At 42.1% G+C, this 62,579-nt stretch overlaps 1 protein-coding gene across 8 annotated transcripts; it reads right to left on the bottom strand.

Moving 5' to 3' along the window:
- Positions 1 to 3,145: 3,145 nt before the first annotated feature.
- Positions 3,146 to 48,936, bottom strand: LOC133275132 (ubiquitin-conjugating enzyme E2 E1). Of its 8 annotated transcripts, none has more exons than XM_061464929.1 (7): positions 48,832 to 48,936; positions 48,552 to 48,734; positions 46,308 to 46,486; positions 44,222 to 44,272; positions 10,751 to 10,883; positions 5,039 to 5,186; positions 3,146 to 4,064 (listed from the first exon to the last, which is right to left on the bottom strand). In XM_061464929.1, exons 1-7 carry the CDS (start codon positions 48,919 to 48,921, stop codon positions 3,967 to 3,969), a joined length of 882 nt encoding a protein of 293 aa, XP_061320913.1. In that variant the 5' UTR covers positions 48,922 to 48,936; the 3' UTR covers positions 3,146 to 3,966. The 8 variants fall into 8 exon arrangements, with proteins under 8 accessions (XP_061320913.1, XP_061320915.1, XP_061320916.1 ...); XM_061464931.1 differs by having other exon boundaries at positions 46,308 to 46,396; XM_061464932.1 differs by lacking the exon at positions 44,222 to 44,272 and having other exon boundaries at positions 46,308 to 46,396.
- Positions 48,937 to 62,579: the final 13,643 nt, after the last annotated feature.

Genomic DNA, 62,579 nt, shown 5'->3' with positions numbered 1-62,579 from the left:
CCATACACATGGCCTTGGTCCAGCAGCAGGATCACAACTGCACGTGCTGTGTTTGAGTCTCCATGCTGGTAAACCTGTGCTGTAGGAACCTGCTGTTCTAGGTCAGCCTGTCAGTGAACTAAACAGAATTGGATAGAGGGACAGAATGAGCAACTGTTCACAGACCAGACAGCTTTCAGCCTCTAACAACCTCTTATACTAACTGATACTAGCTTTTCTTTATATCTGAATACCAGAGTGGAAGGAGGGAGTGAACTGAAGTACTCATTTCCCTCATTGTAATGAAAATACTTTTAAGTTGTTATGATCTGGGACTTGAGTTGCATGTTATGGGAACTACTGTAGCAGAAACCCCTTGTTGATAGCCAGGCTAGGAGCAAGGAGTTCATTGCAATGTTATATTCTATAACCTGGCCCAAAGGGATCAGGGGTGGAGACTGTAATGGAAATCCATTTTCCACTAAATTAATATTGTTTTGAATAAATACTGAGAATTTCACTGTAAGCCAGCAAAACCATGAGTAATATTTGCACTGTGATAACATAACTGCTAAATAGAGGTGTGCTTAATAATCACAATTAAACTGTGTGCTTCTAGCATTGCTCTTTCTGAATACTGACACATGAAGTCCACCAGCATTAATGATGTCAGAGCAGCATTACGATTTACTAAAAATTAAGCAGGATGCCTAGCTTTATAATGAAGGTAAACAAAACTGTTTATGTGCTTTGCTCAATACAGTTTGGATTGCTGCGGCCAAGGAATGAGATAAGAAAGCAATTATGAATGAGCAAGCTCCTGTAATGCCCTGCTAGAAACATACAATTGTTTCCATTGCAACACTGCAGCTGAGTAAGCACTATAACACGACCTCCCTCAACTTGGCTAGTAGTAGTCATTGTCCTCAGTGATGCTGCAGAACAACACTCCCTCCTCACTCATTTCCTACCAAGCACACGTGTTCTTGAGGCTTCTCCCTACGCAGAAGACTCTGCATCTGCCTGTGTGCTAGGTAAGTGGGGTGACTTCAGAGCAGCAGTGGTTCATCTCCTTGCTGCAACCTCTCACCAAGGAATTGGTTATGCTCTTCCTCTCAGCTCTGTAGAACCCCTCTTCTAGAAGGGACTCAATTCAGCTTTGATCAACCAAAATAAGCGAAGACCTCTGCTAACTGCACATTGCCACTGAAGCTGACTCTTGAGCCAGTGGAGTGCAGGTTGACAAGAACTGACTTAAAATGTGCGGAGATAGAAATAACAGAGGTGACTGGTTCCTGTCCAGTTCTGCATCCTGCAGACTTGGTGCCCATTCAATTGTCAAGGCTGATGTCACCTGTAGGCTGCCAGAGCTGTATTGTACAAGATCAGCTGGGTCACTCCCTCCCCTGGACACTCAGGACTTGACAATGTCTTAGGAAAGGCAAGAGGAAAAGGGATCGTCTGAATGGCAAAGGCCATTTTTCCAAAGAGGTTACAAAGAAGTAAATATGTTATCTTTGATTTGTTTAAATTCATTAGAAACAAGTTTAAATCATTTTGGGCATTCACATAAACAACCACCACCCACTGTTTTCTTTCATAGGCTTATTCTGCTGCTTTTTAAGTACTCAAATCAATTTCCTTTCTAAATACCATAGTATTTTATTGACAAGTGGTGGAAAATGTAGCATCTCCTCTGCAATCCACACACAGTGGCTGGTACCAAGTAAAAATTAAACTCACTGTAGTACAGTTTTACACAGGGTTAATAAGTAAAGTACAGAATATAATGTAGTAGCTATAGGGCAGAATATGTATCTTGTTTTTACTATGCCACTGACTCAAAACCTGTCCAAGGTCACTGGGATCACTTCCCTACTACAAAGCTAGACAGTCCCTTCACAGGATAATGGAGAAAAATTACTATAAAAAAGAAAAATCAGTGAATCATTTTTCTCTGTTGCTTTTAAACTTCTGTCCTGCTGAATAAACTGTGCTGATCAGTCACCCCAGATCAGCTCCCTCCCCATGGCCAGCTACAACAGCTGATTTAGCATGTCCTGGTAGCACGAAGCAAGGAGTTGACAAAAACCTACTGAGATGAAGCCATTTGCCTCTTCATTCAGTGAAGGAGAGGAGGAAACTGTTGCCAGAGATGCTCCCGGTGTGATGTAATAATGTACCAATAATTTTGCTAGGCTGAGCCAAGCAGCTGAGGGATTTCATACACCAAAACACACCTTGTGTCAAAGGACCACAGTTGAACAGAGGTTTACATACTACTGCCCACAACCACCCAGCAAAGAAAGGGTATCACCTCTAATTAACAGATTACTTTGGACAGAGTTAGATTTGAATGTATATAGATAAGAAGGAAAATATATAAAATATATACAGAATTTACTGTAAAATACCAAAACAAATATGAAATTGCAGGTGACCACATAGCACTCAGAAGAACGTCACAATGTGAAGTACTAGCCATGTGAAAAGGCATCCGTACTTCCAGCCTTTACTTTAAATGACCGGTCAAAAATGCTATATCCAGAACTGCACTGTTGCTACACACCGTAGCGTAAACACCATGTCTCCAGGAGATAATCTTTGTTAAGTAGTTAAAGGATCTACAGATTAAGTCTCCTTTACTCTCCTTTAAGGTGTCTTCTGCCAGCTTAAAATACGTGATTCCTTCTCTTCCAAGTGGGAACAGACCACTCCATCAGAAAAACAGAATGGTTTGGGTTGGAAGGGACCTTAAAGATCATCTAGTTCCAACCTCTGTGCCACAGGCAGAGACACCTTCCACTAGACTAGGTAAAAACATGAAGATACTCTCTTCTTCTGCACCGTAGCCCTAATCTGAACAGCATCTTGGAATTGAGGGTGAGGTCCCCAGTACCTTGGAGTTGTAGTCTTTGTGGTTCTCTGAACCCTAAACCTAATCTGAATGGCATTTTGGCATGCCTAATCCTAATCTGAAGGTCATGGCAGCTCCAGGGACACTGGGGCTGCAAAAGGCATGCTGAGGGGAGCACAGCACTGCACCTGAATTGCTCCGTTAACACATTTAACAGGCTATAATTTCATATTGTAATCCTCAAGCATACCGGGAGATGCTGTTCTGGAAAAATGACAAAGCAAGGCACTAAGCAGAAATCTTGTCCTCTTCTTTTTTTTTAAACATCTTTTTATTAGCACAGTAACAAATGCAGACTTAAGTAGCCCACAACATACAACCAATCCACTGAGTGACTCCTATTCCACGCCTTACAATTAAACAGCTTAAGGTATTTCACTACAGGTTACCGTAAATCCTGATTAAGACCTTTATTCTTTTCACAAAGATAGATTGGCTTATAAAATAATACACTAACTACTTCTCATTTCATATATGAGGCCATACATCCACCTCTCCATAATCACAGATCATGAGATGACAGTCTTTAATAAGGATTGTTAAATACCAATGTGCCCTCCATAGGGGAAAACAATCCCAACATCTTTTTACAAAGAAAAAAAAGAAGGGAAAAAAAACCCAACCCCAACCCCAACCCAGAACATAATAACCTCCCCAAACCTAAACAAAAAAAAAGGCAAAAACAGTGTGTAGAGTCTTGAAAGGACTTTTACATAAATGTCAACATATGTACCTGTACAAAATTAAGCTGTTTTAATCTTTTACATATTGCAAGCAAACTGAAAACCAAAGAAGTCTAAGAAGTTTACATTCTCCTCGGTACTATATGTGAGCTAATATTGCTGAACTAATTACAGTCTTAAAATATGCTATTCCCAATCCTAGCTGTCTACTGTAGCAAGATACCTTAAGTTACAACAACAAAATCTTAGGAAATAAAAGACTGAATAAAATCTGTTATAGAAATACCCTACTCTTTACCAGCACCCTCCCTCCCCCCACCCCTTCAAAATCATAAGCAGCTCTTTCCATCACAGACAAATAATGTAAGAGTTTCACAAAAATCTTATTTATGTAGCATATCTTTTGGTCCATTGTCTGGCCATTCTGTCATGCTCTGCTCTGTTAGTCATATACTGAGTGGCAATACTTCCAACCAGGGGGTCAGCTGAAAAAGAAAACAAACCACTTATTTCAGACAAACTACCAAATAAAAACATGAAAATAAAGCTGAAACATGGATTTAATACAGGGGAATCACATAGATACATTGCAGCACTTATATATACTGAATTGATGGTCTGCATCTTCACTGGTTTCTGTGTATTTATGGTGATGTACTAATCTATTACTTAATAAAGAGCAAAATGCCAATTAAAGTTTCAATAACCATATTCTGCATTACTGAGGGCTTTCACTGATTCATGTGTTTCAGGTTTATTTTACCCCTTCTGAAAGTTCCTGGAACATACTCATTGGTGACCGTACTTGTATCAATATAAATCTGCCTTCTAGAAAAGATCAGATCTCAAGAAGAGGTTTTATTTTTCCTGCAAGTTTATTTTCATCATACACAATATAGTGTGAAATCTGGTGTTCCTCTCATCTTTAGAAGACACATATGATCATAGAATGGTTTGGGTTGGAAAGGACCTCAAGATCATCTAGTTCCAACCCCCCTGCCATAGGCAGGGACACCTCACACTAGAACATGTTGCCCAAGGCTCTGTTGACTTTGGAAACCAAGGCATATTCCTCGTCACTGGTGTGGATAAGGGCTGGGTTAGAGAAGCAGCAAGGACTACCTGTGGCATAGTTGACCACTGGTTTTAAATGGATAATGGAAAACAAAAGACTAATCCCCTTGTTTTCAGAGCTGAGTTTGTAGCTCTTCTAGCTCCATCACTGAATTACTACAGTCCTGCAGACCAATGAAGAGTGCCCAACCCTCACCCAAAACTAGCAGGCGCGTAGGGGTGTATCACCTCCTCCACCTCCAGCCCTCTCTGGCTGCCCAGCAGAAGGAAAGGTGCTGCACTGGAGGCCAGATCCACAGGGTGAGATGAATAAAGGCCATGTTATCCAGGGGCCTGGCAGGGTGCAAGGCATCAGGAGTCCTGCATGGCTGTGCAGGAGACTTACCTGGGTTGCAGTCTGTGAGGAGGGAGCAGATGGAGAGGAGGACTTTAGAAATGGTTAACGCCGGACTCCAGTTGTCTTTTAAAATGTCCAGGCAGATGACGCCTTGGCTGTTAATGTTACAGTGGTAGATTCTTGTCCGAAACGTTACCTGCGAGAAACAGGCATTAGATGGTGTGTCCGGTCACCGCACAACGAGCTCAGCTGACAGGCTAACACCGAAGGGACGGAGGCCACGCGAGCTACCGAGCTCTAGGGCCACTGACCGCGGCCAGGCTGCAGGACGGCACTGGGGCACGGCCGGACCGGGCCGCTGCCGCCATCTGGCGGCCGCTGGCGGGAGCACACCGCCCCCGCCGGGCCGGGACCGGCCGAGCGCGGCCAAGTCGCGCCGGGCCTGGCCGAGCCGCCCCTCCCTGATACCCCGGCCTCGGGCGACCGCAGCCGCGCTGCATTGGAAAGGCATTTCCCACCTGTTGCTTCAGCGTTAAACAGAACACACAGCCCGAGTACATCTTGGAAACCACAGGCTAATCGCGAAGAGCCTGACTGCAGGCATTGGAACAGGCTACCCAGAGCAGTGTTGGAGTCACCATCCCTGGAGGTGTTGACAATCCATGGAGATGAAGCCCTTAGTGACATGGTTTAGTGGTGGACGTGGCAGTGCTGGGTTAAACGTTGGTCTTTTCCAACCTCGTTGATTTTATGCTTTAAAGTAAATAAACAACCACAAGTCACAGGAGCGCGTGGCTGGCAGCACTGCTCCAGCCCCTCCAGGTACACCTGAGCAGTGCTAGACACGCTGGGACAGGTGATGGATGGCCCAGGTTTCCCATCTGAAGGAAGGGGAACCAAGATATAGATCATGGGCCCTGATGTGAATCACTGCAGCCTCAGCACAGGCTCACGACTGACAATGCATTCACCATCTCCCTGCTGAACCACCAACTTCCCAACTGCGGGTGCTTATGATCACTGTGAAACCCAGGTTGTGCGGGTTTTATTTATTTGGGGGTTTTACTATTATTTAATCACCTTTTGTCTCTCTGTTCACAGCAGCCAAGGGGCCTGGGGCTTTAACAGCAGCATTTTTCTCCCACTGGGCTCCCAAGGACACATACAGTCCCCCAGACAGGCTGGGACACTTGGAATCACAGCTCCCATCTCTTCTAAGAGCTCAGCAATAGGGGGAGTTGCTTGGATGCTATTATTTTCAAATCTGGGAGATGTGAGTGAGCCAGGCAGCTTGCCACAGAACTTATCTGAATGGGAAACAAAAGCACCACGAGCTGCTTCTGGGAGAAAATGGGACCTGCAAGAAAGCCTTACTGACTCACTGGATGAATCTGGCGGAACTTGTATGGATTAGGATCATCTGTGTCAATAAAGGCTGGTGGGTTCATGCCCTAAATCCTCAGAATTTGTCAGCTACCCACACCCACAGGTTTTATCGTACGTTTATAGGCCAAAGGGGTATTTGTGAAACACACTGGTAAGAAAAGAACACACTAGCGCTCTCTCTCAAGAAGAGACCAGCCCCCACGTGAAACTTCCCGGCCAACCCTCGTTTTTAGCACCCTGATGCAAAAAGGTTGCCCGTGACCTTCTCTGCTCACAGGCACAGAGAGGTGGCACAGCTACAAAACGCCAGTGCCTGGTGTGTCCCTGCCCCTGTGCACTGCGTCCACGCCGTGTTTCGGAGAACACTCCCAATGCACAGAGCACACAGTCTATTTTCAGACTCGCAGAAGCTTGTCACACAGGAGACACCCACGCTGCACGCTTGTGGACACTTTCTGCTTTGTTCCTTGTAAAATGGTTGGATTTTAAGATTAAAACAGGGAGCAAATGAACAAAAATAAAACCAAATCCCTACATTCCTGCACATCATGGGTGGGAATAGCAAAATGACTGCGAGAATGGAGATGTGTCCCCTTCCTTCTGCAACAAGCTGCAACTCTGAAACTAAGAACCCCTGATGCCTCCTACCTAGGGAAACTTGGTGGTAAAGCAGGCGAGAAGCCAAAGTGACCTTTGGTTCACAGATCATCTAACCCTCAGAGGAATAGCAGCAATCATTCCTACAGTATGTGGAACTCCACATACATCAGACTGAGTGGAGGGCAGATCCAACCCTGCCATACCTGTCCCAACCCAAACTGTTTAGGGCAAAACTGAAGTTAGTGGCATTAGCAGTTGCTGGCAGTGTTTGTGTCCCAGGTGCTGAGCAGCCTTCAGCCCAGCCCCACTGCTTGCTCAGTATTTCTGTATTTGACCTGCAGCTTTGGTCTCTTTCCAAGAAGGCTTCTAAATGTAGGTGAGATAGTGATTCTAACAGATTAAGCACTTCCAGAGGGGGAAGCATGGAGCATTTCCAATTTGATACAATAAGGACCAAATTAACAGAGAGGTCAAGAGTTCTAATTTGTGAAGACAGAAAGTTGTTAATCCTGATTCTGAGCACAAAAGCTAAATACTCTGTTGGCAGTCTCCCAGTCCAGTTGGCTAATAACTGATAACAAAGCATGAGTGCTGCTTTCCTTTAAGAATAAGGCTGGTTCCTTAATAAGCCTTAAGATATAAGGGTTATATCCACGGCACCAAAACCAGTTTTCTCCAGTTAGAGGAGCACTACCTAACCAAAGCACTGTCAGACAACACCTACATTTGCTTTCAGCAAGTCACAACTGGGATGGTGTTAGATGCATGTAGTCCAGCTGTTTGCCATTTACAGTTTTTGCTGATGGTACAAAAGCCAGGGGAAGTATCACATAAGCCTAGTAGATTCAGACCAAACCCAAGAGAAACTGAGCTCCTTAGAAAGCAGTACAATGTATTTGGGGTAAAGAGAACAGCAAGTGGAATAGCAGAAAAATAGACTATAACTGAACAGTCCTTTGGAAATGTCACACCTGAGCTTACATTTAATGCAGTAACTACATAGAGTTAAGCACAGCTTTTGAAAAGGCACAAAAGATTCTAATCTTAACATTACCCTGAAGTGATAGCAGAGGTTAATTTACACAAGCAGCAGAATGGGAGTGGGGGGAAAGAAGTGGTTAGAGGTTATTAATACAAATGATCAAAGCACACACCAGGTCAACAAAAGCTACTGTTTTCACCTCAATAAATGAAATCTAACCCAAGTATAATGTAACTCTTGGGAAAAGGTCCATTATAATAGTACAAAAGAATAGTAATCATCTTGAGGACTAACTCTGAAATTCCAATTATACTTGTTTATTGGATTCTCCTGAATCCATGCCCACCCAGCATGTGCCCGATTCAATTGCTATCTGAAACAAAGGCAAAACCAGAATACCACACAAAATGAGAAAACATAAAAGCAGAGAACAGAGAGCACTAACATCTTCAAAGATGGATGGAAGGCTCAATAAATGCAAAATAACTCCATTATACACATTTAGGACAGGAGAGAGACTATCTGTCCTGTATCAGATTTCTCCCACTGAAGTTCTTGTACCATGCAGAGCATTTCCAAGTCTAATTTTAAGACCTTTAAATCCTCCAGCCTCAAGTACAGCAGTGCAGCTCCTCTTTATATCCTTCCAGGAATCTGTTAATATCACTTCTAGCACAATCCTCTGGCTCTCCTATGGCAACCAACTCCCCTCAAAAGTTTGCTCCAACATACTAAAATCAAACCTTCAGCTGAAGCTACACCCAGTCCTCAAAGGCCGCACCTGTATATCCTTCATCACACATCTCTAGGATCCTCATTGACCACATGGCACTTGTCCTAAGAATTACTGAGGACTCAAAGAGGCAGCACACGTTTTCTTCCACTGGTCTTGCAAGACTTTGCAAGGAAGATTGCTTAGGAAACTAGTCTCTAGAGAGCTTCATCTTTTCAGAGGTGAAGGCTTTTGAAATGAGCTTCAATGAGGTACCTGCTCTACCAGTGCTTATCACCAAAACAATACACTGGCTTTGTTTCAAGCAGCTATTTCTTTCCTTCTAGCCACAAAAGACAGCTCTAGGAAGGCTATGGTAATTACATTAGTCCTACCACTTCCCACAAGCAGTATTTATCGGTCACTGCAAGCAGTTGGTCAATGTGAAATCAACAAATTAGTGGCAATAAAGCAGAAGCAATATGATAATTATATTTTTCACATTATCATTGATTAACACTTGTGCAAGCATTAACACAGGTGCTGCTGTAAGAGTCTGAAAAATAAACAGGTTCTTCACTTAAACCTAAAGTGCCATTCTATTAGTGAACCTCCACTAAACTAGTCTTTTAAGGCCTCAATAAGTGATGACTGATTCTTTTTTAATCTCACCCTTTTTTTGTCTGGGTGAGGGCTTAGATTCAAAGATAAAGGCAAAGAGATTCTTGTCAGAAGTGCACAGCAGAAAGCAGGGCTGAGCTGCAACGACAAATCCGTATCTTTGGTTCTGCATCAGGGAACTTGGCATATAGGGCTGTCTCAAAACCAGTGGTAGTTATAACATGGTCTTGTAAGGCATCGGGCTGGATAAGGCCAAAACAATAAATACTTCTAACCTGTAGCATAGAAAGCAAAGCTGTAGCAAAGCACACATGGCAAGGTAAAAGCTCCCTCTTTAAATGCTTACTGGCCTCATAAGGCATTGCATAGCATTGGTTGGACAATAAATTATCCATGCAAACTAATTCAAACAAAATAATGAAAAACTGTTCTGAACTGAGTTAAACTCTTAACACAAGGCACAAGAGAACCATCTATGCTGCCAGAAAACTTTTGAAGAGGAATGGACAGGCATCAGCAGGAAATCACTAAAGATGTCCCAGGGTAGACCATGCTGCTTGGGAACTGGTGCCCCAGCTTAGGGATAGAATTTAAGGTCCTGTTGATACTACCAGAAACCCTGAAGTTATGCTAGCAAGAACAGTCAGTTTCCTTAATTTAGGAATTTAGCTTGTATTAATTTTTCTGGTATGATCAATTAGCACTGTCTGCTGAGATGGCCTCAACTATGGCAAGTCGTTCTACAGCAGACTAGACCAGTCCGAAGAAGGGGTGGTCACTGGTGTTTAGCTCGTCAATGCAACAACTTTTAAGTAGAAAGTTAAACATACACATAAATGCTTTCAATACAAGGCAAACATGAAATGTATACACAGCCATCTCTTCTTGTAACCCAACACTCTTCCTCTGGCCAAGAACGTGAACCACAGGATAACATTCACTTGCACTGGTATTTGCCTTGCAGCACTGGAACATAACACTGGAATGTAAGAGCTTCACAAATACAACACACCTACAGAAAAAGTCGGTACTGTACAAGTAGGTGAACAGCACAAGTACCCAACAAAAACTGAAAAATTAAATACTACTTCAGTGGCCAAAACATATATAACGGTTATGCTTATGGTAACAGAGTGGTTTGAGAAACAAGTATTGATATCCTTTCTCCTCTCCCCAAGTTTATTTGCTTTTCAGTTTCTCAGTCCTGTACCAATGCTTGCACTAATTGTGTAGGGGGCTTATAAACAGAAGCAGGGAAAAAGAAAGCAAGCTCTAAAACAGTGATCAAGAGGATGTAAAAGTAGTTAACATTAGCTAACAGAAAACAATGTACGTCTGAAGTAAGCTTAAGCTTGTTCTTAGAGTGGCTTTCAAATGGGCTGCATTCCATTAACACCATTTGCTAGTCAGTGGTCTGTTGAATGTTCATGGCTTATAAGGTCAGCTATAGGTCTCTTACCTTTGGAGGCTTGAACGGATATTCTGGTGTAAATGTGATGTCAAGGAAGAAAACACCTCCCTCATAGACTGAACCTGGAGGTCCTAGAATGGTTGATCTCCATTCGTAGATGTTATCACCTTTGGGGCCAGCACTAAGAGAAAAAAAAACAAACAGTTTAGGGATAGTACCACAGTTCAAATACATACAACCTCTTACATTCTTCAAATATGATATGGAAGAAAGTTTCTGATGTTTAATTTCATACAGCACCTGAAGTAAAGACAGGCATTAGAAGTAGATTAAATGCTTCCAAAAATCTCAGAAATCTTACCTAGGCTTATTAGTGCTCCAGACTGCTTAGCAAAGCTGAGAAACTAGAGGTGGGGTATGGTTTGCAGCCTCTCTCTCCTGACATTCATAAGAGCAGCCTTGCCCAGAAGTACTCTTAAACATGCTACACAATCTCAACAGGAAAGTTTTAAAGAACAATTTCCTACTGTATTTCAGAAATTACTTTTATAAAACTGTACCCCAGAGACCATATTAAATAAATTAAGGACTTATGTTGATTTTTTTTAATATTGTGTGTTCTTTAAAATGGCTAAACCAAGACTCATGGTATAATTGAAGGAAGCCAAATACAGGATGATACTCTTAGATGTCAAAATTCTCTACACTTTCATCATTTTGCTACACTGATTTCTAAAATGAGGTCACATGAACTCATCCCACTGATACTGTTTGCATTGTGGAACTGTTTTTGTAAGGGGAATTAAGATCACAATGTCGAATTAAAACAGTGCTTTCTCAAATCAGCTTTGTGTAACTCCAGCTTCTCCCTAACCTGCCAGCAGCTCACCAAAAGCAGTACAAATTAAAGGTGTTGCAGAAAAAAAAATGCCTGCTTGTTGGAAATTAGTTTTACTGAGATCCTCAGACAGTTACATTCTGTAGTGCACCATATGTCACAGAGCATTTCTAAGTACAGCTCAACCTACAAAGCCATTAATGGTTTAGGACTCCATTGCTACCTCTTCCTTTCTCTGCTGCTATGGTAGTATTTTATCTCTAAGATGCCAGAGCTGAAAAAAACTCCCTTTGCACAGAGGGAGGTGCTGACACAGCTTTTTCCATCATGGATGTGCTATGACTTCAGAAATCTCTCCTTGCTCTGTAAGGGGCTGGATTTTAACATCCCTAATACAATGAAAACCAGCCTTGCTCTTCTTTCTCTATTCTTCTAACAAGGTTAACGTAAGACAGAAGGATTAAAAAGAAAAGGCTCTTTTCATATTACAACAATCATGGAGCAGTATTACTTGAGAAGAAAGGCAATCCAATACATTCAATATATGCAACAACAATATGCATTTGATTACTGTAAAGGGAACCAGAGTAATAGCTAGGTGTTAGTAACAGTATTACAAATAGAAATACAATTAAAGAACCATAAATTCACAATGTAGCAACAGTGATCAGAGTAATGCTCCCCCCTCCCGCTCTTTGCAGCGCTGGAAAGCGTGTTCTCGGAGCAGGGGAAAATCGGGGGAGAAAGGCAGCTAATTCTGTTATCAAACTTAAGAATTTATTTTCAGATTAAACTAAAAATAGAAGTTCTCAATATGTTGGTGCTAAATAGTTCAACACAACAGTGAGACTATGACTAAAAGCATCCTTCCAGGCAAGGAAAGCATATAAGAAAGCAATAAGAGGAGACAGGTTCTCTGCAAAGTGACACACTAGCCACCAGGGAGAGATTTCTCTCCTCAGAACACAAAACCCCACGCAGTGGTACTAAATTAAAGCAAAAGCCAGTCCCCCTGAACACTCCCGGCATCCCAATCCACCTTAATGACTTGTCCGTGTCCTATGCAGGTCTATATATTTGGGCACTCAGTACTCTCCAGCTACCACTTGTGCATTAGACTGGAAGGGAGCTGTAATTTGACAGGAAGCTCTACCTCTTCAAAGACATCAGCTTAACTATGTAACTTACTGAAAAGGACTCTCTGGGGCACCCTTAGCCACCACTCCAAGGAATTACCTCTTTATGTACGCATCAGCAACCTACTGACACAGTGCCATTACTGCAAGTTCCACCATGATCATCCTCCCCTCCCTCCCCTAAAGGTGGAGCTACTGAATAGAACAGGTACTTGAGCTTTGTTAGCAGCATTTACTGTTGGAATTTATATCATGAGAACTGCCAACCGGGAGCACTTCAGCACTCAAGACATGTGATGCGCTATTAGCATTGAGTACAGCCCCCTGAACCAATGAGAGATATTGCAACATTTTGCATTTTATTTCCAGCTTCAACCCAAAGGACTGACAATAAAAATATCTCACAGTTAAAAAATAATCTATTATTATTTGTGATAGTCTTTGAAATCTCTTGTATCCTATTAGGTTTCCAATTAGAGCTATCACTGCATGAAAGTAATACACTGCTAGACCTCCGTATAAAGAGAGTGCAACATCTTTGTAAGACATCAGTAGGCTTTAACAGTGATGTACTAAGCTTACCTTTTAAGCTTTACATACTTGAATTAACAGGGTGAAACAGCTATAGATGTTCAATTTTTATAAGAAATCAATGTTAATATGTAAAGGGAAGGCAAAGAGGAAGATGCAAGTCAGCTTCAGAGTGCAATATTGCTTGGATTTAATTTAGGATTAGGTAATATCAAGCAGCTCAAGAAGACCTAGTGCTTAATAGAAAAGTGACAATTCTGGACCACAGCGGCATTAACTTTTCATGGAAATACAAGAACTGTCAAAGGTTAAAGATTAAATTCTTTGTTTAAAAATCCCTGCAATTTCTGCTTCAAAAAGAAATTCACTGATGCGTAGATACAGGGTTCACAGGCACAGCTGCTGTTTTGCTTGTGTCTCACCACTGCTCAAATTAAGTGTCTAGATCTAATGCAGCATTTTGAACCTGTCCAATATATGACCACTGGGAAGACAATTTCAACCAATTAAATAGAAATTGTTTCCACTGCAAGACAAGAGTACAAGAACAGCAGCTTTCTGTACCGAGCTCAACAGCCAACAACTTCTTCACTTCCACAGAAAGTAATGAGATAAAAACCAGTAATGCAGAGCAAAAGATGACATTGAAAAACCTGGAAAAATCCCAACCCATCATTATCATACTGGGCAGCATGTGTTACACAACAGTGCAACTGAGAACTCTCTTCCCTTGAAAAACAGTGATATGCTTAGTGAAGATGTGCTGTACCCCCCGTAACAACTATTCCTGATCATTCCCAAGTTGCTGATGGGCTTCTCTGGACAGATGCTATGAGGATAACGCCCTTAGGAAACTACCCAGTGCGCACGTAGTTTTTGTTCAAGGACTATTTAACTTCCCAAGTCTACAAGCAGCAGTCTGAATCCTCCTGGTAAATGCAAGATTGAGAGAAAGCCTTGGCACAGGTCAGATGAAGCTCAAAGTTCTTCCTGGGCCAAGCCCTAACCAGCCTTTTGTCACTTTGGAAAACCCTTATCTTCCTCTGCCTCCCTTTGCTGACAGGCACTATGTTCTTTTCAACTTAAAAACCAAACAGGTAAGTTAGGAATGCCTGCAGCAAAGGCTGGGGAGCAGAATGATGCCCATGTAAATCTGCTGCATGTTCAGATGCCATGCAGTACTGAGCAACTGTAAACATAGAACTCTGTCTCAGAGATTAAGTGTTCAGGAAAAGACACACAGAGACACACTTTTTCATGTATTGAAAAGGCCAAATGACAGTCTGCAACAACAGCCAGCCTGTAGTTTTCCTGTATTAAGCCAGGCAGAAACAACCTACACCATAGGCCTGAATTACATGATACAACCCCGATACTTTGCGCACGCAAACTCAGCTCCCTCCCTCTGCCCAGGCATCCCTGGGCAAATCACTCAAATTATGCATATGTCACAGAGGGAAGGCAGGACTTTTGGTATTCACCACATATATTTAATGTACAAAAATCCCTTGGAACACACTGCTGGTACTTTCCAGGAGAATGACTCAGAAAGAGTCCACTGTCTGTCAACTTGCTAGTACGTTTGGAAACTACCTAGTCCTTTCTAGGAGTTGACCAAATGACAATATAACATAAGCTTTTCCTCTAGGGATGATACAGCCTGGTGAATACTTTAGTTCATCTTCTCCGAGATATAGAAAACACACAACAGCAGATCACTGTAGTGATATATGAATCAGAATCAGTTGATGCTACAGGTTAATATTGTGACATACCCACAGCAGCACATATTCCTTTTAACAGCTAATTTTGCAGAGTAGTTTAAAAATGCCAGAGATGTCTATCCGTCAGGGTGATGGGAAGAAGGGCAATTGCAAGGTATGCTGAAGTAAATAACAGTTAATGAAAAACTAAAATATGTTTCAGTTCAAACTGCAAGTAATGAAACCACAAACTCACACTCCAACTACTCCATATCCCCTAGAAGCTATTTTTGAGGCTATTTTGCCCTGAACAGGAAAAGTCTGATGCAAGTAGCTAAGCTATTTTGAAGTTGCACGCTTGTGGAAAATAAATACAATTTCCAAAAACACTGCAGACATGACCTTTTCCAAGGGACACAGCTCAAACCAGAAAGCAAACAACATACTAACAGCACATGGGAATTCCAAGGTGGCAGAGAATCTAATGATCTCCAGTGTAAAGCTGTGCCATTAAAAGCTGACAACACCACCAAATTTTTATTGTTTTATTTTGTAGCAAAGAACAGTGAAAGACCAAACACGGAATAGCACCTTGGTGATGTACACATCGCCATACTAGGCAGCTTTAGAAAATACTGAGTTGAATGTTAGAAGGTCTCTTTTTTTCCTTCTTTTATTTTTAACCATGCAAGCCCAAAATGCTTTAGAATTTTTGACTGGCAGGAAGGCAGCATATTGTTCTGGTGCACACCAATTTTCCCTCCTAATCCACCCCACTCCTGACCTCAGGGTAAATATGCTTTCTTTCCTGGTAGTCCATAAGTGGGTCCACGCTGAGTTTGCTTACCTGCATTTTTAGGCTGAATCTGGCACAGAGATTGCAAAGCAAACCCAGAAATCCTGGCTCACTGGGGGAGGCAGGTGTAGGGTCAGAGCAGCTCATCTAGCTTAGCCACTGAAAAACCACATACTTACAAAATCCCTTTGTCAAGGAAATTTTGCTCTCCAGAGCTTTAAGCAAACAGTGTTAAAAATGAGAATGTCAAAGAACAGAGTTAAAAACAACCAAACAAACAAGCAGCTAATCCTTTGACTGCAATGTCACTTCAAAACCTTCATATTAATGCATAGCTCTAATTTTAGAAACAAACTGTCACCTTCCACATATGCTTTAGCTACCAAAATATGTTATTATTGTTATTACTATAGCACGGAGACACTCCATTCAGACAGGACCTCACTATGCTTAGCATGCTACAATGCAATCCAAAGACTTGTGTACAGAACTTACACAGGTTTTTCAATTGCAAAATAAGCATTAAAATGTTACACAGTTGTTAGGAAGAAATTCAACCAGACAAGACAGAAGTAGTTAAAAGGATATCCTGGGTGATCCATTTAATTGCCATTTTTCAGACAAATAATTTAAAAGTGGGATATCATTCTTTTGCCTCTCTGTTTTAGTCAAAGCTTGGAAATGAAAGTAAAAGAAAGAAAAAAATCACAACACAACAAAACTCCTCCTGGGCAACCATGCAAAGTTAAAGGTAATACACTGAATTACCGCATGACTATGTGAACTGGAGTGATATTTTTTACCCTGTGTCATTATACACAGCCAAGCTGCTCCTCTGTGTTAACATTAGCTAAAACTGATGGATTGACCATAAGTGAAATGCCTATGATTTCAATCATATACACATGGAAAAGACAGCAAGAGAAAAAGTTGCAGCTGGCTTTAATCAAAACATAAGAAGGATCAAATGAGAGAGAGGAGATGTAAGTGAGCAAAGACGGAACATTCTATTGCTAGAGAAATCCAAACTATAAAGCTGAGAAAACAGAATTTAATTCTCCTTCTAATACACGTTCATGGGCAAGGTTTTCAGGTACAAAGCAATAAATATTACCATTTTTCTTGTAACCCATTGAAGGCTCTATATTTTCTGCCTTAAATAACAGCAGTCACAATATTATTGCACAAGGGGAAGTACCTTACAAATCCCACCATATTTCTAACAGAGAAGAGCACGCACAAAATTTCTGTTCTAGCATCTGGGAAAGTGTTTCCCCTAAGCATCAGACTAATGTAAAATTGGGGAGGGGAGGTTTGAAAAATTGCACATATATTGCACAAAGCTTAAACTGGTGGATAAATGGTGCAGCAAATTACATGCTTACAGGGAACTAAATCACTAAATAACTCTGATAATGGAGCTGATAAGGTGTTATGCAGGGATTTATGAGACTTCAAGGAAATCTGTTTCAGGGGGATTTCTTTATGGAAAATAAAAAAACAACCCAACTCACTAGGTTTTCCAGTTCACATAAAAAATATTAGGCAATAACATCACAACTACCAAGAGCCTTATCATTGCCAAGATCTCACTCTTTACAATTACAATGGGAAGAGAAATGCCCAGGAGTACTTGCAAATTCAGGACCACCACCTGAAATATTTCAGTCTCTGCAAAATATTACTTTGAAGTTACTCCTAAAGCACTTGGTGAAAAGGCCAACCCTCTTGAATAACTTCTCTGTAGAGTTTGATTTTTAAACCAGGCTTCAAAGATTTAAAATGAAATCTCAGTTAACAGGGAGGTCAGAAGGAGACTTATGATATCCTCAAGAGTGTGCTGCAGTTCTATTTAGCTTAAAACAATAATCACTTCAATTTAGGAGCAAGTCCTCAAAAAAGATTCAAGAGAAATTAATCCATTTAGAATTGGTTCCAAAACTGAAAAGAAATACAGCCTGCTCAGCTTTCAAAGGCTTCTGTTTTCCTTTGCAGAGGCTTCTTCCTAGCCTTCTCCACCCCAAAGCACTGGAAGTTTGTCCCACTATGTGTAGGAACATTTTCAGTGTTTAACATGACTGCAGAGAGACTGTTTCTGCAAGTCTATGACTTCAGTATGTACAGTATGCAAATACAGAAAATGCCAAACTAAGTAGTCCATTAAATGATTTGCATTGTGTGCAAATCCATTTTCCTTTCCTCCTCATAGTTACAGCTTTGACACCATGACCAAAAATTAAATAAATTAAAATGCACTGGCTTATATTTGACCTTGCATCTCCCATTAAGCAACACCCTGCAGAAGAAAGAATAAAACAAATTAGGAAAGAGTAGAAGAGAATCTGACTTGCCTAACAATTAGCAATGACTTACTTAAAATGACAAGATGATGTGATGGTAGAAACTGTGCTCTGCCAACTTAACCTTGTGTTATTGTTACATGCTTCCTTCCTGCCATTTGTCAACTGGACTATTAGCTGCCAACATGAGGACAGAAATTCCTTCATATCATCAGACCTCATTTTCAAGTTTAGTATTTATGGCACAGATGTGTAATTTACAATCGGTAAACAAAACCAGGCAATTTCACAAATGCACTGTTTTTGCAACTACACCTTTTGCTTAGGGCCTCTTCACATTCTAGGTTTTTGGAAGTTGGTGTAGAACTAGAACTAGTAAACCTATTCCTTTCTGTAACTAATGCTTTCATAAAGCAAACATACTCTTCAAGTGGTTGCCCAGCATCACATTGAGTCTTTTACTTAAAGACAATAAAAGAAAATCAATACTATTAACGAACATGGAAGCTCATTACCTCAGATCTGGCATACCCTTCAAAAGAAAACAAAAGCTCTGCTTCCTCCTGGCAGTTATTGGAACACAGTAGGTTCTTCAGGTGCAGAAAAGAAACTGCCCTCTCTGACAACAAAACAGTTCAATGAAACCCACTTCCCCCCAGAAGCAGCCCTAACTATATTAAGTGATATGGGGCTCTCCCCTAAACACCATGCTTTATCCACTAAGGATTACAGAAAGCCACCCCAATTAACCTGCCATTCCAGAATCAAGCTGGGAGCTATATCTGTGTTTGTCCTCCATGCCCATCTCCTATTCTGTCCCTGTCGGTGTACGAATATGAAAGCTGGTCTCAATAAATGGGTAAAAAATAGCCCAGCACATCATAAATATTTAGGCACCCTGTAGTACATCAATTGTAAAACTGCTAAGTTTGGACCTACATAATCTGGAGGCTTCCATCTCTTCAAAAGTCACTTGCCCTGTTTGGGGGAGGTGGGAAAAGATCCCACCAATTTGCTAAGCCTACCTATCCAGCACTGAGGTAACAGAATGGACTGGTTATCTTGGACTTTATTATCAGTTTGCACTATTGATTTAATGATATAACTCGCAATTCTGTAGATCAAGAACTGCATATGCTGAATAACGTACATCAAAAGGGCAACAGCAACTACAAACCACTTCGGAAAAACTGGCCCCAGAATGTTAAAGATTATGTGCAACATTTGGCAAGACACCCCTGCTATGCAGAAAATTGAAAGCATACAAGACTCAAACTCCTCAAACTAATAAGGACGTGGTTCTTGTGGCTTCACCCAGCTGTGTCTTTGAGCTAGCTTTCTTGCTTCCATGGGGAAGAAAAGGGCTATTTTAAAGTCAGCAGACAATGCATTCCCAGACTAGAGACACGCTACCATTTCTCTTGTACTGAACTACAGGAATTCTGTTTAAAGTCTAATCAGAACAGATGATGCAGTGTTTTAAGACTGCTGGTTTATACGCAACTTCAAGCTTTCAAGAGAACATAGCCTAAGGAAAAAAACCCTGCTCATATATCACATATTCCAAAACTGATCCACCTGTCCCACCACCTACCTACTACCAACTTCCCCTAAACACATACTACAAATTAAAACAAATCCATCAGCCAATCAACCAGTAGAGTCTTAGAGTCTCTTTCCCATTGGAGTCAACATCACTTAACTAGAGAACCAGGTCACCCCTTTATCTTGGCTTCACATCATTATATTGTTTCCCATCATTATATTGCAGCATACCAAGGCCGATACCAGTAATATGTTGCAAATCAAAACATACTATGTTTTGAAGGATGTATCTTAACAAGGCATGAAACCTAGAGAGAAAAAAAACCTGATCTGGATGTCTTTCCTTTCTTCTTTGACTACATGAAACTCTTTATGTTAATTTCCTTTCTTTACCATTCAGTAAATAAATCAAGATCACTGCATTTGGAATCACCTACCTCACTGTAGGAGGTAACAGCAAAGTTACACAAAACACCCAATACCAAACCAGAATATGGATACTCATCTCAAAATATAAATAAATTATTCTCAGTTATGCTGCACTATCCAGAGCATCTCCTTCCCCGTTTTCAGAGTTCTGAACTACTATCAAGCTGCCTAGCAGGAAAGGAATTTGAAAACCCCACCTTTGAGTTTTGAAACTGACATGCACAGACTAGAAATTTTATCTGAGATCCGAGATAAGAGCTTACTATTTTTTAAGTAAAACAAGATTATCTACACTAATACAGCACAGCTGCCAGCCAGCTACACAGCACTCACTAAAAACTGTTTATATACCACAGCAAGTTGTTCTCATTAATAACAGTTGCAAACACAAGCCAGTCACAATAACTAATCAGCATTTCTTGTAGCAGATACATATGTAAATATTATTCTGAAGTTGACATGAGGGCAAAAGCTTGAAAAACAAAACAAATCTTTCAAGGGATTTAAACCCCAAAATAAGCTTTGGATTCTTTGATAGTGTATTCACACATGTAAAGACAGCCTGAACATGCATTTGTGGTAGCTTCCTGCAGTTTTGTTGTCCTTCCTTCACAGATTGTCTTTTTTCCTCCAGAGCCCTATTTGGCAATTGACATTGAGTAACTTCCTCCCAAAGCAAAAAAAAAACAAAACAAAAAACCCACATCACTGACTTTCAAACTTCCTTCACTTCATCACATTTCTGTCTGGAATTATCTCTTGAACATAAGGAAACATTAAAGGCAATGAAGTGCCAGGCAATAAGAGTTTCAGCATAGGGCATTACATCACTTACACATGTTTTAAGAAGCACACCACATTCACCCACATAATAGCGGTACCTGCTCCTCCCTCATGTCTACCAAAGAGAGGGGTCTTAGCAATGTAGTAACTGGAAAGACACCACCACTAGTGGCAGTTAAGTGTGCTGACAGAGGCCCACAGCATGGATGTAAAAGGGAACTGCCAGGGAGCATGGTGAGTCCAGGCATCCTCAACATCACCCTTGGTTCCACACAGTTTGGGAACTTTGCTCCTTCAGCTGATCATGTTCAAACTAAGATTCAACCTTTCACTGTCATGAAAAGAAAAATAAGCATGCTAAGTTTACACTGAAATCAGCTGACAACACTGATGTTAAATAATACTTCAGGAATGTTCCCATGGTCTGGAGGCTTTTCTAGCCATCAAAGAACATATTTTCTTCATAAACCCATTGTGCAACTCATGAAGTTCAGAGAATTTTTTTAGTGACATTTAGTAGATCGCATTTCTTTATTGGATGGTGTTAATATTTTAATTGGTAGCAGTGCTAGCATGAGATCATCTGTTACATTTCCCAGAGGCATGAAGCACACCTCACAGACCCATGCAAGTGTTTTAAAGACAGCTGTTTACACTGTCTAACCTTTTAACCTGAGCATTGTTACAAGTAACACCTTAAGGAAAAAGTGACAAGATCAGGAGGGAGTTCCTGGGTATGTTTTGAGAGTTGTCATCACTTCTGTTATGCTGTAACCATTTCCATGCAGGTGGCAACAGAAATAAAGAAGCATGCCTATGGAACTGTAACACTGACACAGAGATAGATGTACAGCTTGCACCTCATTTTACAGCATTATCTTTTTGAAGAAAAACTAAATATGTTACTTCTAATTAGGCAGAAATAGGAAACCGGCATAATAGCATACAGTAGCATGACAAACCACCTGGAAGAACTGACAGCCTTAATACCCATGCTTGATGTAATTTTACATACATAACAACGTAAGAAGAGGAATAAATCTGTCATTAGCTACAAATCATGGATTTTGGGTATGAAGGTAGGGAAAAGCACTGTAAGAACAAAGAAAAATGATTTGCTTTCAGTCACTACAGCTTCATTCACTTTGATTTTCTCACTAAAAGGCATTTCAAATATTCCTTTTCGTGAAATAAAGATGTTCAAACAGCAATATGCTTACAAAGTAAAAATATTTATACTATTTACACTATGCCGGAAAATCCCTCAGGCAGCCTAGGCAATCCCACCGGAACTGTTAAGGTAAAATAAAATACATAAATATCTCTATGCAAGTTTGTATGTCCAGATCTCAACTCAGAAAGGCCAGTAAATAAAGCCCTTAGAATACACACAAAATAGCCTTCTTAATAAATCTGTAAGAATGGGCAAATTCCAAAGGCAGCTGGCACTCCCATCATTTAAACAGACTCCTAATAATTTTTTGCCTTATACCCGGGTTTTAATACAACGCAATTAAAAGTTATGAGAAGACAACCAACAACTCTTGGTTTTCCCACTTAAGGCAAACTAACTGAAAATAGTTCTTTTCTGCTGAGCATATGCCTGTCATAGCAGAGTAAAACAGATCATACACAAAAAAATCATCCCAATGGTAGGATGATAACAGAGTAGCAAACTATCCAATACTGAAATGACTTCTTAATTCACTCTGTATAGAAGTATGTAAACCCACATGTCACACACATAACTTAAAAGCCGTGAGTTAATATTACTACAAACTTGAAATTTGATCAGGCAACGTCAAAATTAAATACTACAGTAAGACACCAAAGTACGTGCACACTCGTTTTCAGCTTTAAAACACAATTCTTTGAGATACTAATTGGACAAAACCATTAAAGGAAATGCTTTTGTAAATTACTCTAAAAGCTGCTTTTGTCACACATTTATGCATATATACATGTGCGCTTCATAATGCACAAACCTTTCTATAACATAACTCACAAGGACTTTTTTCTACAGATTTTTCTCCTATAAAACAATGTTAAAATAAATCTCAGCCCACCCATTAGTATAATAGAAGTAGTATTACTACAGAGACTTTGATCAGAGGTCAAATCCAAACTTTGTCACAGAACTTTGTTCTAATGACTCTAGTAGAGTTGTAGTAGAGTTCTTTGTCACAGAATTCTACCAGCTTATCAAAAGAAATACAGAAAATTACCATGCTGGATCTGATTCAAAGCCCACATATTCCAACACCTTGTGTCCCACTGGTTTCCAGTGTCAAATGGGGCAGAGATATGCATTAGAAGACTCGTGCCAGGTCTTCTGCTTTCCCCTACCGTAGGAACATCCTCAAAGGTAACTGACTGAGCCTGCAAAACAGGCAAATATGTTTCCCTTCTGAAATAAGGGGAGTAAGATGCAGTAATTCTGTTTGGTTTTGCCCTCCACAGAAATTTGAGTCTTTTAGAAGCTTGCTGAATTCCTGGCTTCAGCAATGTCATAGAGCATGGAATCCCTGTGTCTAATTTCATTCTGTAAAAAATGAAATAAATTCAATTTCTCTATCTTTTAATCTCATTCCATTTGCCTTTGTTCTTGTATTAGAGAACAGAGGAAGATAAGCTTCCCACCTATTTTCTCTAGAGAATAAAAATAAGGAAAATAAATATTCAGTCTATTTTCTGAAGGAAACAATTCCTGTCTTCACATAAGAATTCCAGTTGCTTTTTTAATAATTTTGATTTCTCCAAACTTCACATACTTCTCCAATATTCTTTTTGAGACAGTGGACAGCATTACACAAAAGTTGATGGAAAAGACAGTATTTTATATGCATTCATATTAAGCCTTTTTCTCATTCAAATGCCAGAAAAACATACTGCCCTTCCTTTTTCACAATGGGAAGACTTACCACCACAGGTATGCCCATAATGAGCACTAAGCCAGTAAAGAGCAAGTTTCTTCCCTACTGTCAAAGTAAGAAGTTTGCAGCAGACCATGCAGTGCTAAAGATCTGCCCTGTAAGCAAATACATTTGTCAAGTTATCCGTCTAGAAGCCAATTCTTCTACATCAGTCTGGACTAGCTGAAGACAATGACAAAACGTCCATCAAATTTAGCAGAACAAATTCATATGCAAGGCAGGAGAGAAATCTCTTCTGGGAACCTGAAAAAAAAAACCAGCAGTGACTGCAAAAGCCAGATCGCTGCAAAGCACTTTGACTGCGGGTTTGCTTCATTACACTTAACCCAGTCAGTAATTATGGCATTCCCCATTTGCACACTTACTGTCAGCAAAGACACTTCTGAAAGCACCCTTGTTGCTTGTGCATCCTATGAAAAAGCCGGAACATTGTATTCTTTTTGGAAGAATAAACTCCCAGCGTCTGTAATCAATCAGTACTGCTGCTGAGCATCTTAAGCAATAAGCTTTGCTTCTGTCATTAACCTGACTGTATATCTTAGATAATTACAGAAGAGCACAACCTTATAGAGGAAAGCACATAGCTCTGCAGAGAGCCGAATTTCTCTACAGAAGACATTTTAAGGTTCTTTCCTAAACTCCCAGTAAGAGAATCTGAAGACCAGGTATATTCTGGCTAATGCACAAGGATTTCTAATTATTGTCTCTGTTAGGCTTTTGCTCAATTATTTTTTAATTTTCTTTCTGATTCCACAGATGCAGGTTTGGTGGTTTTTTTTTGGGGGGGGGGGGGGGGGGCTTTTTGGTTGTTTTTTCTTGTGTTTTTTTTGTTGTGGGTTTTTTTTTTTCTGTTTTGTTTTTAAAGCAAGAACTTTATCATATTTAGAAGATATTTCTCCTCCCTGGCCCCAACACATAGGACCTGCGTGCTTTAAAGCCCTGCCGAGATTTGCAGGCATAAATGTCAACTAAATTGTCAAACCTTTTAACATTTCTATTACTTCACTCCTGATATTTTTCCACTCTGTGGAATTAATTCCATAGCTTGAAGTGCCACTTACTAAAATAACCAAGACATGGTAAAGAACCTGCTACCATTATCACCTCCTTTGCAGAAATACAGTGATTTCACTCGTCACAGCATACTCAAGTTTAATCAACGTTGTGGCTCTTGCTCTGTGTAGGCATTAATCATTCATAAGTCTTTGGATTCTATTGCTCACTTTGTAGGTCATTTCCATAGGTATTCCCATGCAACCTAATCAGACATGATCCATAATGGTCCTTCCTGGGGTGAGCTGATATGGACAGATACATGGAATAGTGGCACAGAAAGGGACAGAGAATATATGTGAGGAGGATATCCAGTCCTCAGTAGATATAAGATGGGTGTGTACATGTGTATGTGGAAAAGAGAGGGAAAAAATGCTTGTATATGTACAAACTGGGATTGAACAAAAATAATTCCAATAAATGTTCAGAATTCAAGTAAATTTTAGTCTATAGGAAAGTTCAACTCAAAGGAACACAAAAAAGTGTGCTTTTCAGATATCACATCTCCAGATAAACTTACTTAAGCCTAGGAGCATAGGTTTAATATTGCTCCAAAATCACCATAATTAACAAGACTGATTTTTGAAACATTCATGATAGCCACATGCCTACCCAATTCTATTTCAAATTCTGTCATGTTCTTGGTCTCAATGATTTCCTGTGACAGTAAGATCCATAGACTGTTTATATGTGTGAAAGACACATAAAATACCTTCCTTTATTATTATACTTGACACCTTTGATTTCAATCGAGCATCTCTTTGTTCTTCTAGTATGAGAAAAAGAAAACAGATGTTTCCAATTTATTCTCTTTTACACTAGTATTCTGTGCAGAATGAAGTAAATGACTGAAGTATTTCATTCTGTATTCTTCCAGAGTATACCTGCCTGCCTATGAGGAGAATCTGAGAAAGATGAGGAAGGAAGTAAAAAAGCCTCTCATAACAGGCTTATGAGAAAACAAATACTACAAGTGTTAAAAAATGGTCCCCTATTCAACGCTGGCATGCCTATATTTGAGGAAGAAAAAAAAGCCCCAACTAACCAACCAACCTCTAACCAAATGAAAAGCAGCATGTATGGCTGAAGATGATAGTGAAGGAGATGGACAATAAAAAAAGCAAAGTAAGAGAACCTTACATGTCGTGTCACCTGAACCTGTATTCTGGCCATCATATTTGAGAAATCATGGCAGTCAGGTGAAGTGCCCGATGACTGGAGAAGGGGAAATATAACCCCCATTTTCAAGAAGGGGAAAATGGATGACCCAGGGAATTACAGACCAGTCAGTCTCACCTCTGTGCCTGGCAAAATCTTGGAGCAGATTCTCCTGGAAGGCATGCTAAGGCACATGAAAAACAACAAGGTGCTTGGTGACAGCCAGCATGGCTTCACTAAGGGGAAATCCTGCCTGACCAATTTGGTGGCCTTCTATGATGGAGCTACAGAACTGATGGACAGGGGTAGAGCAGTTGATGTCGTCTACCCAGACTTGTGCAAAGCATTTGACCTTTCCCAAATGACATCCTTGTCTCTAAATTGGAGAGACATCAATTTGATGGATGGACCACTCGGTGGATAAAGAACTGGCTGGATGGCCGCACACAAAGAGTTGTGGTCAATGGCTCAATGTCCAGCTGGAGACCAGTAGCGAGTGGTGTCCTTCAGGGATCGGTGTTGGGACCGGTCTTGTTCAACATCTTTGTCGCTGACATGGACAGTGGGATTGAGTGCGCCCTCAGCGAGTTTGCCGAAGACACCAAGCTGTGTGGTTCGGTTGATACCCTGGAGGGAAGGAATGCCATCCAGAGGGATCTTGACACGCTTGTGAGGTGGGCTGATGCCAACCTCATGAAGTTTAACCATGCCAAGTGCAAGGTCCTACACCTGGGTCGGAGCAATCCCAGGCACAGCTACAGGTTGGGCAGAGAAGAGATTCAGAGCAGCCCTGCAGAGAAGGACTTGGGGGTGTTGGTTGATGAGAAAATGAACATGAGCTGGCAGCATGCGCTTGCAGCCCAGAAAGCCAACCGTATCCTGGGCTGCATCAAAAGGAGCGTGACCAGCAGGTCAAAGGAGGTGATCCTGCCCCTCTACTCTGCTCTTGTGAGACCTCACCTGGAGTATTGTGTGCACTTCTGGTGTCCTCAACATAAAAAGGACATGGAACTGTTGGAACAAGTCCAGAGAAGGGGACTGGAGCACCTCCTGTATGAAGACAGGCTGAGGAAGTTGGGGCTGCTCAGCCTGGAGAAGAGAAGGCTGCGTGGAGACCTCATAGCAGCCTTCCAGTATCTGAAGGGGGCCTACAGGAATGCTGGGGAGGGACTCTTCATTAGGGACTGTAGTGACAGGACAAGGGGTAACGGGTTAAAACTTAAATGGGGGAAGTTTAGATTGGATATAAGGAGGAAATTCTTTCCTGTGCGGGTGGTGAGGCACTGGAATGGGTTGCCCAGGAAGGTTGTGGATGCTCCATCCCTGGCAGTCCTCAAGGCCAGGTTGGACGAGGCCTTGGGTGATATGATTTAGCGTAAGGTGTCCCTGCCCATGGCAGGGGGGTTGGAACTAGATGATCTTAAGGTCCTTTCTGACCCTAACGATTCTATGATTCTATGATTCTAACCTCTGATATCACACATATTCAACATGCTACTTTAAACCTCATTATAGAAGGAGTTACAGTCAACAGTTCCAAGTTACTCTGTGAGCATAAGCGAATTCTCAGGTGCCATCGTCAGGATGAATGGTTTAAAAAGATTTGATGCCACAGTTTTGCAATATTATTTCTGGGCCCTTGCAGGAAGAGTGTACCTGTATTATTTGTATTTAACTACCATTGATTAGGTGAAAGCTACACCAAACACAAGCATGACTTCAACCAAAACTTTTCCTAAAATAGGGATATTTCATAACATAGGGATCTCTACATAGAGGCATTAAATTCATAAAGCAGTGCAAGTAGATCTCAGAGAGACTTCACCAGATTACAGACTGATGACACTGATGTTAAAATTCCACTTGAAACCTTGCTCCATTTAGTAAACACATGACAGAAAAGGACAATCCACAGAAACTACAGAGTTTTTGTATTGCCTCAGCTATACAACTGATGCCTAAATACAAGTGCTACCGACCCTTAGATCCAATACCAGCCTGCACTGTGTCTTAATGAGCCCAATTCCAACTTTCCTCACCTTCTAGTGACAGAGACACTGCTGCAGTTAGCTGCATGGAAACTAGCATCAAATCATCCAAATAAAAACACAGAATGCAGAAAAAAATTACTTCAGAATTCTGGCAGTTTCTGTATGAAATCTTAGCCATGTGTCAAGTATTCATAGAGCATGCATGAAAGATATTTGCATGACTTTGGCTCAACCTCTCTCCCAGTCTTGGTACTGAAAATCACATGAATAAATACAAAACCAATGGATCTGAGAAATCCAAGATGATAGTCCTTTTATGTTATGCTACTTCAATAAGGACTACAACCTCTTCATTTGGAATAAACCTGTGGTTCTTACGTTTAATGGAAATGACACTGTACTTGAGAGAAGATACGCTTACATCGCAATGCTTCATTTTGCAGTATCATGGGATCCTTGATCTTTACACTGGCATCACTAATATACATTAATTACATGTGAAAAGGCTATATGTGACCAGCTTTGCAAACCTGAAAATGAATTTCTGGAGCAGAGAAACTCTTGTTAACAATACATGTCATTTGGGTCAGATTTTATTTTATTCTTTTAAAGGTATATTTTCACCAATGAAACATTTATGAAACAAAGTGTTCTTACACGTTTAAGAAGTTCATTTTTCCAAGTCAAAACTCAGCAAAGACTGGGTGAAACCCCCAGTCTGCTGTGACTAGCCAAGGGCACAAGAGCACAATTAGTTCTGACTTGCTGACGGACTGAATGGAAAAAAGAAACCCAGGTGAGTGAAATACAAAATGAGGTCTCTTAACTGAGTGTGATGACATTCAGATTGAGATTTCTGAAAAAGTTATACACCTTAAATTTGGGTGATAAAGGTACAATTATATCTCATTCTGATCATAGGCACTATTTCATACATAAAATCTGAGTATATATGCATGTGTTATAAACATTCTAATATGCGTGTACATACACAAAATTTGTATGCCTTCATAGCTATACTAACCACTAACATAGCTATACTAACAGTTCAGTGGCAGTTAAAATGAACAGCTACTGTTACTTTCCGCAGATGTGTGGAAAGACGAGCCAAGGTTGAAGAGAATTAACTCACTTCAACCCCTTTGCTTAGATATTTGTTCAGAACGCACACTCTAGTATACTCTTCCAAAATGGCAGATCTAGAATTATATTATTTTCTCTACAAAATGATTACAAGAATACACAACATTGCAGCACTGGTCCCAGCTAATTTTTACTTGCAGTCCCAAGAAGTTTGGCCTTAACCTTTATATCACTGGGATTAATGTGGCAAGTCAGCATTCTCCTTGGTGTCTGTTTTGCCCATACTTAAGACTTGCCTGTGTGTGCTTCTCCTCTGTGATGCAATGTTCAAAGTTTAGGAAAATGTGTATTCTGTGAACTTCTGCAAGTTAAATGCTGAAGAAAAGGAAAGCTCTTCTTACAACAATTCTTTTCCATACATCTATTTTTGCACATTTGAGGCAGGAAAAAAGTAAAGAAAAAATAACCCTTTTCTTTCTCAGAAATACAACCACATTCTGGTAAGTGAATGTAAAAGGGTTATTTTCACACACATGCATGCTCTAAACACACCACTAACAAGAAGCAGACCTGATGCAACACTGTTCTCTTAGAGCTGTTGTACAGCTCTTCCAAAATTTGTAGATTATTATGAATTACTTCATAATTTGCAAAATGAAACGGTGGGCAGAAAAAAAAAACAAGATAAAATCTACTTCATTTATTCTAAAGTCTAGCAGCTGTATTATATTTTCTTTTGTCTTGAACAATTCACCTACCGCAAAACAAATATTGAAAGGCACTATTTAGAGCCTTCCTTACTATAAGGGATTTACCTTTAGCTGCTGGCAAAATTCAAGTACACATTACCCTCCTGAGTATCTTTTAATCTTTATATGTTGTTTCTGTTCCTTTAATCCAAATACAGCAGACCCTCAGCAAGTAGGTATGCCTCCCCAAGCACAGGCTACAGAAAGAAGGCAGCTCTGGTTCAGTGGTGACTGAGTTCATGTACCTTTCCAAATAGAGTGGAAAGCAGGATCTAAGCTATGCAAGCCCCAGGTAGAGAAGAAAAATAGCTTAAACTAAGGGAAGATCTATTTATTAAAAATGCCTTAGCAGCTGTGACCAACATGAATGAAAAGTTGTGAGAGAGGCTGCCCCAGCGGCTCTTGTACTATTTTTACACACTTTTCCCACCAGGGCAAAGAATGATCAAGAGACTTATCATCTCAACAAGTACTCTTACTGTAAACAGCTACTGTTGAAAAACAGACCCCTAATAAATACATGTATTTCATAATTTTACTACTGAAACATGCAGTTCTGCTACATACCAAAAAGGTACAGGAACAACCAAAAAATAGGATAATTTAAGCCCTTTTCTTCAGTACTACTTGTAAAGAGAAACTTGAACACATAAAATACATCACCTTTCACAATCCTGTGAATGTGCTAGGGATGCACACAGGACTGATTCCCTAAGGGCACGCAAGTATTAAAAATAACAAAACAGCTCAGACTTCCCCTCATCTGGATCAATGTCTTACTGCAAATGCATTTATCTCTCACCTGCCTTTGTTTGCTATTTGCTAACTTGCTCTACAGTTGTTGAAGTTCCCTAAAATCAGAGGAATGCATCAATCAAACCAATGCATGAAGACAACCCCTTCAATCCTCCCACCAAAAAACACCCCAGCACAACAGCTCTTAGCTTTTCTTATACTGTGAAACAAGATAATAAATATGAATAAGGAAGCTATGAGTGCCTGCATGGCATTATTATTATTATTATTATTAAACAGTCTATGTGTTTGCTTTTCATTAGCTCCCTGTGGTGGCAAAACTATAAATGTAAAAGCTGGAGACATAAAGGGGAAAAATGAAGTAGCCAATAGCAAAGATTTCAAATACACTTACACAACCACACTTTGTTTTACAGCTGCTTTACATAACAATAAAAATGTAATATACCATGGGCTTTTGGCAGTGTGTAGAGAGACAGCATCAAATGGCAATAACAGAGTAAGCACAAACGGAACAATTAAGCCATTTCAGAAGCACCATTATGCCCAACAATCAAAGGGTCCAAAGAGACAGAAAGGTCAAAAGTGTGAGTTTCTCCCTACTGACCAGAGATCACATATGTGGTCCTTGGGAAGAGACCGTAACTTCATAATCGTATTATATAATCCCTACTAGAGAATAACCCTATATAAACCCCAGAACACTAAACAAAAAGAGAGATGTTTCCTTCAGAAGCCAAAACCTCTTCCATCCAACTGCCTCAGTGTGATTGACAAAGAAAAAAGGAAGAAAAAAAAGAAATGCTTACCCTCTTTGTGTATAACCACCTGAGAAAATCACTGGCTATACATAAAACAGCAAGGTGCTCACACAGTTCAGTGCCAGCACTTTCTTAGAAAAAATGGGTAAATCATAAATATTGTACATTAAAACCCACAATTCTTCTAGTGACCTTGAACTCCAGTAATATGAACAGGGACATACAAAACCACTTATTTCCAGATACAGTTCATTCACTATCTCCAGCAAGGACTGAAATTCAGCACTTGACCTAGTGTGTCATTAGGAGATGACATGTTATGTTCCAGGAAAGACAACCTAAGCAAACACCACAATTCCATTACTATTTTAATACCCAGAAAACAAGATTCGCCCTCCAAAAAGAAGCCATTTACTAAAACAGCAGCTAGATAACTTTCCAGATGTGCCACTCAATGTGTACATGAAAGGACTAGTAAAAATACTGACCAAAGAATCTTTCATTTGCCTGTCATACAGCTGTCTGCTGTGCAAATGCTCACACAGGTTCACCTACTGCACATGCCAAATGCCTTCATTTCCCCAAAGTGAAGTTTAAATGCATACTCTTGACTAGAAACCTTTGAAGATAATAAACTTTTCTAATGACCAAAGTAGGATGACAAATGTCAATTCTTATGTTACCCTGCTCTCAGGATTATCCCAATTGCCCATTTAAGTAATTTAAAAACACTTTCCTCTTTCCCTTTCATCAAGCTCCTCTGATGCGTGATCCACATACTTAAGCAATTAAAAAAAACAAATAAATCTATATACACATTCAGTAGCTGAGCTGACCACTGCTACTTTATTTGCAAGTAAATTAATAGAACAAGAATGGTTTTGCCTGTTTATTTTTTGATTCCTCAAAAACATTTTCTTTCTGGCAACAGGACAACCTTGCCTCCTCAGTTCCCTATAGGCATGGGCTGCAGACTTTGACAGGTATAATGGCTTACTGCTGAAGGATCAGGGAAGCTATCAGGAAAGAGAAGGGACCAGAACTTGCTCAACTCAGCAGGATAATGAAACAGAAGACACCAACACTACTCCTTACAACCCTGTGATGGTTTGCAGAAAGAGGCCCAGCTCCCATAGGCTGGAACAGGCACACTAGCTCTCTTGCAGAACTTACACCACACTGTGACTTGGGACACACTGGATTGTAATCAAGAGCATGCCTAGGAAAGAAGTACAGAGAGAGTGCTGAGAATCTGTGCAAGAGACTGGCAGGTTTATTACTGGAAAGGGATCTGGCAAAATGATTTTCCCTTGTTGTTCTCTGTTTCTAACCCACTCTGTATTTTCACTCTTTCCTAATGTGTCATCAGGCATCAATTCTAGCTCCATCTCTTTTTACCCCATTCACTACGAACTGATGAAGACTGCTGCAAATAGAGCAGACTTCACTATATAACAGACAAGTCTCCTTCTCAGATCCAGACCCTGATCAGCACTCCTTCCTTATGTCTCTTTAAGTCAATCACTAATAAATCCCATCCAGCTGTTCAGCCATGTTCAGCCATGGGAGAGGTCACTGCACATCCTCACTTACCCTCAGCCCTTTACTCTGCTGCTACAGCTCAACCCTGCCAGTTCACTGCACCCCCGCTGCAAAGTGTTACCATACAAAAGGCTCCACTATCCAATCCCTCTTTTTCAGTCTTTCCCAGTTATTAAATATGTCCTAAATGGCTAGTTCTGTGCTACTTAGCACTGCAGTGAAACATGCACCCGAACAATTGCAATGCTAAATTATTTGTGTGAACTTTACATCTCCTCTTAAGTAAGACTCTACTATGAAAATCAAAGCAAAAATCCTTGTAAAGAAACATAGAAAGTACAGCTTACAATCTATGAGTTAGAAAATTTGTATCTTCTGTGGAAAAAACAATGTACAAGACATACCTGATACATTACAAAACCTCCAATGTAACATAATATTTCTAGTCATTAGGAGTACACACGCTGAATACTAAGTACTTTAAATTTGAATGTCTCAGCACATGTAATAGCTCTGCAATTTAACTAATATTTCCCTAACAAATGGCTACAGTCCTGCTAGTTATTGAGGTGGAAGGTGAAGTAAGAGCACAAAGACAGCAAAGAGAGAGATTAGCTATTGGACACCTTTATTATTTCTCTGCTACTACCCAGGAAGAAAAAAAACCCCAATACTAATATATCTCAAAACACATATCCTATTACAATGCAGTAGTACCACAAAGTAACAGCTGTGATAACCTTGATGTGCATAAAGCCAGAAAATAACCAAATCACATATTCAAGATAACAGAATAGCTACTGAATAAAACAACTCACTTATTTACCTCAGATAAGGAAAAAGAAATGCAATGTGGCAACATAAGCAGAACTTCATTTTTTGGGGAAGGGGGATAGGGAGACATCTACAAGCCCAAGGACTAAACCTACTTTATTATTAAAGAACATTTAAACATAGCTGGAAATTTACATACCACTTTGCAAACACAGACAAAAATGAAAGAGGTGCTTTGCCCTGAAAATTTTATAGTCCAAATTCAGCAACACAAACGCATTAAGGTTAACCCTTCACAAAAGCCAGAAGTGGCTGAGCAACAGGAAACAAGGGCTTGCTTTAAATGGCAAAGCATAAAAAGGAAAGAACAGTTCCTTAAAGGGCAGAAGTTGAACATTTTATGTGGCTAAAAGCAATGTCAAGTGGAACGAGGAAACAGAAGAGAGACTGAAGTTAGTGGGCTGGAAAGATGGACGACAGGGTAGGGGAGGGAGGTCATTTTGTGGGTACTCCTCATAGAATTTGCAAAGACCATTTGGAGTCATCTAATTCAGTGCCCTATTCTTGGCAGTGGCAAAAGCAGGTACTCCTCAGAACAGATGACTGTGGCTACTGTCTGCAATCCATTCCCCTTGTTACTCCCACAGTATCCACAGCCACTAGATTAGAGGTGCTAAAGGGTACATTCCTGACTTTCCTCTCTGTTTATGGACCTGTTGTCCACGAATTTGTTGCGTCCATCCCTGATAGCTTTGCTGATACTCTCTGTCTCCACAACCTCCTGCATGAACAACTTCCAGAACTTCACTGCCTACTGGCTAGAAGGACTTAATCTGTTCTAAATTAATCACTGAAACTGTTAAGAGATCATCTCCATTTCTAGCATTATGGAATTTACTGAGTAACAACTCTTGCCATGCTTCTCTTCCAATAGCTATAAAAGCAAGATATGCTCCTTGGGGAGATGCAGGTTCACAGAACCTTCAACAAATTAAATTGACAACTTCCTTTCTTTAGTACTAGTTTATTTGATCAGGATTGACTGAGTTCCAAGTTATTTGGGAGCCTTCCTACTCTTTCTTGCCTGCTTGTTTCTCTTTCCCCCTTCTTCCCTCTCCCTCTACATCTGCCCTTCCTTCTCTCTGAACCTTCCTTGTTAGCACTTCCCCAGTTTTCTTCTCCCACTCCTAGCATCTCGCTCATGTGCTTTTAGGAGGGCAATCCATGGCTCAAGAGCCATGTGGCTCATGCAGTGGCTCAAGAAGGCCTGCAAAGATACAGTTGGGCACCTGTTCCGTGTATTCTTCAAGGTATAGTAGGTTGTGCCTTCTTGATTTACAGAGCATTTTAAACAGTGTAACACTATGTAAGCTCACTGACTTTATTGCTATATGAATATTTTGCTTCCAAAATAGGGGTGCAATACAAACACCACAACAAAAACTTGCTGCAGCTTGCATGCTTGCCTGTTTTAAACATGAACCCATGCCCAAGCAGATGTTGGCCCATGGACTGTCCTCCCCATTCATTCAAGAGGAGGATGCCCCATTTCTTCTGATTCTTACAGAAAACAGTAAGAAAGTAGAGCTAACTTGCTGGAGCAGAAAAAGAATCAGTCTGTTTCTGCTTCCATTTTCACTGCAACTGTTTCAGCCACCACTGCAAAACTGCTTCAGCCACCCTGATGGGCCATCTCTCTCTGCTGTCCCTTACAGTCACCACCAACACCTTGCACAATCTTGCTCTCCATAGGAACCTAACACCCTTCTGCCTCAAGCGGTTTTATGTCTTTTTTTGTTCCTCACCTGCTGTTTATTCATTCTCTCAGTCTTACCAATACCTGCAATCTGATTAACCTCATAAGGGGAGGGGATGGAAAAATCAGAAAAATGCTAATCTAAAGAAAGTATTAAATTTTCACTAGAGATTTCAATCCAGAGATGCAACTAAAAGACAAGCAGCAGGACAGCTGAAAGCCTGACACTAGTAGCGTTCAAAACCTAGACCTCCTAAGTCACTACTGTCACTACTATATATCTTCTTGCCTGATTTCATAGATCACTAAGGTGCTTTTACAGTTCAATCTGAAGTAGGAAGGAAAATATCACCACAGATTTAATGCAATGGAGAACTCCAGTCAGATTCATGATCTTTTGAGATTTTATTCAGCACAGCTATTTAAAGCCTTCAGTCTCTTCTCCCTTTCTCCCACAGTCCTCCAAGCACTAGTGGGCATAAATACTTTTATCAGAAGTCAGACCACTACAAAACATGATGAGATTTCCAAATTACTTAAAACCAAACTACTCAATTTAATCAAATTACTCAAAAACAAACTACTCAAAACCAAAACTAGACAATTCTTATCAATAAGCAACTTACAAAGAAGTCAAGGACCACACCAACTATAAATGCTTCCATGCATCTCCTGATTTATCTTCTCTAAAAAGGTTACCAAGGCATACAGGAAATAACATGCAAATATAGTATTACAGCAATTAGTTTTATTGGTCAGAAACTTCTGATGAAATGACCTTTTGTGGTATACTGCCATACTGACATAACTGCTTTAAAATTATATTACAACTGTGCGCATTTTAGCAATCTTTCAAAGCCATCTGCAACAGTCACTGCTTTAATTACTTATACTGCACTTTCACCCCTATTTGTAGGCCACTTCTCAGAGCAGTCTACACTTGTTCAGAATATGAAACAACACCCTGAAACATTCTAGAAGTTGTCCACTTGAAAATTTCAAGCAGACCCATAAGAGTTATCACCTAAATTGGCACCTTAAAATTTCAGTGAAGATAGTCAAACCGCATGTAGAACCTTCGAGACAGTTACCCTGATGGGCTTCCTTGTATAATAACAGCCACTACTGCCCTGAAGCTTTGTTGTCGTCTCCAAAATCTCTGACAAAGTTCTTGGTCCATACCAAAAGTATTTTATTTCTTTCCATCAATTTGCCTATTGTGAAAAGATACTTTCTATTCAGAATTAACTTATAACGTTTGGGGGTCTTTTTACTCCTGTGGGCAACTCTCCATAGGATCCTAGGCAAAAAAGCGAGACAGACCCCAAGGCCCCTCTCCTAGTTTCCCCATAACAGGCACTGGAATTAGCTCACTGGCAAAAATCTATAGCTCAGATACCCACAGTGGAAAGACCATTAAATATTAGCAGCCCTTCTGCCCAAGGAAGCATGTCCTGTCTAGCCCACAGCATTTACTATTGCCTTTAGGATCCTCAGTACCACTTCAAGATTCTCTGTAATTCTAGCAAGTCCAGCAGCTCCAGAGAAAAAGACAAGAAATCTCTTAAACAATCATTTACGCTGATGTGACTTAAGTACAAAACACATTTGCTAACACACTGATCTGATTTGGTTTACACTTACTTTTGAGTCTGAAAGTTGAAGAAGTCCCTGGAGGAATCAAGGCCTGAATTCTGCACTGAAGGATGCAGAGAGGGAGTCTTCATCAGGGACTGCAGCTATCGGACAAGGGGTGATGAGTTTGAACTTAAACAGGGGGAGTTCAGGTTAGATATGAGGAAGAAGTTTTTTACTGTGAGGGTGGTGAGGCACTGGAATGGGTTGCTCAAAGTTGTGAATGCTCCATCCCTGGCATTCAGTTCTCTTGGCAATGTCAATTAGCCTCTCACACACAGAAAATACACATTAAACGCACTGTAGTAACCATTACACTTTCCACAAATGCTTTGGAAGACCAAGGGCATGTGGCTGAAATTTGCAAACTGGCAAGAGAAACAAGAAAACCCCTCTGAATTCCAGAGTGTACAGTGTTTATTTTGACAGTTGTAGTTTATTTATAGTACTTAACAAGATATGTTCTCTAGTTCATCTTGTAAAACAATGAAGTATTTAAACTTCCACTGTTAAGCCTCAGAGGGAAAAATAAGTGTAAACTTATTTCATCCAAATGTACAGATTGGCAAGATTCTACTATAATGACTAAATTACATCATTAATTTAACTTAGTTTAAAGCACTCTTTGGTGGAGAAGGCATAGCCCTTAACTTTGTATGTGGTGTGCAAGTCTGCACAGATGTGCAATAATCTCTTAACCCATTCACATGAAATGATATCTTCTTTTTGTTTAGTACATAAAATACTTTCAGAGAGGTGCTGTATGATAGGCTGGTCTTTCATGTACAACTACAGAAGACTGCAGGCAGAAGCTGCAGAAGTTTTGCTATGCACAAACTCATCAATAACCTTAATCCACCTACAAAACTTCTACTGTACAGGTGAGCTCTGTCTTCATTCCCAGAACAGCCCCCTTTGACAGCGGGGCCAAAGTTAACATCTTGTCAGGCTGCATCTTATTGGCTCTCAAGACCAACCCATTCTTCAGAAACCACAAAGCTCTCAGTCACTAGCAACCCTCCCTTGCTGCAGTGCTCAGACACAAAACCATCCCCTATCAGTTTCTCAATCCCTTAGACTAGCCAGTTCTCCGTGGATAATTTTGTCTTCATATAAAAAGACAAGATAGATTTAAGCCCTTACAGTATAAATAGTCCACACACATTGTTTCCCATTTATGTCTATAAAGTAGCACACACACCTCACGAATATTTCTTAAAACAAAACCAGGCACATAACCCACTGCTATAGAGATATCCAATATAAAGATCTAGACAAGCAGAGCAGGAATACAACGGAAACAAAACCATACCAAAGACTGCCTAACCAAGAGGAAATATTAGAATTTATCAGATAAAACACATATGCAGCATCCTAAACACAGTTGCACAGTGCCCTCCAAGGGCAGCAAACCTGAAAGTCAAATAATAAAATTAAGTGGTATACAAGAGAGTGTGCACAGAAGGGATTTCAATGCTCTTTGTTCTTAGCTACGATATAATTTCACAGCCACTCTCAAGATTCATCTTTCTGATGTCTGGCATGCAAGAGCACAGAATGCAGCTCATTTGGGAATTACTGAGCCAGGATATGCCAAACAAAATCTACCATGGCATCAGCCAGCTCCTGACACAGCATCCAAGCAGCCTGGCCATCACAACAGTTCTGATTTTTAAAGGGAGCCAATAAATAAAACCAGGAATATCTTCACAAAAGTGAATTCCTGTAATATTAACTAATAAATTCACAATAAAGAAGCTGCTCCTTTGCAGCTATTGTCCAAGTACGCCAGGCAGAGAACTTCACCTGCAGGAGCTGCTACCTACACATACTTCAAATTCACCTGGTGTGGAAATGGTATTACTTTTATGGTTTGCAAGCCAGACCATCCACAGCTGTGGAGGATCTCTAAATTAGTTAATAAGCCATTTCAAAAGGAAGAGTTATTTCTCCAGGGATCATGTGCCAAACAAAGCGGGGAGGGAATGCTAAGCCGCTGCTAGTTTATGCGACAAAAGATATTTTTCAACTACACACAGCACTAATTATGAAGGTCTCTCCTATCCTACAGCTGGAAACTTGTCACAGAAAACACTCCTGTTTCAGAACAGCAAGGGAGTGTTGGGGGTAAAAAGTGCTAAACCCACCTTTGTAAGGTGCTAGTTTTCATTAAGCATGATCTCCATTTGTTATTTCTACAATGAAGTAAACACCAGCATTTGTGTCATTCTTTATCTAATAATTTGAGTGTGCACATTAATAAAGTCATACCAAAATTAAGCTTTTTAATTACAAAATGTAAGACCAGAAAGTTTATGCTAAAATATGACTGTGTCCAGGAAGGACTATTCCAAGCCTGAAAATAATAAAAGTGACACTTATACTACAGCTTAACAGTGACAATCCATTCTTAGATAATACACCAGATTTAAAAGCAAAAGCACTTAAAGCCTTACTGGAGTTGAAGACATCGAGAAAATACATTTGCAAAAAATTGCCAGCACTATGAAAACAAATGTAAGCAAAACAAATGCCAGACTTTCATGGTACGTAGATGAAATGTATTAATTATCATATGAAACTATTGAGTTCAAAACTGCCTTTGAGCCACGCATTTTCCATAGACCTCTCTTTAGCCAAGAAATCTTGATTCCACATTGCCAAGTTTTGAAATCTGTTAATATTCCACACATTATAATGGACAGCATTTCTCCCCACCATCTACACCAAGACATGTATCTATTAAGTGCTGACGGTTAACTTTCACAAGACTCTCGGGCAGATCTGGTCTTTATTCTGTGAATTTACACAAAGTGGGCTGAAGGAGCCAGGAAACTCAACTGGATTTTATTACTATTTAAATAATGAATGTGTGATAGCATTTTACTCTGAAGCGATGGCAAGCCTTGCAGGCAATGCCTCCTTCAGTAAAGGTTTGAAAATGACTTTTGCTTAAATAACAGTTGGCCTTGCCTATCTGGACTTAAATGAGCCATGTGGAGACAAACTTGTTTCAGTTTGGATAAGAAAGATTAAAAACCATTAATTGTAGTTAATATCTAGTTTGGTCCCTCTACACAAACGTCAAAAATAACATTAAATTACCACGCTTACATACAGTCAATACCAGACACCCAATAAAGCACGAACTCAAAGCCCTGCTTCATAACACAACCAATGAGCACAGTTCCAGCACAAGAGCTCAGCTGCAAGTTAGCCTGAAACAAAGGAGATTTACATTCATTTCTCCACTTTGCCACAGACTTCCTGCATGACCTTGGACAAATCACTTAGTTTTTGTCTGCTCCAACTCCCCATCCCTAAAAGAGGAAAACATTTATTTCATAACCTCACAGCAATAAGCAGATTTATTATCAGGAGATGCTTAGATACAGAGGTCAAATTAATGACAAAGAGAATAAACAGTATGTAAGGCTTTAGTTAACTTCTGTTAAAGCTTTGGTAACTTTGTCACAGTGACACAAATACAGTTTTGGCACAATACTTACAAGTGTTATCTACAAAGATCAGGTCTGCTTACATAGCAAGATGGAACTGCATTTTGACATCTGCAGGCAGACATGGATGCAGACACCCATGACCCAAAGCAAAGACATAACATACACTTCCATCACCAACATATACAGAAGCCCAGAAGCCCAGTCTCTAGGTACCTTGAGTTACAAAATAAGAGTTATAACTTTCTGATACAATACACACTAGGAGAAGAAATCACCAGGTACGCAAAAAATTCAAAACACTTTAGGTCCAAACAATTATTCTCTAATTCATATTAGCCACTAACCGACTTCTGAACTCAAAAGCCACATTTAACTTCAGAAGCCAGTATTAATATCAGAACTCAAATCATCTCTGGACAAGAAATTAAAGAGCTCTAGAATGCCAGCCTACTGAAAATGATAAAGAGGAATAAAATCCAGAAGCAGACAAATGCACACATACACTACACTAGGACATTTATGAGGATGGCATTACCTCCATCAGGAACCCATAAATCTCTGACATGTATTAAACATATCTTTTCAGAAAATGTCTTCAAGTTCAAAAATCTATTCTTTGAATGCAGGCCAAACATAGACTGTGTTTTCAGGCACATATTCTGCACCTCTGTACAAGTAACTGTATGAGCCTGCATAAAAGCAAATCACAGCCGGGGGAGGGAGACATGAAGGGCAAAAGGACTACAAGAAATGATGAAGTAGTCAATGAGGAATGAGCACAGGTAAGCACATGAGGGACAGAAATAAGCTATGGAAAACCAGAAGCAGGGAAACTACTGAGGGGGAGAGGAAGTTCTGGGATAAACTTCCCCTCATATTACCCACATACATGTAAAACCCACACAGCTGCTCAGTCACAGGGTGTTGAGTGTGCTTGCGATTTGGGTTTTGGGGTTGGCTTTTTTTTAAGACAGATGATCTGTGGGTTACAGACATGAAAATACGGTCACTGCAACCTACAAAAATTAAAATGAAACTAAATTGGTTTTAAGCTGGTTTATTTGAAATACCAAATGGTTGTCATTATTTCTAATTGCATCTTAAATGTGCTGTTTTATAAGAAGAAAAATAAAACCATTTTTATTAAAAATCATTTACAACCTAAAGCTTTTTCTTGAAGAAAATATATGCAGAGCTACTCTGAGATGTGTTCAATACCTTGAACTCCTATTACTGCTATAAGATTGGAAGAACCACTGCACTCTACAATGAGGCAAAAAAACAAAGCACAGCCAACAATGAACTGCTATCAAACACTGGGCACAGAACAAGGCAAAATACAAAGATGGTGGTGAGGGGTGCAAGAACAAATGCCCAGTAGGAAAACATTTCCAAGGTAACAGAGGATACAGTTTCAGACATACATTTTCAAATCTGACTTCTGAGACTTTGGCACCCCTAATGCTGACAGGAGAATAGGCAGCACCTCGTATCATATATAGTTCCCTGAACAGATAAATTTTGAGATTAGCCTTGCAGAAGAGAGTGAGATACCCAAAAGGAGAGGGCTGCCCTCCAGTGACACCTGAAAAAGATCTGTAGGGGCACAAAGGCAGCAGAGAGGTGGGGGGGGGGGGGGTGGGGTGTCAAAGGAAAGACAAGGATAAGTGATGTCATGAGGGCAGGAAACAAAATAAGTTCTGTAACTATTTAATATTGTATTTATTATTATATCTGTATTTAATATTTCCCTCTGAGCATGCTAATAATGTGCATGTGAAGGGAGAAAATAAATAAATAAAAGCACTGACACCGTTCGCAGGCTTCCCCTGAGCAAATTTTGGCAACCTTCAAACATCACGCAGCAACCAGAGTCGCTTGCTCACAAATCTCCTCACGCTCACAAACTGACTACTTCTATTTCTTTTTCCACAAAGGTGGAAGCGCAATAGCTGAAACTCACTGTTGTGGCAATCGGCACCTGCCTACCCTTTTACAAACCAGCTGCTATAGAAGCAAACTCCCAGTGCTTCACTGCGCAATTCGAGCCTCGTTAGCCATAAGCAGAGATGTCCTTCTTCACTCTCAGCACTCTTTACTGAAGTAGGATGACTTCACCCCAAGATGAACAATGCCAAAACTCGTCTGGTCACACACACACACAAATCCCTTCACTCACGTTTTCCTACCTATCAACATACTAGAGAGACAGAAACAATTACACCAGTTTCATATATTATCTGCAAGAGTTGCCAGCCTTCACTGTCACTCATTTGAAGGTCATAAGGAATGCAGAATACTTGTAACTGCATTATGGGCAAAGATTTATCATTACTTATACTATGAACTAATTTTTACCATTAGAAATATTTATAAATATGTATTATATAAATATATATATTGCAAAGTTTAGACTGGGGCCCCAGCACCTTGATCATTCAGAGTCACCTTTCTAGAGAGCAAGTCACACTGTGTTACTGAGCTGTGCTTCTGGGTTTCTTTCCCACGAAAATCAGGTTCTAGTGTGAGGAGAAGGGGAACGCATGTGGACTTCATCCTGACACAAAGCCAGGATGCAGACAGGACAGACACCTCCAGCCCACAAGCTGGAAATTCCTGTAATATTCAGGTAGTCGTTACTGTCACTAAACCAATACTGTCACGGCTAAAGATTTCAGAGCTCATCGGTTATCTTCTAAACAGCACAAAAACCCCATATCAGCCTAGACCTCCACTCACATGCCTCCTCCCATCCCTCCTTTCATTAATTACGATCCTTGGGACTTGTACCAAAAGAATGGCTCTGGACCTGTCAAGCTAATTCTTGTGCTAATTGTCCCTGCAGGCTAACAGCAGCAAAATCTTCAATAAAAAGCTCATTGTACATTTCTGGTGGAAACTCAATACTAAAAAGACCAACTTAAACAGCTATTTATAAACAGCTTTTTCTCTGATTTCTGCTATTACAAACATCAAAAGGCCTCAAAATCTCAACCACAGCAAGAAGACAGGAACAGAGTGGTGCTTTGGCAACTGCAGCAAACACAGACCAGACCAAAAGCCACTTTACTCTTGAATGAGCAAGCACAACCAACGATATCACACTAGTACCATCTCCTTTCCAAACGCAAAGAGGCTCAGGCAGGTCACCATGCAATGAACTAAATCAACCTGCTGTATGTTTGAAACGAACAGTACAAGCTTCTTAAACATACTTAAAAACAAGCTGCCCCATAAACAGCAGCAGAATAACCCTGTTTTTTATTTCATCAGCTAACGTGTGCTCCTGTAGGGCACCCACTGAGTGACGAATTCACACTTCTCTTCCACTGTAAGTTACTGTTCACAACAGAACACTCTGAGCTAAAAAGCTTGTAGCATTTTACTATTCTCTTGTTTCTCGGCAGGACTCTTATTTATGTAAGATTAATGCAGTCAGGCATTAGATATATAAACCAGAAAAAAACAAACGAGGAGAAAGTTTTCACACTCTTCTTCATAGGTGAGTTCCGGAAATAGACACACAATCCAATATAACAGATTAAAATGAAATTGTTTAAAAAAGCAACAAAACAAACCACAAACCAAAACAATCCCCAAAGCAAACAGAAAACTTGCATCAAAACACATAATCTCTGGAAGACCCCCACAGCTGGAAACTAATGTCAACCAAACATTCACAAGAGTACTGTAGCCACCTAAACAGCCATTCCTCTGCTTTATCCAGAGCCTCTGACCAACACACGCAGCCACAATTCAGCCCCTTGCCTTCCCTCACCCTCCTCAGGTAAGGAATCGACACCAACCTGCAGTTGGGGGGTGGATCTAAGGTGATGTCAGCCAATTCCTTCTGAATCCTGTGGCAATAAAAGCGAGAAGGAACAAAGGTAAGTCACTTTGTGGGACAGCAGTTAACACATACACCTTACATACATATTGTCACCCTGTGTTTGCAACACTGTGTTAGAGAGAGGCGCTCTCAGCTGCAGCCTACCACCAGTCCAAACACACTAAGCAAGACAGGCACCCTGTAATGGAGACTGGCAGAAAAGCAGACAGGCACAATGCACTGAACCCAGACAGGTGCGCAGTTGTGTGCTCCCGTAAGGATGCCAGCCACACAGGGGCAGTGGAAAAAACTGCTTCACTCTGCCAAACAGCCTGTAAATGAGGGAAAACCTCTGCAAATGTGATGCACCAAGTGCTAGGAGGAAATGGCACTTTGAAAAGGAATTTTGTCTTGCTGGAGCGAGAGAAACAGTCATTGCCAAACTGCCTCCCCCCTTTCCCCCCCCAGCTTCCCATCATCATCCTGAGAAAAAAACACCAGCCCCAAGGGAGTGAATAACTGCACCATTCCCAAGGACACTTAAAGGAAGGTGAAGATCTGTTTCCAAGGCTCCTGCACATTCCTGCCTCCTTAAATTCTCCCCTCTCTTCACCCTCAAAAACCACACAACATCCCTGGGTCCCCTCCCTCAGGACTCCAGACGCTCCCTTTCTTCACCATGTTCAGACAACACCCTGTCCTCTCTGCCCAGACTATTCTGGGCTCACACTGCTTTTGCCACAAAACGCCCAACCAGCTATCATCCCCTTCCCTGGAGTCCCATTACTGTCACTCAGGCTTCCCCTCCAGATTTCCCCACCCAGCACTCAGCCTGTCTCCCTTCTTTAAGCTCAGCCAGCTTCTTTTGCCTCATACATGAGAGCCACAGCCTCTGTCAGATTAGGCAGCTTACAACCAGAAGGTTAAAACAGTTAAGGGCACAACATATAAACACCACTTGCCACTACCTATGTCACGTTTGCCATGGGAACTTGCGGAGTGGAGATCTGGAATAACCAAACCGCCTAAATTCCACAAAGCCACAGAGAACTTAGTTGCATTTGCATTTAACCTCTGTCACTTTTAACACCTACAGATACACCCTTTCTGTGCTGCCGGCAAAACTGTTCAGTGAGGCAGTTTATTGTTCTTGCTGAAGTACTGCAAGTTTGCTTGGAAACTTCCATTTGTCAGTTTAGCTCCCTGGAGCAAGATGGTGTTGAACCAGGAGAAACACAGAAAATGGGAAAGGGTAACTTTTAAAACCTAAGTGGTTCCAAGAGTCTGTCCAGGTGAAGAAATCTGACTGACGTAGCTGTTCTGAAACTACTGTTCTATGCAGGCATCCCTTCCCCGTGCACACATTATTCCGGACTACTTCAGAGCAGAATGTCCACAAGCAGACCTGCTGTGGATTATTTATCCCAGTCGACAGCCAACCATACACGTAACGTTCAATATAAGCGATGATCAGACAGCAAAACAGTAATATTTGGTGGAAAAGATTTAGGGCTATCTTACACCACTTTCATGCAAGTGCACTCCCCCAGAGCAAGCAAACTCAAAACTCTTCACAAACATTAACTGATCCCCAAAGAAGCAAAAAGCCACTCTAAGATCAATCCCAACCTACAGAGGGGGAAACTGACATCAAAATGCAATGCCTTGCTCAGAACCACATAGCTTCTGGCAGCAGAGAAGGAATTAAGGTCCTACATGCCAATCCTACACCATCCCTATAAGTGATGCCAGTAAGGAAAAAGGAAGAAACAGGGGAAATAACTGAGGGACAGAATAACAGCCTGGAGGAAGAGAAGGCAGTAAAATATTTGGGATGGAAGAGGACGAAGCAGAGAGAGCAGAGAGCAGTGAAGTTGGGCAGACACTTGCTGCACCAAGAGTCTGAAAAAAGTGAGACAATGGCAGCTTCGTGTGGAAAGGCTGATCTCGAGGGCTAGAGATGAGGAATGGCAGCAGCAAGGGAACAGAGGGAATAGATCAAAATACAAGGAAAAGGGAAAGAAGATGCAGCAAATCGGTGAGAAAACCGACTGCAGCCTCACCTCTTGGCACTGGTAGATAGCAGCTTAGAGTTTTTACTCATGCTGACTTTGCCTTCCTTCTTCTTAGGCGTGCTTGTCTCTTTCTCTGTCTGTTGGTTGGAGGATGAAGATGAGGAGGAGCTGGTGCTGGCCCTCGAATCGTCATCCGACATAGTGACCCCCCCACCACACACCCCAACCTGGAGAGGAGACACCATGGGGCGTGGGGAACAAACAGTGAACACAAACACACAGAGACAGGCTGCTGACAATCTCGCTCTGTGTTCGGGCCATGCTCCTTTTAAAGGGTCCTTGTGTCTCCCTCTCCTCCTCAGGCCCCCACGGTCAAAGCAGCAGGAGCAGTAGCCTCCCCTGCACTAGTAACACCAAAGATCAGGAGGGGAAAAGAGACTTAAAGCTTCCTCTCAGAAAGCATGTGCGAAATGAGAGAAGAGACTGGAAGGAGGACAACTGTGAGGATCAGGGAAGCTCAACGCAATTCCTTCTAATCTCCCCCAAACTGCACACACAAGAGGAGCCATCACCACCCACCACTATCCAGCCTAGGGGTGTAGGAGATAAAAATGGAACAGCTCCGGTCCCTGGGGCTCCCGGGAGGCACGTGGGGGAGGTGGGAAGGGATGGGGCTGGAGGGGAGTTGACCGTTGCCAGCACTAAAATGGAAGTGGGGCATCACTGGCAACAGGGGGGAGACCCCGAACCAGGACCTGTGACCTGCGGTGGGGAAACCCGCGCCTGCTGGATTGGGTGTGGGAAGCGGGGGGGGAGGAAGGAAGAAGGGGAATAAATGGGCATGGCTAAGCAGGGAGTTGAGTGCATGGAAGGGACCCTCTGAGGCCCTCTGCACCGAGGGACATACCAGCAAAGGGGGAAGGGAACACCGGGTCTGTGCTGAGGAGGGTGCCAGGGGGGAGGAGAAGGGCCAGGGCCTACAAGGGGTGAGAGCAGAGGGCCTGGGGAGGCCGGTGGCAGGGAGAGTGCCGGGGGGTGTCGGGGGGAGACAGCCCAGTCTCATGCGAGCACCTAGGGGGCACAGTGCAGGACAAACACGGTGGGGTACCAAGGGCAGGTCCGCACCCAAGAGAGGCGAAAAGGCGTCGAGATGGGGGGGGGGGGGGGGCAGGCAGGGCACCCCGGGAGAGTTAGGGCGGCAGCGAGGGGGGCAGCCGCGGGCCCGGGGCGACCGGCGGCGGGGCAGCAGCTGCCTGGGGGGCCGGAACACGGCCGCTTCTCTCCCAGGGCCTCCGGCGAGCCCCCCATGCCCCCACCGGACCGCCAGCGCTGCCGCCCCTCCTCCGGGAGCAGGGGGGCCCGGCCGAGCTTCCCCGGCCGCGGGCCCGCAGGGCCAAGGGGGACAGCGATACCTGACAGCCTCGGGCGCGATCCCCCTGCCCCACCGGCTCTGTCGCCTCCCGCCCCATCGCCGGGCCGCGGCCGGCCCTGCCCCTCGCCCCTACCCCCGCTGGCCGGCAGGGAGGGCAGCGGGGGTTGCCCCGTCCCCCTACCTCTCCCTTTGTGTCTGGCTGCTCCTCCTCGGTGCGGCTGGGCCTGGCCACTCGTGTCTCTCTCGCTGGGAGAGAAGCGGAAGTGCTGCAACAGCAACTATTAAACAGGCAATGGCTTCCCTGGCTGCTCCCCCACCGCCGAGCGGGGCTGAGGGGCGGCGGGGCCGCGACGCACCCGCTGCCTCATGCGGGGCAGGGGCCGGAGCCGGGAGGGGGGGGCGTCCTCGCTGGCACCGCGTGTCCCCATCCTGCTCCAGTGGGAAAGGGGCGCCTGGAGGGGGCTGGAGTTTTTAATGGAGACCCTCTGGAAAGTAACCTGCAGGGGTGTCGGGGCGGCGGGGGGATAAACGTCCTCCCCGGCTCTTCTGCTTCCGTGCAAGAGCCCCTCAGGGACGCGGTCGAGGCAGGTGGCTGGGAGCGGGGGCAAGCTCCCGGGATGCTTCTTTAATGCTTAGTGGGGCTACCAGGCTTCGGGGGGGGGGTGTGTGGGTGTGTGTGTCTGTGTTTGTGTGTGTGCTCGCTTTCCTCCTATTCTTACAACTGTTTCAACCCCAAAGCTTATTCCCTGCCTCACCTGCTTTGTTCCTTGAAGAACAGCAGCAACTTCTCACCTGTCTCAGCAATAAGGGGGAATTCGGGGGGGGAGAGGGTGGTGGTGAAAAAAAAAGAACCCAGCCCAAAGAAGTCGCCCCCCCCGGCAAGTCGAAAGGAATCCCCGTCATCTTTCCCCGTCTCTCACCTGTTTCAGCCCCAAAGCAGCAGCTGTGTCCTCCCTTCCCTCCCTCGGCTCAGCGCCGAACCCGCAGCAGGAGCAGCCGCTTCCCACTCGCCCGGAGTTCAGGATTCCATTGTCCCCCACACTGCACTTGGTGACATCACTGACACACAAAGAAGGGGCACTTCGTGATGTCATCAACGCATGCTGGGAGAGAAAACAAAAATCCTGGGCTTGGCAGCGGAACCGGGAAAAACCCCCTTCAATTTTCCGAAGGTTCAAGTATTAGGGATTCTTTCCCCACCTCTCTTTTATTTTCCCGAGTCCCCTGACGGGGAGCTCTCCTGCGGGAAGGGCGCAGCGGCGTATTGTATTTGCGAGACATTTTACTCATCTCCCCGCACCTCTGCCTGTCGATCTCTCCCTCCCTGCCTACCCAACGGAGAAAAAACATTTGGCCGGAGCGACCCGCCGCCCGCAGCACGCACGTGGTCCCCCCTCTCCGTATGCTCCCGCGGCGCTGCCGGATCCACTCGTGAACGGACAATGGGGACCGGCGTTCCCACCGACTTCCCCTGGGGCACTATTTGGCTCGGTGCCGCCGATCGAGGGGGTCGTCTGTCGCATTGCTCGGTACCTTCAGTGGCCGAAAATACAATGACCGCACATCCCGGTAATGGACGGGAGTTTGTATTGTCGCCCTTCCTCCCGAGGGAGGACCTCGAGGTGATCCCCGGGAGCACGGCTTCTGCCTCGACAGACCGCTGTCATGACATGACTCCTTGGGAATCCCGGGGACTCCATTGCAAAACTGAGACCGCCGGAGCGGCGGGGGACCCCGGGGAAAGGAAAGGACATCCCGGGGCTGGACTTTTCTCTTCATAGCGACTGGGAGGTCGGGGGTCAGCCGAGAGGGGCTCCTCCTAAAACCATGGCTTCCCACCCCACGCTGCCAGGCGCTGCCTGCTCCCGGGAACCCCCGGTTGGGTCGGGTAATGAATGCCTGTAGCTTCTTTTGGGGACCCTTGGGAACTGAAGAAAAGGGGTGTTAGGCCAGCTGTAAGCCTGGGGATGCTGAGGCTCTCTGCAGTGGGACAGCAGCTTCACGCGTTTCTGACTCACCACAAGGTCGTGGCACTGATCTTTCAATGTTTATATCCAGTAATCCTTGAGCCAGAGGTGCCCCTGCAGAGGACACCCACACAGGGACAGTCTTTGTCATTCTCCTCTGTTTTCCTGGACCTCTGCATTTGCTGCTTCTCTCCACATTCTCACTCTTTCCCCCTCCTCCCCCATTTTCTGCCCCTCATTTCTCCTAGGTCAATACCCAAACTACATACAGTCCCCACAAACTTGCTGCGTAGTCTTCCATTAGGTAAAGCATTAGCTAGGCACACCAGTGACACTGTCAGAGTCACCCTGACAAAAGAGGGAATTCCATTGAAGTGTCACACTTCCTGGTCTTTGGGGGGGTTTGTTTTGGGGGGGGGGGGTTGGAGATTTTTGGGGTTTTTTTGCTAGCCTTCCTCTTCAGTCTTTATCACCTGTAGTACCATGTGTTTGGCCTGCCTTGGTGAATTATCCTCCAAAAGCTTCCTGGCAGAGCCAACCTGTGCAGTTTGACCTATGGGAATAACACTTGAGAAGCCATGATCATCCTTCCCTTCAGTAGCTGTGGAGCTTTGGCATCTCTCCCATTGACAACAGCCTCAAAGACACACAATAAATGTAACAAAAACAGGCATTTACATAAAGGCAGGTGATCTGATCACTTCATGCCCCTCACTGATGAGAAGGGGCAGAATTCAGCTCCTATGTATTTAACAGCAACCAGCCATTCTGTCAGCATTCTCCTAACTACCCCAGTGGGCTGTGGAGGATGGGGCTGGTGATATAGTGTGGTACACGCCAGGTGACATGCAGATGAGAAGACACCAAACAAGGTGACCAGGCTTCATAAATTTCACTGCTTATAGAATAGCTTCTTTAAAAACAAAATATCTTCACTTTCATCACAAACACACCTTCAGCCCTTTCCTGTCAACACAGGAAACCTGTACCAAAGTCAAATGAGACAACTGATGTTAATAATGAAAGCCCTCTACTTCTATTGTAAGGGGCAGGGAAAACTTAGAGATTGTTACAATATCACATACACCATTTTCCTTTATTATGCTAATAACCTTGGTAGGGGATTATCTGCAGACTAACCTTTTCTGCAGCACACAGTCCTTGGTAACCCTGTTCAAAGTAACATTATGATAAGCAGCAGCAGCAGTTATTTACTTTGAAGCCTACCCAAAAATGCATTTGCTGAAAGCACCTAGTAATGTCATCGCTTAAGCAGCTGTTACAGTGGCAACTCCCATTTTATGACTCACCTCCTAGGTCATGGCTAGGACCAGATAATGGGCTGTTCTCCTGTGCTACCCGTAGCCCTGAAGAGAGAGGAGCCAAGAAGTCGACTTCTATGGCCAGAAATGTTTTTGCAGCTTGCCTTGCTCCCACCCACGATTGTCCTCTCAGCCCTGCGTGGACACTGAAGAACTGGAAGTGAGTGTAGAACATGATCCTTTTTCCAGCAAACAGGAGACTTGGCTCCCCTAGTCCAATCTCTTCCCGTTTTGGGAGTTTTGACAAAACCTCACTGATCTGCTTCCTTTTCTGTGAAGTGTGTGCACTTTATCAGGTGGACTTTCCTTCTTATCAGTGCCTTCTCTGTCTCCTTACTTTCCTTTATTAGTTGAGGAGAGGACTTGCAGAGAAAGGCTGACCCAGATTATTAGTTTTCCCTGTGCCCCAAGTTTTTTTAATTTATGACACTAGCTCAGTGTAGCGGCTGAATAGGATTAGTCACTTTTCCCTCTGGATCAAGTTTGGAGGAGGCTGCAAAGCTAGATGACTGGAATTGAGTTGCCTTTGGGGCTTTGAGCTTAATTCACAACAGAAGCTAGCCAATTCAAATCACTGTGAGCCTCCTGCTAAAGGAAGGTGACTGGGATTAGTCCTGTTGTGCCATCTCAGTTCCAGATATATTTTCAGCATTATTCCTGGCTGGTCTGTTTGAGGCTGAGCCAAAGCCCCTTATATTTCCACAAATTCCAGTGAGTTTTGCATCAAGCCTTTTGTGGGTGTGCAGAAATTAAATGGTCATCTGTTTGGCTCTCCTAATGTCAGCTTGCTGATAATGTCAAGCTTGCTGATATCTCACACAGTCCTCTGATGACGCACTGTCCTTTTTGTGTGACCCTGTAATACAAGGTGAGGTAGCAAAGAAAAGCTACTATAAACTCAGGACTTATGACACAGCTATTTGAATAAAGTTAATTGGGGCAAAAGAGGAAGGAACTGCATTCAAATGAGAGCAAATGTAACAGTCAAAACACAAGTGGCTCATATATGTGACATAAGGGTACTGAATTTACAGGGACACCCTTCAGTTTCCTGCTCACAGTTATCCTGCCATAACTTAATGATGCAGTCCAGCTTCCCTTGCTGTAATTTTCTCACACAATACACCTCTTAGTCCTTAGAGTTACATCTTTTTCAGTTTCTCACAGAAGAATGAAAGGGTCCACAAGCAGAAAATTACTTGTTTCCTCTCCTTTTATTCCAGTGCTAAAGAGGATTTGGTTGTGGAAGCAAAGTTCAGGCCTCATTGTTAGACCCCTGCTATTTGCTGCTTGGTTTTAGTTTCCTTTGAGACTAGTCCTAGGAGCTCTCTGAAGGCCTTTCGGAGATCCTGTTGAGTGGGCAGAAGGACTTGAGACCTGTTACATGTTTTGGCCTTGTTAAAGTCCTGGTCAGACTCCCACAGATGTGGAGAGTGGCTGGCAATATCAATTCTGAAAGCTTAAGCAGGGAAGCATATCTGTATATAACTACGCATATCTTCTAATGTGTTTCTTTTATGCGTGTCCTGGTATATGGTCTGGTTCATTTTGGTAACTGAAAACCTGAAGATGCTGAGATCAATTCAGCTTCACAGCATTGTAAGAAATTTCATGAGATGTATTTCTGGGGGTTTCTGCCTTGCTTCCAGTGATGAGATTGAGCCTTAAAATTGCTTTTCCTTGAAGATACAATGATTCACTGCTTTCTCAGTTTGCCTGATATATAGCTAGTTCTTGGTGATCAGGATTGAGAGATACGGGATGCTTTCCCTGTCTATGTCTCTAGCAGTGACTCCATATTTCTGATCCTCATTTTCTCTCCTGTAAAAGAAGAGAATGATGTTAATCAGGAGTTAGGCTGAAAGTGTCAATAGAGGTGCACATACAGACTTCACTCTTAGCCACTCATTAGGCCTTTCTCTTCCTTCCTTTTGCACCTGATGGATCTGATTTTCTTCAGAATGCTGCCTACCCAGTGGTCCCTTGCAGCAGCTGTCTCTGTTTTTCTTCTCTGTCTCTGCAGCACACAGGCTCCCTGGATTACTGTATTCCATACTCCTTGACTTTCCCTTTCTGGCACTGCATGCTTCCCTAGTTCAGAATGTTTTCCTATTTCTGCCTCTTTTTCAGTTTAGAGAAACTGCTGCTTTATTGATCGTGATCAGCTTTCCATTTCTGCATATCGCTTTTCCTTGGCAGCAGTACTCAGGTCCAGAAGAAACTCAGAGAGTGGAATGGCTATATTTGATTAAGCAGTAGATGGGCTACCATCAATCACTCCTGCCCAGGGCAATTGCATCCTTGTTGGCAAGAGCCTGGGAGAGGTGAAAGGTGTTGGCCAGCAGGACTTAGTCAAAAGGACTCCTGGAGGCAATGGTAATGAGTAAATATGCAATTTTGCCATTCTGATGCTAATTTTCAGGAAATTCCTGTGGGAGTGGTGAGGCATTGGCACAGGCTGCCCAAGGAAGTTGTGAATGCCCCATCCCTGGCAGTGTCCAAGGCCAGGTTGGACAGAGCCTGGGGCAACATGGTGTAATGTGAGGTGTCCCAGCTCATGGCAGGGGGATTGGAACAGGGTGATCTTAAGGTCCTCTCCAACCCAAACTGTTCTATCATTCTATGATTTAAACTTGTCTTCATTCTTTATTTGTCACCCCTATATGGCCAATGGTAATTGCTACTGCTGGACCAAATCCCTAGTTGAAGCTTTCCACTACAATAATAGGTGGTTAGGTTGTGACATTCCTATGCTGGCATAATACCAGGTGTGGCCCAGGAAAAGCTGGTGTAAAATACTGTTTGACCAGCACAAACTCCACCTCCTGATGTTGCATTTTGCCTGTACAACTGTCTTGCCTGCACAGCTATCCTAATAAATCTTTTTCTGGCGTAAGCTTAACTTCAGAGTGTCTCTGACTTGCAACAGAATAATCAGAGTGGAAAGCTGCTAGGTATGGCTTATTAATAGTGTACACTCAGTTTATGCCTCTGCCTTTGTAGGGTGCTTTGATAAATTCAGGTGAAAAGGACAGTGTTTTTCATACCATCACCAGAATGTTACAGGTTGACCATAGACTACGAAGATGTACCCTGGAAAATCATGTATTATGGAGATGCATATCTGCAATAAGACAAATAAAATGTCAGTCAGTCTGTTGTACTGCACGGGCTATTTAAGAACTCAGTGATAAGTGGACAAAGTTATTTTTCTAGTATCCAAGACAAAAAGGTTTCTCACCGTATAAATAATACTTACACCTACAGTCCTTTCTTTCTGCCTTTCAAATATTTTTCAGCGTCACAGCATGGGTCACTCTGGCTCAGATGAGCTAATGCAAGAAAATCTGCTTTGCTTGCTCATATGCTGAATTGGTAATATTCTAGTTTATTCTTTCTACTGAAAAATTGAGTGATTCCCTGTCTGCTCCAATTCTGTGGATTTGTAAATCCATGTGGGGAAAAAATCCACACGTCCTAACTTCTCAGAAAATATATTTAGTGAGCATTTCAATTGAGTCTTTCAACCTCTGGCTCCTAATCTAACAAAGGTTCTTCTCAACAGAGAAAGATCAGGAAAGGTGTTCAGGGCTCAGTAATTTCACTCTGTGGCTTGACTGCAGTTCAAGACTTCAATGGTCTTCAACTGCAATTTTTCTCCCTAGGCCTCCTTATTATTAGAGCCCTTCAAAAGGAAGCAATAGAATCACTCAGACTTTTACAGATCCCTGATGCTGCGTTCTTGAGAAACCAGTATATAGCATTTCTTTTCTTCTTTTTTGTCTGACCAGCACATGGAAGCAAAGAATAGAACATGCATCTGATTGTTAACCATTACTTTCATTCAACACTTGAATTATATATTTTTCATATATATTGAGAGATAATGCATTCTTCATTTGCCACATAAAATCCATAGTTAAGACAAAAAGACGTATGCTATTAAAACTCCAGCAGTAAAAAAACCCCTTCGTTTCAAGGTATCATACATGCCATTGTCTACTTTTTTTCTTCCTGATATAGGCCCATGGCAACTCTCAGATTATGCCAAAGGTTATAGAAGTATTCACAGCATGGACTAAAACTTCACATGTAATATTTTCTCATTATCTCTTCTCATATTCACGATCACAAGACTTCCATGTAGCATCTTCAGCAACTGCTTGCATGAAGTACAAGCTTAGGAATCTTAAACAATTTTGAATATCTGTAAAAGACTTCTTCTCTTGTTGTTGTTAAATAATCTTGTGTTGTTCTGCTGTCTTCCCATACAATCACAAAAGATTTGAAAATCCCATAAAAGCCACATTGGAAATGTGGCTTCTTGCTCAGCTGAAGAGCGTCATGGGCTGAAGGGCAGCTAGATATTTCAGGCTTTGCTCACAGGGGCACATTTCACATCAATGCAATTATGCTGATATAGTTAAACAAACATAAGTCTACATGTGAACTCTTGTCCCAACTTAAAAATGCCATCTCCAGTTCAACTGAAACCATTTCCAGAGCATAAAAGTCAAAACTGGAGAAAGACTCACTTCTAGAGTGTTCACATGAGGAGCTATGCTGGTGTAATTATATAACATTACATAATACAATCACCTCTTTTGTTGCACAGACATGCTTTGGGAAACTTTATCCGTGGTGTAACAAAGTTGCTCTGACAATCCTTTTGCTTGACATTTCCATTGAGTTAGGACTGAAACAGGAGGACCTTGCTTTGGTGCTGTGTTTGCGATCCTTTCTCAAAGAATTTATTGCACCTTTTCTCTCCCTTTGGCTTTTCCTTTTCTTTCCCTTTCCCCCTAGCCTGAAGCTCTGCCTTTCTCCATATTTGCCTGGCCATTTGCTTTTTTGCCTTTTACACTTTTTCTTCTTTACAAGCTTCCCTTCCTTGTTTCTGGCTTTTCTTAACTCCCTGCAAGTGATTCCCTGAATTTTGGCCAGTGTGTCCTATCCGCCAAGCTTTTCTTTTTCTCCCAGCTTCCCATCTGGAAGGCATACAAAATGGACAATCAGTTCCTTACCCTTCTTTTCAGGTGGTATGGTGGCTACTTCTGTAGCAAATGCCATTATGTTAGTTCCTTCTTCTTATTTCCTGCTTCTTCTAGGCTTACAGGCTGCTCTTTGAAGTGCCTTGCAAATGGCCATAGAGGCAGCTTTCTCTCAAGGGACCACTAACATAGCAAATGCTGTACAGCCTCACTGGTCCACAGTGGCCTGTAGTTTGAGAGACACTACCTATTGCATCAGTTTGCATGATAAATACACCTCTGGACATCAACTTTTCCTTCTTACAGCATAATTGGTATTTAGGCATTATCATGATATGAACATGACACAATAACATAACTGCATAAATTTAATTTGTATTTCAAGAGTTTTAACTTCTTTTTTTTTGGTCAATACCCCAAGTCAAAAAAAAAAAAAAATCAACATCATGGAACCTGATTTAGTAAGACATTTGCCCAGCCTAGAGACACATGGCTGGTAAGAATGCAGTCATGTGTATATGCTTAAAGCACGTCATAAGGACATGCCTCCCACACCGAATATAATGTTCAAGGTATCAGTAAAACTGCACAGCTCTGTGGCTCTTTGGGTGGAAATCATACCCCACCCTGGGAGGGTTGGTTTGCAAACTGAGGCTGAAAAAAGACGCTGAACAACAGATGTCAGGAGTGCTTTATCTGCCAGGTATAGTCAGGGGGACAGAGAAAAATCCTTTCACTTGCTCTTTGAATAATTGCACACAAGTTGCTGTGTCTCCAAGAATGAGATTTGCACTGCAAATCTCAAAATTTGTCTATTGCAACTACAAACTACCATCAGTCTTTACAGGATAGGCTGATACGGAAGGCATATTCATCTCATTTTTTAAAGCCAGCTAATAATGAAATGGAATATTGCCTTTTTTTTTTTTCCCCTAGGAATTTTTTGGCAAGGAAATTGGAGATTTTTCAAATAGCAGAGGCAGGACCTTTTTGACGCCACTCCTAAATTCTGCCATTATTTTTGTTTTAAACATCTGCTTACCTCAAAAGATGCCCATTTATTTGTTGTTGATGTCATAGAAAGATGATACCCTCCTAAATATACAGTGTGACATATGACAAACAATGCAGTCTAGTCATCTGCAGTCTGGGAAATGGTGGGTTCATTTATCATGACAGTATTTCACCAGTTTACCTTTTATTTAAACTCATCAGGCCCCACGCACTGACTGATGAAGTCAATAAGATTCTAGTTTAATCTGTTTTAAACCAAGCTATTGAATAGGAGCATATGTTTGGAAGGAACTCATTAGTGGTGGTGCTGCTGCTTTCTGCAACTCCAAGATGGTCATCAGGAGAATCTTTTAGTTGCCTTAATGTCTCTACAGCAGCCTTGTGTTGTATTGTGGCCATGTTACCCGCATATTGTGGATTTCTTTAATTTAGCTGCCTTCATCTCCATTCAGTTATGTTTTTTCCCCTGCTGTGAAACATTATTTTCCTGTCTTGTAGTTTCTGTGCTACTGGCAGCCCTTCCTTTCTGCTTATCAGAAAAGCAAGAGAGAGGACAGTGTCACACTTCAGTGATTTTTTATAAGGTTGGGATATATTGAAGCTTTCACAATAAGATAGCCTGGCCAATGGAGTTTGTATATATAGATTTTTTGGTTTCGTTACAGCTGTGGGATTAGCTAGCACAGTGAAAGAAAAAAAGTGAAGAGAGGGATTCTGATTTTGCCTTGGCATAACTTTGTTGAGTTCAGCAGGCTTACTGCAGATTTATGCTGGAATAAAGGTAGTTCAAAGTCAAGCCTAATGGATCAGTTTACAATGCTTTTGGAGGCATCAATTTACTCAGTCACTTGGAAAATCTTTCTCCCCTACTGCCAAAGATCTGGGACAATTCACAATTCTAATAGATTCGAGGATCTGCTCTGTGTTGTGCACATGCATTTACTTCATAGAATTAGGAATCCGTAAAGTAAACCTCATACAGCAAGCCCTGCCTTCCCTTGTGCTCAAAGGCAAAGTAGAGAATAAGATGACCCTGTGCAAAGACAAAAGACAAAAAAAGCTCATGAGTGCTGACCTGTAGCAGAGCTGTGATGGCTTACACAGCCCTCAGAAGCAAACTCTAGCTAGACACAGATCTGAGTGCTCTTCTTGTTCATGGGGAATGCCAACAGCATGCTGTGAGGAATCCTGTGCTGACTGATAGGATTTCTCATAGCAGAGCCCATGCTGAACAGCACTTTTCCTTCATTGCAGGAAAGGGTCTTGGTTCTGCTCTTAAAATGGCTTAATGTACTACCCTTGTTCTGTAACGAAACAGGCTTAAGCAAGCATGTATATATGGGGGAAATGACTGTTTTCTTCCTGTTATCAGTGGCAATTACATGAAGTAAGCTTATCAACTTTGACCACATGCTACTATGATAATTTTTCTTCTGAGAAACAGGACTTTGCGGTCAGTGAAAATAGAGAAATATTGTTGTTTGGAGCTTTGTTGACAGATATTTTTGTCCTTCCCAAGGTGTGAAATCACACTTGGCAAGAAGTATCTAAACGCTAGAACGTGTCATTTAGTGCCCTAAGTGTTTATGTCCAAACCCCTGCCACTGATGACACAACATGCTGCATGAACAAAAGTCTGTTGGCTGGAATATGAACTGGTTTCCTAATTTGCACCTGTGCATTGGCAGACAAGCAGCCATCAATCACAGACTCCAGTCTGTGACTGCGTACAGTGCTATAGGCAGGGCTGGAAGCAGTTCTCAGCATGCTGATGGGAGGAATTGGGTAAGGAAAAACCAACAGAAGAAAAGAAAGAAACAAAAGGTAATAGAATTACAGGAAACAGGGCTGGAAGGGATGTCAGGAGGCTGGACTGGCCATACTTGTGTAATTCCTGACAGATGTGGTTAAAAAAAAATCTCTTTGAAACATATTATGACCACAGAGCCACACATACAATTTGTTAGAAACAAATCATTCTATATCTGTTAAATCTTAAAGCACCATTCCAGAGCGGTAGACAGTAGTTTGAATCGCTAAACAAAAGTCCTATGTCTTATTTTATTTGAATATGTAAAAAGTATCTGTATTAAATATTTATCTGCAGAATGGAAGACTTATAGGTATGCATGATTTTTGTAACACTCTTCCAAGAAATAGAATTTTACTAGAGTAAGACTTGCCTAACATGCTTGAAATTGAACTCATAGCCAGCTTGTACAGCTTTCATTTTTATGGGTGGATTTTGTGTTTAAGAAGTAAATAAGAGACTAAAAAATGAAAATTAACTCCTATGCCACTAAATCATCTTTAGAAAGGTATCAAGGCCAGGTCTCCTCAGTAGTTTCTTTCTTTATTAGCATTGGAAGAACAAAGAACAGCATTTACTTTATATTCTAAAGATTAATTGAAGCAGGGGATGAAACACTGAAATTGAATTAGTAAATTATTAACCAATTTCTAAGTAATAAGAAATAATCTATTACAGAGTCTTTCCCTCCATCTAGAGATTTGTCTTAAGCATTTGTCTTTAAGAGAGAAGGTGGAAGGAATAAGGGGATACAGTCTAGAGACAATCCATCAAGTCAGCTGCTGGAACATTAATAAAGAACACCTTTGAACTTGGCAAATCCTCCAGATATCTCTCTCTTAACTGTGACTTACAAACTGTCCCAGGGCTCCTGCTTCATCTAATGGCCTCTTCTTAATTTTCGCATTAAAAATGCTCCCGTTACAATCACAGCAGCTGACAGCGCAAGCAACAGTTAACAAAGGCTGGATCTGGCAGCATGTCAGCTCAGGAACTCCTTCCAGCCTGCAAATACAACTCCACCCACTCACATTTTCAGGACTGGAGCCTGGTGCCAAGGCAGCGCTGGCGAAGGTGGTGGCTGGGGAAGTGGGGATTCTGGCTTCTTTGATTTCCGAGGCTGCCTGTGAACAACAGGGTTCTTTCTACCTTTATGAGTCAAACCTTACTTTGTTGGCTGGAAGGTTTCCCCACCACTTATTTCTAAGATTAAAACTCTGATTTACTTTCAGAAACTGTAATAAGTAACATGAGTGTCCAACTGAAACCACCAAGTCTCATGTAGAGTTCTGACTAAGAGGAAGGGTCTGGCTCTCACTGTGAATACTTCTCAATAGACTTGTTTTGAAGGTACTTACACCTTCAAAGGTCTTTTGAAGCAGCTTACAGGGGTGAGATTTTAATCTGTGAGTCCCTCTTGGACCCTATCATATGGGATGTGCTTGCAACATGCATGGAAAGACTGGGGAGTAGAAGAAGGTATATGGGGTACCCACAGCTGCCCAATGGAGGTTATGGATGTTCTAAACTGCACCACTCAGACCCCTGGTCTGGAAGGGTTAAAACTTTTACACGAGGTGTAAAGATGTCTTCCTCTCTGCCTGTGTGATACTCTCCTTCTGCCCTGCCTCATATATGCATCTCATCTCACAGCTCCAGTCCACAATGCTTTGCATCCAGACATACTCACACAGTCTTTGCTCAGAACAACTGTGTTTTGTCCTACAGCCTAATGTGCTTCACAGTCTATAAGGCCCTATGAATGGCCTTGATGGATTCTAGAGATGGGACAGGAGAGGACCGAAGGAATTTTTTGAGAACTTCTACCCTGTAGAACTGTGCCAGATTTCCCTGTCTGGGCTGCAAGCTGTGCAAACACATTGCTCTCTCTCAGACTTTGGCTTAAGCTTTGGTGAAAGCCCACAAGTAGTGTACTGAATTCTTTACTCCCACCTCCAGTCTTAAATGAATAGCTTCTTGATTCATTGTATAGATTTAATGAATGACTTTAGTTTCAGGGATAAGCCTCCTCCCCTGTGTGTCAACACCCCTGCCTCGTCCTTCCTCCTCACCCTAGCACAATGGCTTAGATCATCCTCCAGGTACTTCCAGGAGTGGGAAGCTGCAGAATGACACAGGTGAAATTGTCCTGTGCTTAGGTTCACTTTCACCCCAAATGATGCTCCTGTTGTTCCATTTTAGCTACAGCTCTCAGCTCACATTCAAGAGGAGCCTGAATCCAATTTCTCCCTTTTCCCCTCCCTCCAAATGAGCGTTGCCTCTGGTTTGTAAACAAGGAAACATCTGAGCACTTGGAGCAGTTGGTTCACAGTTCATCCTACGTCTGAAAAAGAGTGAGAGGAAACTCCTGGACTTGTTCTGCTCATCTTCACCATGTGATTGGGCTCTAAACAATGCCAGACCGAAGGGCAGACCTTCAGTGATTGCCTCATGTCTGGCAATACTGGATATTGAGGATTTCTCAGCAGAGTTTTCACTTGGAAAACCCATTCCTTCTTAAAATGCTCTCAAGATGCTGTGCGTGAAGATAAGCTTCAGTAGCACCCACAGCAAATGTGCTTCTGGATGTGGGTCTCCAATCCCTCATGCCCGGTGTACAGTATGAAGGGTTCTGCCCATCCTCCTGCTGTATAAATATATGCTGCAGCTATAAAACGTAGATGGGGGGAGCCTGAGCAAAACTGTTCTGACTACAATGCATGTGGGGCCCTCTCTCAGCACTACTATGTGCTCTCTTCCTCTGTGCCTCAGGGGCAAGCTTACAGCCTCCAAAAAATTTTGTTCTCTCCTCTTAGATCCCAAGCCCTTTGAGTTAAACCATTACAAGGGAAGATGCAGAGATAGCAGAGGAACAAGGGATTTTCTTGTAATTTAGGATTTATTTCCTTCTTAAAGATGCAATTGTTTAAAATAAGTGATCTTCTGGCAAAGGCTAGTTACACCGTGCCAGACAATTTTATCATCCCAGCCCATGAAGGCTCTAGTGCGCAACATAAAGCTGCTTTGCTTTCTGACATGCCAGTTTTTCAATGCCAGGCCTCCCTTGGCAGTGCTCCATTCCTTTCCGGAGTTTTCTTCGTTCAAAATTAGCCCCGCCATCCCCTCCAGCATCCTTCTGCTCTCCTGCGGTTGCCCCCAGAGCCAAGCCGAGCCAGGCGGAGCCATACGGCGACAGGAGGGGGAGCTCGCAGCGCGCCGGCTTTAATCGGGGACTTCATTTAGCAACGCCGCAAAACCACCATTGCGGCTGAGGTGCCCCTGGGGCCCTTCTCGAGTCCCTCCCCAAAGGGAAAAACGGGGAGAGGGGTATTTTGGGGTTGAGCTTAGAACGGAGCATTAATCTAAATTAAAGCAGAGTTGAGAGGCAATGAGGCTGCCAGAAAGCAATGGAGCAGGTGGATCTTTGTATGTATTTACAGAGCTAGCAGTGATGAACAAGATTCTTCCACTGAAGGTGAGTAACACCTTTACTCTGATAGACTGAGGCACGTTCACTGCCGGTGTAGGCTTCTTAATTCAGCTGAGGTGTAAAAGGCTGTGCCCGCTTACACTAGCGCTGAATTTAGCTGTGTATCTGCTAGGCAGCCCAGAAGCAATGCCATGACAGAGGGAAAACCTTTGTTTCTGAAAGTGAGACAGAAAAGCATCAACTACCAGTCTCATCATAAAATCACAAGATCAAAGGATTGAGCTCTTCAGTATAGATTCAGGAGAAGAATATTTAAGTGTGTGCTATTACATGGAGCACTGGGGACATGGTTTGGTCTTATGTGCAAACTTTCATACCTTTAGGCCTGAGGCTCAGCCCAAATTAACATCAATC

This window comes from Pezoporus flaviventris, unplaced genomic scaffold (genome assembly GCF_033815535.1).
Source record: "Pezoporus flaviventris isolate CSIRO_AGI_PZ_B2104156 unplaced genomic scaffold, CSIRO_AGI_Pfla_v1 ptg000037l, whole genome shotgun sequence".
Lineage (NCBI taxonomy): Eukaryota > Metazoa > Chordata > Aves > Psittaciformes > Psittacidae > Pezoporus > Pezoporus flaviventris.
The sequence above is the reverse complement of the archived record's forward strand: the minus strand, read 5'-3'. Positions and strand labels throughout refer to the sequence as shown.

What these genes read in the sequence shown, in the direction of transcription:
- LOC133275132 (XM_061464929.1), bottom strand. Translation starts at nt 48,921, where the DNA reads ATGAGTAAAATGTCTCGCAAATACAATACGCCGCTGCGCCCTTCCCGC. An exon ending in ATCCGTTCAAGCCTCCAAAG is followed by an intron (nt 5,187 to 10,750) that starts GTAAGAGACCTA and finishes TGTTTCTCGCAG; the next exon opens with GTAACGTTTCGGACAAGAAT. An exon ending in CCTCACAGACTGCAACCCAG is followed by an intron (nt 4,065 to 5,038) that starts GTAAGTCTCCTG and finishes TTTCTTTTTCAG; the next exon opens with CTGACCCCCTGGTTGGAAGT.